Genomic DNA, 72,089 nt, shown 5'->3' with positions numbered 1-72,089 from the left:
TAAACACGTCTCCCCAGTTCATCCCACAAATGCTCAATAGGGTTGAGATCTGGTGATGCTCGCCAGTCCATCACATTAATTCCTGCTTGCTGAATGAATGCTTGTGTCACCCCATAATGTTCCCCACGACGTCTGTAAACATGCTGTCTTTCATCCACAAATGACACACAATACCGTGACTCGTCTGAAAAGACAAACCTACAGAAGAAAAGTGGTTGTTGCGCATACTGCTGTGCGAATTGACGTCGGGCTTGGCGGTGACGGGGCTGAAGCACAGGCCACGGTATGTACGTCGACAGTTCAGTCCAGCCTGTCTCAGGCGTCGAATGACTGTCTATGGGTGGATCATTCTTCCATGGCTACCAGTCATTGCTGCTGCTGTTGCTGTAGTCGCATCTGTCGATCTTGTCGGACCGTCATAACCGGAAGTCATCCTGGTCGACAGCGGTCAGCAACACTCCCTGTCATCTGGTGACGACTGACAAGATGGCTAATGGTGGACTGGTTGACATTAAGACTAGCAACAACATTAAGTGAAATACCGTCTTCAAGGAATCCCAGAGCGTGTGCATGTTGCTGCAGATTCAGTCGCGGCATGTTTAAGACTTGGCTACTGAGCTCTCTATACACGTGCATTATATGGAAAAGACCTCACGAAGTGCACATGCATTTTCATTGTCAGGATTGCCTTGCTGTGTTTCAACGAATGATAAAAAATGCGTTTTCACGACTGTTTCTGTTTTCGGAAGCATGAAGTGGATTTGAACTCGAACTGTTCCTAATCAAGTCTTGAACATTCATTTCAACTATTCAGTGCATCATTAGTACTTCTCACTTATGTTTCAACAAATAATCTGAAAAAAACCCCTATGTGTTTTCATTGTTATTCGTACCAATTTTAAAGTGAAAGCTGTGGTGGTAATTGGGTATTCATCAAATGACAAAATGTGATAAACTGGAAAGTGTCTGTAAGATTTATAAGGCCAAATACGTGTTTAGACAATATCTCTCAATGTAAATTCACCCACAGTAATTTTAGGCTTAATGGTAGCCTTGGTTCTTAGGCACTGCTGCATCACAAAATCTTTTTTTTTTTGTAATTTCCATTTTGAAATTTTTGTTTTCTTCATGGATATTAATTCACATTTATGCATCCTACATTTGTTGTTTACAACCAGTTATGTATGGGTTACAATTAGCAACTGACCAGTGAAGATCCGGGTTAGAATTGATCTTCAGTAACCCATACTTGTCGTAAGAGGCGACTAACGGGATCAGGTGGCCTGGCTCGCTGACTTGATTGACACATACCATCATATCCCAATGGCTAAGATTGATGCTCACGCTGTTGATCACTGGATTGTCTGGTCCAGACTCGATACAGACTGACGCCTTATAGCTGAAATGTTGCTGAGTGTGGCTCAGTCACTCACTCACTCACTCACTCACAATTTGCAACTTGAGAGAAGGCTGCTCCACAAAATGATCAGGGTCCAAATCCACAAAGCGTTAGTATTGTTACAGTATAGAGTTAGCGTCGTAACTCTATACTTTATCATCGGCTTACAAGCGGCATAGTGTTACGAAGTTCGGGGCCCGAGGTTCACCAAGCAACTTCAGTAGGTTGTTGAAACTGATGAGGTTGGAAGTGGAGCACTGTGTAAGTGTGATGTGATTGTTTCAGCCCGTCGGACAGCCAGTTGTCTGTCAGCTACGGCAGCACTCCTCTCACATTCCCTCAGTTTGAGCATCCATCACATCAGCTGCTGAAGGAGAACGGATTCGTCTGGACTGTCTACCACAAGTATCACGCCAAATGTCTCAAAGGTGAGCAATGATTGGGTACTGGCTGAACTCACTATGAATATCAATGTTTTTTGATGTCTTAAGTATGTACCTCAGGGATTAGGCGGCAGAATCGTGTGGCCTGGGTGCCATTGTACTAAACAACCAGACTGCTACAGTTGCCGTAAATATGACCACCTTAGTGCTTAAGGTCACCCTTGTGCAATGGCATCCTGGTCATCTCTGGTAGCATATTGAGTTGTGCACCAACTTAACGTGGAAGTAAAAGCAGTAGTTTTAATGCCTAATGTAACTGAAACACCGTGAATTCACTCATAATGAAGGAATTCCAGTGGGATAAGAGCAGATGTTAAAAGAATCATATTCTAGGTTCTTGTTGGAGATAAATCAACTATATCTTACCGCTAATTGTGAGTGTGCTTCATTTATCACACTTTTTGGATAAATGTATTGTCTTGTTAGCTGTAGACCACACAGAGAATGTATCTTTGTGAAAATAATCTTTAAATAGTTTTGTATATCCCATGGCTGGTGTTTTCCAGACTCGATTTACATTGTGAATTTTGTCAAGAAACAACACACAAACTATTTATTGTAGTAAGTTCTAGTAAAGGAAAACTATTCTGCTTAAAGGAACATTCCTTATTTGAAATTAATCAATATGAATTTGATCTGATAATGTGTTGTATTGTTACCAGAACGGAAGAGGCTTGGAATCGGACAGTCTCAGGAGATGAACACACTGTTCAGGTTTTGGTCCTTCTTCTTACGTCAGCATTACAACAAAAAGATGTACCAGGAGTTCCGCTTCAGTACATTTAAACTTTCGCAACCTGGCTGTGGAGGATTCCAAGGATGGATACAGGTAACTTTACTGGAATTGTGCTGTCACTTCAGTACATTTAAACTGCCTGACAGATTTATTCTTTGTTCATGATTTGTGTCTCCTAGAAGAGGATTGTCATTCACTGCCATGGTATTGCCGAAAACTATCCACTCTGATTGGGACCAACTGAAAGAAAAAGAATTTCAATTCCTGTAGTATGAGAATGCCTATATACTAGACATGTACTTGACTTGACAGTGTATCAGGAGATAGGGTAGCCTAGTGGTTACAGCAGTCGCTTGTCACGTCGAAGATTTGGGTTCATTTCCCCACATGGGTACAATGTGTGAAGCCCATTTCTGGTGTCCCCTGCCGTGATATTGCTTGAATGTTGCTAAAAGCGGTGTAAAGCTAAACTCACTCACTCTTTCAACAGTGCATCAACAGTTCTAGCTCCACTAGTAACTCATTAACTGTGTTCCGCTTTCAGGTACGGCTTAGAGTGTCTGTTCCGCTACTACAGCTACGGACTGGAACGCCGTTTCCGGCTAGATGTGTTCAAGGACTTCATGGAGGACACAACAAGAGACTGCGAAAGTGGTGAGAATGTCAACTTACCTTTTGCCCATTCTTGGGACCATGGGTCCTTGTCCACCCTCTGTCTTAAAAACTGCATTAAACCATCAAGACTTCACTTTCAGTTCAGTTTGATGGTGCCTGATACGATACAGTGACTTTGTGCCATGTAATGTTCATAGTTGCATAGACATTTTTATCCCCCCGGCATGTAATGCGGGGGGATATAGTCGATGCCTCGTCCGACCGTCTGTCCGTCAGTCCGTAATCATTTTGTTTCCCAAAAGGGAGGGGTGGGTTTCGTTTCGGGAGCACAACTGGAAAACTTCTTAATATCTTTCAGCAAAACTTGGCAGATATGTGAGGCAGATGCCAAAGTGGTGCCTTTTCCTATTTGGCAGATTTTTGGCATATTTATTTTTCCCGGTTTCCATGGAAACGATTAGGACTTAGTCCCAAAAGGGAGGGGTGTGCTTCATTTCTGGTGCACAACTCGAAAAGCATTCAGTATCTTTCAACAGAACTTGGCAGATATATTAGGCAAATTTTGAAATGGTACCTTTTGCTATTTACAGATTTTTGGCATTTATATTTCTCATGATTTCCATGGAAACGATTTGGACTTACTTTTTAAACTAACTGTCAGATAATTTGTTCTTTCAAATATGTGGGGGCCGTGTGGATATGTCATCTTCTGATGACTCTTGTTTTAATATATCAGTTTAATGTTTTGCCATCTACCAGGTCAGCTATATGGACTGGAGAAGTTCTGGGCGTTCCTGAAGTATTCTCGGCGGTCAGTAGAAGTTGACCCAATGCTGAAAGAAAAACTTTCCAAATTCAAGCGACTAGAGGATTTCCGAGTTGATGTGAGTGTAATTTTGATGCCAAATTTATTGTGAATCTTGAAATTATGTGAAGCCTATTTCTGGTGATATTGCAAATATTACTTCCATTGGGATTCCAGGTATGAATAGGTCCCCAGTAAGCTACACCTCTGCCGTTGGAATACCTAGAACTGTGACAGAACACCAGTGTTAATCTCAGGTCACAGAATAGTTTATTTTGGGGGAGAACAGAACACCATCACAAAGATGAAAAAAACAAACACATGCGTTTTAGTTGACCAAAATTAGCACCAGCGAAATATTTTATTCCCAGGTATTGTTCCTCAAGCACTTCGTTTCCTGGACTAGATTAGATCATTTATTCAATTTGTCAAGTAACAAAATAGGTTTGCCACCTGATACAATAGCTCCATCATAATGTCTGTCCTTTGTTAGTTCGAGGATCAATCCAGTGGACCAACACCTTCAAAACAGACATCCCAAGACACCCAATTGAAAACAGCCACTCAGAAGTCTGGTCAAGCCAGCCAATCAAAATCCACAACAGAGAAAACTGACAAGCCTGCATCAGGATCAGAAGGTGCCGCCGCTGCTGCCTCCAAGTGAAACAGTGTACATAGACTGATGGGACAAAGGGGGCTTGTATATAGCATGGGATACTGTCTGACATCACACAACCAATGCGCTCTGGGCAAGCCGGAAACCATTCTCTGTACCGTACATCACTCAAGTTTATGTTTAAGAGATAATTTAATGGCTTTCTATTTCAAATTGTTAGTATTGACAAGATATCATGTAAAAAAACGTAATATTTTTAGAGTTTCCATAAATTTGTCTTGGCTGCATAATGTTATTTGTAAAACTGACACCAGGTATAATATTGTGTTAACTTCAGCTATGCAGGAATTTCTCTTTGCTTGTTTGAAGGTTAGAATCAAGGTGAAATATTTGCTGAAGTGTTTTCAGGCTTGTCCAGTTCAGTTCAGACATGACGTTTCCTCCTGTGTACGTTTAAAATTTGCCAAGTTTTTTGGTTGCTTTTACTATTTGATGAAGGTCAATGTTAATGGACACCCCGAGTTATTCTGGAAGGGAGATAACTCTAGAATACTTGTGGATTTGAATGTAGCCATAATTATAGTGGTGCAGTGTAAGTTCTTTATACTGCTGTGATATGGTTTCTTTGCCGAGTTTCTAATATGTAAAATATTGATTGTTGACAGCATGTTGTTGTCATCTTACAATGCTTGTGAATATTTATAACAGTCCACTGTATTGTTATGCGAAAGGGAGATAATCATTATGAAGGATATTCAGATGAAAAAACGTTTCATTTTCAATTCCACTTTAGCTTTATGATTTGGACATTTGTAACAGGTTTGCATTGACAGCCAAGACGTCATTTTAGCATGATGATGTACTCTTGTTTTAGAGTAGTTTAATGATTATTTTCATTTTCATTTCTTCATTTAGTTGAACAAGACATTTATTCATTTTTCACCTTAGTGAAGTGCTTTGATTTTCATGAATATGGTACAAAGGAATACTTAATCTTATCAAAAAAATATTTTCTTTGAATGCAGCTATGCTTAACAAATCATATTTCATAGCTAACAAGGACGCTTGGTTTTTATTTTGATGTTAAGATGTCAGGTTTTATTTTCTCAGTGAAGTATTTACATATTCATAAATGGTAAACATGCTGTAGTACTATTTTCAAGGTCTCCTGTCAAAGTTTATTTTCAGTGCTTGGGAGAAAAGACAAAGGACTCCATGAAAAAATGGACGAGTTGCAATATCTTTTTTTCTGTTTCAAAGGTGTTTCCAAACGCTGTAGTGAGTTATGTTTTTCAGGTTGTATTATTTATGGAAAATGATCCTTTATGCTAAAACTAAAGGTGATGTGCATATTTGAATGACTGTACGTGTGTCTCAGCTTGAGTTGTGGTGCATTGCTTTGTTCATGTTTTCAGTGTTTTATTTTCAGGGAAAGTCTGCCTCTGTTTACATAATGCATTCGCTATCATTCATGCGTTAACCAATCTTTGTTGCTATGTGTGTTTGTGTCTGTGGAACGAGTTAGGATCTAGTTTAATGATCCTTACTTGTTTGATATTTCTTGCGGAGGGTCTATTTCGAAATTTTCATTTGATAAGGAAAAGGTTTTCAATGGCAGTTGGAATGTATACTGATGGGCAGTCGTAAGAGGACATTGCAGAAAAACTATTGGCACCACAACACAGTCTCTCGTCTTTATCTGGCGTGTCCTATAGTGCTAAAAGGGACGTCACGTCAGGTTGGTGACTCCCTTTAGGTCTACACCTGCATAAAGAATGTCACAGCAAAACCATGCCTCCCTTGAAGTTCAGTTGTAATATTTTGACATAACATGCTAGGCAGAGTTTTGTCCCCTGGATACACCAGAAACCGATGGTGGGCTCAAATTCAAATTTGCTTAATTATGTCTAAAGGTTTACGAGAACCATGCTTGTGGGTTGCAACAAAGTTGTAAGAGACCTTCACACCCTTTTTTAGTTGACACATACTGATTTTAAGTGGAATTCTGTTAGAAGCAGTATTAAACCTTTGTTCTGAATACTATTTCTGCCCATCAGTATCTTAGAGTCCCATGTCTTGCTTATGCGGAAGTTATATTTTAATGTCAACACCTTTTTCCCCACCCCCCACAAACAGTGCTATTCTGTTGATAATCTGGAATTGGTTTGACCCCCCACACACACACACACAATATCACAAGAAATATGCCTTCAACTGTCAACTGATTCATTCCTCATGTCTGTTTATCTTCAAGGGCATTTAGCATTTGTCAATGACATTGGGGTTGTCTTCATGAGATTGACTGAGGTAGAAATATCATGGGACCACCACAGATTCAGGACTTGAAATGGCCTCGCCTACATGTGATATACTGTTGTGAACATGGTAAATTTCAAAGAGAACACGAAGTTCCAATAATCAACACAACTTAATCGTTTGTCTGAAAATTATTATTTGTGCATCCCCTGATACAAAGTGTTACCAGTCTGAAGACAAGAACTTATGCAACAACTTTTGTCACCATATTTTGCTGTTATCCCCTCGGACACAACAGAAGCTCAGAATGTGCACAATGTTACTGATGCCAACCATATGCACTTTTCTGTAGAGCAAAACTTGAAAGACTGAAGTAATTTACTGCTGACCAAACTCTTTACAAACCATCAAAACCAATTTTATGTTGCATTTTTATAGTGTTTGAGCATAGGTGACCCTGTCTGATATATTAGTGCTTTCTGTCCTGCTGTACATAAAATGTTCGATATTTGAAACCTGTATTGCACCATATTGACCTGTGTGACCTTATACATATAGCTGAATTACTGTACAAAACCTAGCTGTGTGAATGTCCGATAACCCTATTTACAATTGTACTAGTGAGTCTGGCAGTACCTGTATTACATATTTATCTTATCTTGATCTTGCATAACCTGGTGATGGTGTACAGTTCATAGTTTCTCATAGTCAAGTGCTGAATTTTACTTCTTATACCAGTCGTGCAGTGTTTGAAATCACACCAGTGATCCAACACGATCACGCTGATTACTTGTTTCTATCACTCATCGGGGCTGTGAGGACCCGGATGTTCTCTTATCCTTTTGACATGCTTGTTCTGTTAAACTTTGTGTTATGTACGTGTTCTGTTAACATCATGATTTAACGTGTGCATGTACTGTTAACATCATGATTTAACGTGTGCATGTACTGTTCACATCATGATTTAACGTGTGCATGTACTGTTAACATCATGATTTAACGTGTGCATGTACTGTTCACATCATGATTTAACGTGTGCATCTTCTGTTCACATCTCGATTTAACGTGTGCATGTGCTGTTAACATCTCGATTTAACGTGTGCATGTACTGTTAACATCTCGATTTAACATGTGCATGTGCTGTTAACATCTCAATTTAACATGTGCATGTACTGTTAACATCTCGATTTAACATGTGCATCTTCTGTTAACATCTCGATTTAACATGTGTGCATGAGTTAATTTAACGTGTGCATCTGTTCACATCTCGATTTAACGTGTGCATGAGCTGTTAACATCTCAAGTTAACATGTGCATCTTCTGTTAACATCTTGGATCCCCATGAGCTTGTTGACTTTTTTAGATTATGTGAATAATGTTCAGTTAATTACTTTAGGTTGTCACTTGCATGCTGTTCTGTATAAATGGCCTCTTATGTTTGCTCATGGTACAGACTCACCTGCTGAAAATAGTCTTATGTAAACAGAACCATTATTGAACATTGTGCCAAATTGGATTTATGTTCGGATTAGAAGACTTGCTTGACCAGCTCACTAGTTGGTGTCGGCACAGTATCTCAGTCACAGCATTGTGCTACTTCACCAAGGTTTTCCTGTCTACAAATCTGTGATAGACGTTGTCTTCAATGTCTTCTGTTGTTTCTCTCACTATGCACTTGTGTATGCAATTACTACAGTAGGTTCTCTCATTCTCCTGTGGTCCTATCCGTTCATGTCGCCACAATACATTGAGAGAGAACCCTGTCTGCTGTGCATGAACTCTTCAATCACATCTCAATCTCTCTCCAGGATAACATTGTGGATCTCACTTATCAGCTCACAAGCCCTTCCAAATTGTTTTCTAAACACAGAAGCTCACACTGTAAGTTTTAGTTTAATAGTGATACGTGTTGAGATACCGAGTCCCAGTCTTTGTTTCTACGATTGTTTATGCTCTGAAAATGCTACGTTGATAAGTGGTATTTGGAATTTCAATTTACAGTGAACTATCCGGGCTAAAATATTATGTCTTCGAGGTTGGTGGTGGGCTGAAGTGTGATGGATGAACCACCACTGACTTAACTTCCCAAAATTAGCATGGCCCAAGTACCAGTGATCAAAATATCCTGCACGAAAGCAATTATTATTTTGTTAAATTGTTATGTCTTGCATTTAAGATGTTAGAATCAGTTGTGGCTTGTTAAGTATTTGAAAGATGAATATTCTCTAATTTTAGCATATTGTTTGTGGAATATGAATTTCAGTGCATACATATTCCAGTCATCTCGTTAACAATTTATGCAAGCTCCCAGACTGCCAGGAAATGATCTTATGTTTATGGGAGATCAAACTTTCCGAACAAACAGTCAGTTATGTAACAGATGAGGACATGTGACAGCACTTTTAGGGATAGCAAGGTTCAGTTGCGAGAACAAAGGGAAAGGTGCAGCTCAGCCCTTTTGTTCTTGCAAGTTTCTTTTTTATTCGTATAAAGCACTGTCACAAGTCCCCATCTTCTTAGAGCACACCCAAATTCTCAAGGTCCATGGATAGCATATCAATGCAGATGTCTCTTCACTTTCAACTCCCAGAGCCAAACCCAATGGCCAAGTATCAGTTTAATTCTGAATGTACATGCTGCTCAAGAAGTGTTGACCTCTAAGGTTGGAGTACATTATTGGCATACAATTGTGACGTGACCCAACTGAGAAACCCCACAGGATCAGAGCTTTTAGCTGTGTTCTGAGGATTGTTAACGAGATGAAAGCCGACTTGTGCATGCTGTTTTTCTGTCGTGGTCTGGCTGATTTACCAAAGACTGATGATACAATTACAACCTGAGTCAGAGACTGATGATACAATTACAACCTGAGTCAGCCCTTGTTAAGTTTGTTGAGTTTAATTTTGTATCTTGTAAACTGTTCCTTGATCTCTTGTAACAAAAATCAGGTCAGATAATATGGCATTATTGAGCTCGTCGTCATGGACACAACTGTTGAAGTTCCACAACATACATAGGCCTACATTAATGCCACAGGCAATGAATATGTTTCATGTTTCTGTCAAGTCAAAAAAGATATTCCATGCTTTGGAATAAGATTATTTCGTTCACAGCTTGTTTTTGTATAAAATGTATTCTGTAGTAAATTTGGTAGGACCTTTTCCTAAATAATGGAATAGAAATGACACCAATTGTGTTCTGGTACTGTTAAATGCCCATAAGCATGAAATTGTGTAGTTTGTGTAATGCATTCAGTATAATTTAAAACTAGCACTTTGTGTGTGGTGACAGTGCCTTTATTCAAAGTTTGGTTTATGTTAGACTACCAAATAATGTCTCATTCAGGCACTTTCTGGCAATATTAGTTTGTATAGAAAAAGACAACCCTTTTATGTATATACATTACATTCTACTTCAGGTGTGGCTCTTGTACATACAGCTATCTGGGAAATCGGATTTTTTTAGTTCATTTGTCATAACCATGTATATTTCTACAACAATGTAATACAATCACAATTATTTATGGTACATTATTTTGACCCGTTTTAGTTAGAAAATTGTCAGTGACCATTTTGCCAGTGTTTTTTTTTTCAGCAATAAGGTAATAAAAATTATTACATATTAAATAGAGGATTCTGAAGTGAAATAAATGAGAAATTGAAAAGCCTGTATATAGAAGTGTCATATTTCCCAGTTCATGATGTAAAGTGATTCTGCTTCATGATTTTTCACGTTATATAAAAGTATATGAACAATGAAATTGAGAAAAAAAAATATGTACACCATTTAATCTGCTCAATGATTCGATATATATTTATATCTGTTAATGATTCTAGTAATTTGTTTTTCATTATTTCTGGGCAAAAGGGAGAGCTTGGTGCTATTATTCCTGCAAGATAAAAGTTCAAGTCCTTTTTTTTTTCCATACAGTGTTGCTGCATCTTGGAAATGTTCCTATTCTTTTATTAAGTGTGACAAAACCTTTACCTTTATATTAGACAGAATGATGTAGTTGGTAATAGCTGCACAAAGGACAAAAAAAAAAGAAGAAAAAAAATATCAAAAACATACTCAGTTGTTTGTTTTCTTTGGGATTCAACATACACAAAAGCTGTACCTGTTGTGTTGGTTTATTTTCCGGCAGCCATGGCTCAACATTTTTAAGGGATGTCTGGCATATTCATTAGTGAAACAGCCAGTCCAGGCCAGAAAGATGTGATGATTCGACACATCTTGCACAGTTCATTCATTAATTTCATAATGCTTTTATTTTTTACGATTCGACACATCTAATTAACCTTTGATAGAATGGTTTATTTTCAGTGAGAAAATATCCTAAAACTTGTATTTTGATTGCGTGGCATCAAAGCTGTATGGAGAGCAGCGATGCAGTCACTTTCATGTGTATAAATATGTAATGTCATAAACTTTACTGTCGCAGTTGTAGAAGAATATCTATATTACAATGTAAAAACAACATGAAGCTTGCATTAGTCAAGTCTTTTCTGATTTACGAATATGCATGTTTGTTTACAAACTAGAGAAAAGTCGGTCATGTGATATGCAAATTAAAGTGCGGCTAAGTCATTGCAATCAGGAACCAGACAAGGGAGACAACATCACAACTTGAATTACTGGACAGCCTCTGTTTGATACCACAACATGTAGCAATAAAAACAGACAGATTTATCATGTTTATAATAAAAGTATTTTATATGCCAAATGTAGGCTTTTTGGAAAGCAAACAATACAACTGAAAAGTGAAATGAATAGACCGATGGATATGACGGCTGGAACCGACGGTGTGAGACGAACACAATTCTGGTGTTGACCTGATGACATGAAATGGCTGGTCGGGACTTGCTTGGGACGACTTCTTTTACTTGAGATTTTATTTATTGTACAATTCTACCACAAAGATTTAGTAAAATTGTCCAATAATTTATTTCAAATCAGTGTTAAACATTGTATACAGATTAAGATGTAACTTTGGGTAATGAAGACTGAAAAAATGATCACAAAATGCAGTTTTCAGAATTCTTTCACTGTATGACAAACTGAGCAAGATACTGAAAACAAATGGCTTGAATATTTTCCAGAATTAATATGTCTGAATACACACGTGTATTCGAGTGGATGTTTGATTTGCACAAGTGGACAGTACTTCTGTACTTTGTTCTCCAACATCTCGATGTGTTTGGCAGAAACCTACATCAGAATGCAAATATAAACAAGTGGGCAACTTGAACGCACAGACTACCTGCTATGAACTAAGTACTAATGAATAAATTATAGGAGGTAGATACAGTTAAATGTGAACAAAACAAAATATTTAACTAACGGACAGTGAATTGACGCCATGCCTAATACTGCATTGTGAGTATGTTTCGCATAATGGAGGAGGTGACGGGACGGACTTGAGTGATGGCAATGGACGGAAGAAATGTGCAGTGATTGTCACATTGTTGTACAGCTGTCGTACAAGCCAACACTTTGAAACACAGAGGGCTTTGTCAGAATAGTATTTACAACATTCCTGAACTAGGGATTTATCGTGAAAGATTGTATCAACAAAGGGACACAGCATTCTATGATGTATTACAATTAGTTTACACATATTACTAAGATTTACAAAATGCTGGACTGATAATTGAGTCTTAAGATTCAACAGCAGCATTGTATTTGGGGAGGTATTTTTCTAAAATATCTGGCAAGTCTGGCTGATGAATCAACTTAATCAATTTGAAGTTTTAAGTCCCGTGAACACTTACATTCTTACGAACAAATTTAAAAACATTTTTTTTAAAGTAAATTCCAAACAGATACAAGACAAGTACACTTGCTCCTGTTTTCAATGGGAATGAATTAATGTCCAAATGTTGAACTATAATATCTACAAAAATTATCCCGCCTAATTTATCCCAAGAATGAAATTCAGTGATGAATTTTGAATTTAGTGTTGTTAAACCTTGTGAATAGTATGGAGTATTAATCCTGGAACTGGTGAATATACATTTGATACCAGCAAGGAAACGTGTTATAATGCTTTAACAATGTGTATAAACATGCAATCTTAAGGGACAAACATGGATAGATGTGATACTGATTTGAAGTACAAAAGGTCTGTTAATTTTAAAAATCTGACAAATTCTGTGAAAATATAGACAACAATCAGTTTATACAACATATCTTAAGAGTTCTGTTGATTAGTAACAAAAACAGTTCTCAAATATCTATTTCTTTCACATCATGTAAAATATATAGTCAATTAAATATTGTGGTTTTTTGTTCTATATTTCATATCACATATGGCAACTTATGTTACAGATTGAGGTAACATTGCTTTGTTAAAATTATAATTTGAACTGCATGAGCTTCAGATCGTAAAGATAATATAAATTATCTATATTGAACTCTTCTTATCTAAACATTGAAATAAGCTTCATGATATAATTATGTAAAGTCCATAACAAATTTATTAATAGATTTTCGCCCAAATACTTCCATAAAGACAATCTGGAAGGTGGGTTTCCATCTTTCTGTTCGAGAACTTCAAGAGAATGACATACTGAAGTAGTTAAAACATGTCTTGAACAATTCTTAAACAAATATGAATTGCCTCCCTTGAAACATTCTGATAAAACCTAATAGTGAATATATTATGGCCTTCTGTGTGCCTTGACAAAACAACACACTGCTGAGAATTGCCAGTGCAGAGCATCATTTAACATTTCATAATGCTTGAACTCTTAAATGAATCTGTAACTGTAAAATAATATCAAAGATAACAATGTCATAACACTTCCAGATAGGAGAAATCGATAACCACAATTAATTAATATAAATTGATAAGACCTTTCTGAGATTTGTCTCCCAGAGTGAAACCAAATGATTATCTGAGGCATTGAGTGACGTGTACAAATGCCAGTTTGACCTGAACTAACACTCCCTATATAAAGTGATGGCAGCCCCTCTTGAGAGTCCCTGTAGAACAACATTGACATAAACAGGAGGCCCTGCACTTCTCACATGTAAGGGTCCTGGTACCCCCGGTAGTCGGACATTTTGATTGATTTGCCTTTGACAGGTCTGAGGTCACTGTTGCGGGGGGATGCGACCCCGCCCTCTGGTGGTTCATCCGCCATGACCGAGGAGGGCCGAGACTTGGGTCCCGTCCTTAGTTCTGTCCCGGACATTGATGTGAGGGTCTTTGAGTCTTGCTCAGTCTTTGGGTAAGTTTTACTTGGGGGTGAGTTTTCTGGGGAGTTGCCACGATGTAAGGATTTTTGTATTGGCTGAAGACGCACACCCTGGTCAAATAAAATAGTAGAGAGTCAGAGTTATGTCAGTATGAGTGAGTGAATTCTGGAAATACTGCAGCAATTACGAGAAAAGATAAATATTGTTGTGCGTGTGTATGTTGTGAATAAAGAGGCACTGGTCAGCAATGTTCCAGCTGTTTTGACAGTAAATTATTGAACCTGGGCCAGGCAAACCTGTACAATCTACACACCCAGTCTACTGGTGTCACCTCTACAATCTACATACCCTGTCTACTGGTGTCACCTCTACAATTGACTCACCCTGTCTACTGTTGTCACCTCTACAATCTACACACCATGTCCACTGGTGTCTGAGTGAATTTCCTCATCTGGACACCCTGTCCACTGGTGTCACCTCTACAATCTACACACCCTGTCTACTGGTGTCACTCTACAATCTACCTACCCAGTCTACTGGTGTCACCTCTACAATCTACACACCCAGTCTACTGGTGTCACTCTACAATCTACACACCCTGTCTACTGGTGTCACTCTACAATCTACATACCTTGTGTACTGGTGTCACCTCTACAATCTACACACCCTGTCTACTGGTGTCACTCTACAATCTACATACCCTGTCTACTGGTGTCACCTCTACAATCTACACACCCAGTCTACTGGTGTCACCTCTACAATCTACACACCCTGTCTACTGGTGTCACCTCTACAATCTACATACCCTGTCTACTGGTGTCACCTCTACAATCTACACACCCTGTCTACTGTTGTCACCTCTACAATCTACACACCATGTCCACTGGTGTCACTCTACAATCTACACACCCCTGTCCACTGGTGTCACCTCTACAATCTACACACCCTGTCTACTGGTGTCACTCTACAATCTACCCACCCAGTCTACTGGTGTGACCTCTACAATCTACACACCCAGTCTACTGGTGTCACTCTACAATCTACACACCCTGTCTACTGGTGTCACTCTACAATCTACATACCTTGTGTACTGGTGTCACCTCTACAATCTACACACCCTGTCTACTGGTGTCACTCTACAATCTACACACCCTGTCTACTGGTGTCACCTCTACAATCTACACACCCTGTCTACTGGTGTCACCTCTACAATCTACATACCCTGTCTACTGGTGTCACCTCTACAATCTACACACCCTGTCTACTGGTGTCACCTCTACAATCTACACACCCTGTCTACTGGTGTCACTCTACAATCTACATACCCTGTCTACTGGTGTCACCTCTACAATCTACACACCCTGTCTACTGGTGTCACCTCTACAATCTACATACCTTGTCTACTGGTGTCACCTCTACAATCTACACACCCAGTCTACTGGTGTCACTCTACAATCTACACACCCAGTCTACTGGTGTCACCTCTACAATCTACATACCCTGTCTACTGGTGTCACTCTACAATCTACACACCCAGTCTACTGGTGTCACCTCTACAATCTACATACCCTGTCTACTGGTGTCACCTCTACAATCAACACACCCTGTCTACTGTTGTCACTCTACAATCTACATACCCTGTCTACTGGTGTCACCTCTACAATCTACATACCCTGTCTACTGGTGTCACTCTACAATCTACACACCCTGTCTACTGGTGTCACTCTACAATCTACATACCCTGTCTACTGGTGTCACCTCTACAATCTACATACCCTGTCTACTGGTGTCACCTCTACACAATCCCACACCCACCCCTGTCTACTGGTGTCACGTCTACAATCTACACACCCTGTCTACTGGTTGTCACTCTCTACAATCTACATACCCTGTCTACTGGTGTCACCTCTACAATCTACATACCCTGTCTACTGGTGTCTGAGTGAGTTTCCTCATCTGGACACCCTGCTTGTAGTGCTGCTTTTTGTCCCAGCCCCCGACATCACGGTATCCAACATCCTTCTGAGAGGGTGGGTCTCTGGGTGTGTAGGCCTCACATGTCAGTTCCCCATCTTCCTTCCAGTCAACCTCAGCTCGAGACATACGAGAAGGGTTCCTCGTTGGCACAGATGGAGAGAGACGCCCATCTTCAAGGTCAGGATTGATATTCTATGGACAGAATGACCGAGTGTATGAATGCTGTTTTATACTGGAGTCAAAAATATGTCTTCATCACACCTGTATATAGTTGATTTATAACACGAGCATGATCAGCAATGACCAACACTGGACCAGCCAAGTGATTGATATTATGAGCAATGAGCCATCTTGTTCAAGCAATCACCTTGTACAACAACCACCAATGGCTGGGACCTATAATTGAAAATTTAGAAAGAGCAATTTTCTCTCAAAACTATTGTCCCCACCTATGTAAATAAAAGTACATACAAAACTTACAAATATGAGTATATAACCTACAAAACTGAATAAAATATTTTTATCTGCTACGATACCTCTCTGCCAATCTGCTTTTAGCTCTGTGAAGATTCAGTTTCACTACTTTTAACCCCCTCTATGCAGATTAGTGTTGGGAATTGGTTAAAATCTCATAATTGATGATTATTGGTCCATTGGTCCAATCATCGAACATAATTGGTTAGCATCATTTATCAAATGTTCCTGTTATCTTTGTTAATGCACACAAGAAAATAAAGAAAAAACTGTAGTTCTTTGAGGTTGTTTTTTCAAATTGCACAAAATGTCACATCTATAAAGGAAGACTAGTATGTCAGGTCATAATTTTCCTGAAGTGTTTAAGATAAATTCAATCATGACTTGGAACAAGTTGAAGTGCTTATGAAATGTAAATTAAATGACACACACAAAACCAACCTTGTGAAATTTATTGTTTGTTGCAAACAAGTATTCCAAAATTCTTTGTGTTCGATTATGAGAAAACATGTTCGATTGCATGGTCGTCTTGTCACTGCGACCAATCTTCAATTATTTCAGTTAAACCGGACCAACACTAATTCAGATACTTTGTACAAATGAAACCCAGAGAGAACACAAATATTCCTTCAATGAAAGGCTCCCATTTTGGTAAAGATTTGACAGAAAGGACAGGATAAATGAAATATCCAAACCATTACAATGGTGCCAATACTTTCTACCTTCAAAATTGTGTATTAGTTAATTTTTACATAGAGAATTTAGGTATCCCTGTTTAAATGGATTTGCAAACTCATACGGAAGAATTTAAAATCCTTGATGCCAACTGGCTGATAAAAAGTTCACTTGGCATGACAATCTTTGGAGGTGTCGTCAGATCGTCATACTGGGGGGTTTCATCGAGTACAAGTTGTGATTTGAAAAAGATTCAGTAACCCAAGAAACAGTTTATGAACATGCGTTAGTTCGGTGTCAGCTACCTGCAAGAACTTCTGCTTCTTCTTTTTCCTGGCGAGACTCATCATGGAAGCTCCATTATATCTCTCACTGGCGCCAGGGGTCTCTACACCACGCCTGAAATGACAACCAGTACTTCCAGATCAGCTAACAGCAGTTCTACCCTTGTAATTCTACAAGGGCAGTGATCAAAGGTCATCTGAATATTGTCATTTCTGAAAGCAGAACTTCTGCAAGATTAACAAGGAAAATACTGATACGTAAAATGTCCAAAATATTTCAGATGCAGCACACACATGAATCAATTTTACAATATTATCAAATTGTGGTTCAGCAATGCTGAGCTATTCACAGCAAGTCCACTTAGCCAATCCACAATCCAACACTGGCAGAAACTTGGAGATAAATCTCCTGTCACATTATTTGTCTAGAAATTTTCTTATAGTTTCCTATGACTTTCCATCAAATAAATAATGACTGGAAAATTGCAGTTGGTCAAATACTGTTACACTGTATTTAATCATCAAGACATTTTTGAAAGTACCAGTACTAATATTTGTTTGAAGTTTAGGTTATAATTCCCTTTATTCACATGTCTAAAGCAAAAACGTAAAATTCTACTCTAGGTCTTCCATACCAGGTCATGATTGGCATGGTGTTCCTACACACAGATCAAAGTACAGAAATTTTCAACGCATATATCTATCGAAACCAATAAAAAACCAACTATAATCTTGAACCAATAAATCAATATCCAGACCAGATTATACAACACATGCTGAATACAGATGACAAATGACACAAATATCTGTATATTTCTAACCCAGTTGCCCTACACGTGACCTGACACTCACCAGGGGGCATAGTGGTTGTGTGATGGGGACTCCGACCTCAGGTGATAGGGCTGGTGACCCACATACTTTGCATATGACCTTGTCTGGAGACTTAGATGACGATTGTCACGATTCATGTCTCGAGAGTAGCTGAAATCTAGAAGGAATGTGTCTGTAAGATTAAGTTCAAAAGCTTGTGATAGGAAATACGTTTATCATCTGAAACAGCAGATTCCTCAGAAATTCAAACCTTAAATCATATAAAACGCAGCCTTGGATAGGAATTAGTTGTAATATTCTATTTATTGACCTTACAGAACTGAAATTCAAGTGAAAGCTTCAACTGCTTACACTGCCTGAAGAAATAGTGAAAACTGAAAATGAATCATTGATGAAAATACAATGAAAAAAATCTTGTAAAATGTAACGTTGTTTCTGACTCAAAATGTTGGTCTGCTCTAATCACATCAATCAATGGTTAATGGGCTGTGCGTTTTCAACATTTGTGCTCTAAAACTCGGAACTAGTTGTTATTCTGTTCATACAAGCTGGTTAGAACCTGAACAGGTCTCCCAAACATAGCACACCTTACAACAATGTCATAAACTATCACTGTACAAGCAGAATGTGAAGCTTAAGACTGACGATTTCCCTTTGAGCAGAGAATATTAAGCAAGTCATACTTCAGGAGAAAGATTTTGCACTTAATCCAAGCTATGATCTGTTTCCCGACTACCAGCAGAAAGCAAGAGTTATCTATCATGATGACATTGAGATAGAAGGTCACAATGGTTTTTCAGTCATCATTCTGACACTTTTGTAAAAAGAAATATATCACATTATTCTGCAGATTAAAAAAATGGTTTTGGAATGATCAAATGCAATTGACAAATTACTGTCAAAACTGAAGTTTAAATTTAAGGGGCACTGTTGCCTTTTCTCTGTATTTCAAATTTCATTCTGTTTATAATAAACATATTATGGCTGATTAGCCTAATTCACTTGAAACTTTCAGTAACAACTCAAATGGAACTTTAACATAATAAACGGATAACATGTAAATCTCATCAATACAAATGTAACCTTTTGGTGCCCTGTTCAAACTGAAACTGTGCAATGCAAACAAACATGGCAATAGCAGCAACATGAGACGAAAACATACCCAAGTGCATCATGGGAACTATAGTAACATAAACAGTCAAAAATCACACACAAGAATGCAAGGAAAGATGCGTATATAAACAAAACAATTTGGCTTGAAAGTCATTATTGAGATTTGAGACTTTTTGTATGCAGTAAGGACTCTATCCACGATCACAAAAAATGAAGAACACTTTCATGTGAGATAATTTCTAAAATGTATCTTTTGTATTTTGTACATATATGATTCAAAATCATTATTATTATCAAATTCACTTTTGTGATTTCAAGAAATTTCAAATAACCTCAAACAAAACTGAGATCATTAATATGCTATCGACAAAAAGACTTTGCATTGTATTGTGTCTGCTTCTACCCATGATGCACCTGCCATGTTTCCTGTTGACAGAGACGGTCCCCTGGCGGACCCAACAGGAAGCTGCTCTAACGTCTACATTACCTGGTGATGTGCTTGCTTCATGTATGTCATAGCCTGAATCTGACAAAACACACATTTGGCACTCAATACCAACTTCAGCAAACCCAAATCGATACCAAGCTACACGAACGTCATGAATTGGAATATTTGGAACCAAGTATTCCCCATAATTTACAGACTGGTTTGCATCATATTTTGTCAGTACACAAAATTTCTGTAATTATTTCTTTCAGCCTTTTGTTGACAGGTCAACTTAACTACAATAATGCGGGTTTGTAGTTACAACCTTGGTAACTAGTTTTACCCCCACATTCTTTAACTTCAAGTTCCCTTATATTTGTCATACTTGGTGCCTTTCAAATTCTTCAACCCTTATCAGTCTCTGAATTCTCAATCTATAATATTAATATTCCGATAAATATTTCATAAACATATTGCTAACCAACCTATATTTTGACAGCTGTTACATTTCTTTTCAACCTTTTATGGACAGCTGAACTTAACTTTTGTTTTATACCCAAAGTCTAATTCCTGTTTCTTGTATTTGGTGCCAAACAATTTTTTCAACCCTTATCAGCTTTAATATTTTTGGAAATCCTCAATACTAACTAATCTAACGAAACTAATCAAATTTACACAGCCTCCTGGAATATTTTGTAATGGAAAGGTGAAAAATAATATCAAATCCACTGAAATCAAGTTGACATAGTATCAACTGAAATATTACGGAACTGAGATAAATTTGTGTGTACACTGTGTAAATGGGCGACGTTGCTCAATAACACATCACAAGCCCTTACCATGCTGTTACCAACCAATCAAGAAAAAAAGTCCCTGTGATCTAATATTCTTTTGGTGGAAACATACTCACACAAAAGATTGCATGGTTAGCCAATCAAATCTCAAGAAATATTTTTCAGAATATAATTCTGAAATCATGAACTGTCATTACTAAGTAACGTGTGAATCTATTCAAGTGTGAATCCCAACTAAACTAAAGTGAGAATGTGAATAATGGTTTCCACAGGAGCTGAGACACACTGCGGTTGGAGTATGTGGACGTCTGTGATGGCGTGATGGGGCAACTCACCATAATACTGGTTCCGTGTCCGGCGTGGGGCACCGCCATAGTTGTGAGAGTCCTTGAACTTGGTATTGGTGGCGGCAGCGGATGCAGGGTCCATGCCCGGCTGCAGCTGTGGGTACAGATGATACATGGTACAAAGATGATACATGGTACAAAGATGATACATGGTACAAAGACAGTCAGTGAATGGGGGAATTACAAACAATATTTCAGATTCCTAAGATAATGAAAGGTGCACACCCACAAAGAAACATTCAGTAGCATCATTGTTGTAAGATACAAGTTACGTGTGAGTAGGTGTATGTTGAGGATGTAGTCTGCATTATTCCAGGATTAAATATCACCCGCCTGGAAATATTGAAGATGAGGTCAGGACAACCAATGTTTGATAGCATGACAAACTATCATGCCAGCTGCCATCCAATGATACATCATCGACCTTGGACACGGAATCCTGGCATATACTTCTCATCATTTGCCACAGATGCAACCTTCGACTTGCAACATCACTGCATTGGTTGCCTGAGACTGTTTGAAATTTTATGTACAGATGAAAATTCAGGAGGAAATACAAATTTCAAACTGACTCAGTCAAGTAATGCAATGATGTGAGTAATTAATTACTGTAATATTAATACAAGACAAATGTTATGGATAACCACTTTTTGGTTTATTTTTCACAACGTTTCTGGGCTATGGCTTGCCTTCTTCAGGTGCCCCTTTATTCACCTGAATAAAAGAATAATAAATAAACCAAGAAGTTGTTATCCATAAGATTTGTCTTGTATTACTACACAACCTTCTAAATGCCTTTGAAGAATTACTGTAATATTGGCTTCCAGGTCCCCAATCCACAAAACATTCATAGCACTATCATAAGCCTATGATAAAGTATGAAGATAGGATATGTCACAATGTCACCAACCCTTTGTGGATTGGGACCTAGTTCAACAAAATCCATCCTGGAGCTCGGCAATCACAACATGCATGCCTTAACACAGACAATGTCCTTAACAAGAACATATGACTGTTTTATCAATATGATCATGTCCTGGTTAAATGCTATAGCAAGAGATGTTCTCACTTAATATTTTCCTGGTTTCAAAGGTAGAATTAATTCCACTGTCTGTGACTTACCTTGGCATATGACAGCTTCTCTGTGAGGTTGTGAATGGGGACACCCCCATCCCTCATCTTCTTCTTGCCAAGAGTATCATTCTTTATTCTCTGAAGCTCATCCTGCATGGCCTGGTCCAAGAACTGAACATTACAAGTAAATGAGAGAATGAGGTTTCATGCCTATTAACATACCACTGGAAAACAAATTTGGAGCAAAATGGTAGTTATCAGAAATTTATTATTATTCCAAACTCTCCAATCAGTAGATTTTTTTCTTTGAATAGAAAATCTTTAGCAAAAAGTATTTTGCCAACATTTCCATTTATGAAATCTGTACGTTTTCCATAAATCACTGATTTGTGTACTTTGAAAAATAAGAGCATCTGTAGAAAAGCATGATATAAACAGAGTAACACAATCATTTCAAGTGACAAATTAGTGTTAGTGTTTGCAAAGCTACATGCAGTACATATTAGCATGATTAGTAGAGATGAGTACTACAAGCCTGACTTTCATACTGCAGTATAATGCAATAATGATTCACATATTGCAATGCATGCCACAATTTATTGCATTCTTTCATCATAAATCACTGTGAACTAACTAAATATTACCCAAATAATTTGAAAATGAACCCATACATCAGACTGACCCCCAAAATAGATATGTGATCAATTCATAAAACCATACCAGTATTTTCAAAACATATTGTTAAACACATTCATTAGTATTTGAAATTGTATATTAGGTAACCCCCACACCTCTACACAATATCAGTATATACACACATTTAAACATTAAAGCTGTGCTTGGATATACAACTGAGCTGTGAGGACACTTAACCTTGATAGTCTTACCTAATGTATGACCATATAAGGGCATTCCTATAAACCCCTTTAATTCTCCCAGCTATTTGAATACCCATAACAGACTGACTCCTGCTTGCAGGCTAGTGCTAAGCTGAATCCTTGTTGGAGGCTGCCTCGATGTCTACAGATAATGAGAGGGCTACAGTGAGTGGGGGAGTTTCGTTTTAAGCCGCACTCAGCAATATTCCAGCTATATGACGGCGGTCTGTAAATAATTGAGTCAGGACCAGACAATCCAGTGATCAACAGCATGCGCATCAAAATATGACATGTGTCAACCAAGTCAGCGAGCCTGACTACACGATCCCATTAGTCGCCTCTTACGACAAGCATGGAGAGGGCTTGACAAAATAGCACTCCCAACATTGGCAGTCTAAGATGTCTCAGTGGATAGATCTGGGTGATATTAATACCAAACTCTACCCCAACTCACGTCGCATTTGACCGATTATGTCATGAATGAGGTGTCACTGTGAGGAGTATGGGATGTGTGTGTGTGTGTGCACCCAAGATGATAGAGATGTTGGAAGATGGGTGGCTATTCATATAGCGTTGAACTAAAAGCAAATGCACAATGTAAATACAGCTTGTAGATACATTTTTTGCAATTGTTTGTAGAAATGTTTTTTCATAATTGAAATATCCAAACATCCCACAAACCATTAAAAGAGGTTACTGTAAATCATGAAATGAATGCTTCACATTAATGTAGGTGCCACCCTCTACTGGTACCTTTGGAATTCAATAACACCACCTCATTTATAATCAGCAAATGACAACACCTAGCCACCCAGTTCAATTCCATAACAGGATTAACTCTTCTCACAAAGTTAGGTGTACCTCTAAGTTTGTTAGGAGCATGATATACGTGATTATTGGAAGCTTCTGCTGTGAACCTAACATGTCAATCAACTCGAGCATGTTCAGGTAACACTAGCATAGGACATTTACAGTTCTCTTGTCATGCTTATAGTGAGTGAGTTTAGTTTTACGCCGCTTTTAGCAACATTACAGATATATCACAGCAGGGGACACCAGAATTGGGCTTCACACACTGTACCCATGTGGAGAATCAAACCCAGGTCTTTGGCGAGACGAAAGCAAATGCTTTAACCACTAGGCTACTCCACTGCCCCTGTCATGCTTATAGGATAAAAGCACCATTAGCATGAATTAAAACTTGACACAGAAAGACACCATGGAAACAAACATACATCTAATGCTCCAAATGCAACAGCAACTACAACTACAACAACTACTGCACCTACAACTACAACTGGATCTACCCCACAAGCAGTGAAACAAGCAGCTCCAACTACCCCATCACCAGTGTAACAAGCAACCTGCTGTGATGTACCTGGGTGCTGCTTCGTGATGTGCGTCGTCTCACCTTCTTCCTGTCCATGCGCGGACTGGCAGCGTTACTGCTGCCCTTCCCCCCAACTCCACCTGTGGGGTAACCCCCCACACCACCTCCACCGGTGGGCTGGCCCTGCCCAGGGGCCTGAAGACTAATGGTAAAGGTATTGCTCTTTCCCCGGGGTGAGGACTCAAACTCCTCCTCCTCCCCATCCCTGGGGGTCATGCTGGTGCACGTCCATCACACTATCTCTCTTTTTCATATACCTCGAGTCACTCACTGTCCAATCCATCTTGTCATCATTTGATGACTGCATAGCACTTGATTCTTGTTGCCCTTGAGTTCGATTCTTAGAAGAGTTTGCATTGAACTCCAAAAGGTTTCCATTACGAAAATCCTGAAATGTACTTTGATGGCGATTGTCAAACGTGGACTTCTTCGATTCGGGGTATTTGTTACCCAGCTTGGGATCAGCATCCATTATGGTAATCTCTGTTCTGCTTACTGCCCGGTTCTGTTGCCGGGCACTGCCTCCCTCACCACAGTCCTCATCCTCATCCTCCCCTTGCTGCTGACCTTTCACCTGACGTAGCACCACACTCGTTTTGTTGGTGGAGTTGGCAGTGGACTGGTTGCGCACCTGCTTCAAGAACTTCATGTCTCCAGTGGAAGAAGAGGTCCCCTGGATCACATAGCTCTTCTCTTCATCTGTGTCCATCTTCTCTGCTTCAAATACCCGGTTCTCCTGCCCGGCCCCTGTGCCAGGACGGTTCGTATTCTTCATGTTCTCACTGTACAGACAGAGACTGTGTCATCAAACAGCAACAGTAATTTGCTATAGCTACACCAAAAAAGTTTCATAAAGAATACAGTGATCAAAGCCAAATAAACATATATATGAGAGTGTGTCTTGTTCTAACACCGCACTCAGCAATATTACAGCTATATGACATCAGTCTGTAAATAATCAAGTCTGGACTGGACTGTCCAGTGATTGACATCATGAGCATTCATCTACATAATTGGGATATGATAAAATGCACCAACCAAGTCTGACCACCTGATCCATTTCATTGCCTCTTTCTACCTGCAAACGTTCCTCGGGACCTATTCATCAGTGAAATCCCCAATAGGTTCTGAATCTTAGTTAGCGTTGGGTCACATTAGTGTTGGTTTACGCTACAGGCAGCAATGTTAATACACTTTCGCGTCCACCTATAAACCACGACTCTGCACCAGGCAGTGGATGACACTGCCCAGATCTGATGAGGAACACCTGTGCGCAATCAGCTTCACAACCAGAAAACAATGTCAAAACATTACCCGTTTCATCTGCTCAATCAATCAACCAAAAATAGTGCTGTCCTCTCAAAGCATTTATACGTCTATTAAAACCTTACTCACATCATCTTTAACTACACAGGACATATGGTTGACTAGCTGAACTTATTTTTACCTATTAATGTCATCAGTGTTATCCGTTTTCCGCTTCTTGTTTGAGGTATAGTTTTTGATGGAGACGTGATTGTTGCGATGCAGCAGCTGTTCTGTGATGAACGCTTCATGACGGAGACAATCCTCAATGGGAGATCTGTCCAGCGGGTCAAGCTGCAGTGTTCGCTGGAGGAACGCACAAGGAATATTCAAGGAAACCTCATACAAAGACACAGAAACTTCTTGAATACTGATAAGAAAGTAAGCAAATTTTAACTGACAGTTAACTGCATAAATAAGCACTGCACAAACCCACTGATCTTTGAGATTTGGAAAACTGGGTCTTTATTTAAATTCATGTTACACAATTAAAATTTATGGTGGAATGAAAGGCTTATGTATCACTCTCATAATGCAGTCTGATATTCTCGTCTTGTTCAGATTTGGCAATCATTCTGCACAGTTGCTTACTTGCATGAAGTCTATGAGGACACTGTTCAAGATTCCCATATACCGTTTGGTGAGTGTTTGAGGACTTGCTACAGCTGGAAACTACAAACACAAATGATAACATTATCATAAATACAGACCTTGGTATTTCATAATAACTACTTCTGAAATCAATGCACGCACACATTAGATTCAGTAACACATACAGTTTGTTCATTTCAAATCACATTAATTGACCCAATTAGGTCGCTTAGGGCTGCAAACAACAGAGTGCTGAGGTCGTATTCTATTCTGGCTCCGCAAAGGGGCATTGATACATGCAGAAGTTAACTTAGTCATTCATATAATTGCTTTAACTTAAGACGTCAAAAGCATTTATGAACCAAAAATCATTGTTAGGCATCATCTTCTAGTATAAGTTTCCAACAGCCAGGAGATTCTGCCGTGAATGTAAAGATCACATCTTGGTCAGAGAGACATTCCTGTTCCTACCTTGAGCCCTGAGAATCTGGGGTTCTTGTAGAACATGTTCATCTGGTCGGGCGGCAGTGGCCCTATGACTTTCTGTATGACAAACAGCTGGTCAATCTCACTTTCGCCAGGGAACAGAGGCTGACCGTCACTCAGCTCACCCAGGATACAGCCAATAGCCCAGATGTCCACCGCCTTGCCATAGGCAGCTCTGAAACGTAGACACTAACGTTCTGTACAGAGCATAGATGGTCTCCACTGAGAACAGATGTCCCACATAGAACATAGATCTGCATGGACCATAGACATACTGCACTGAACACAGATCTCCCACATAAAGCATAGATGTTCTACATAAAGCATACATCTGTTTAAAGCATAGCTGACCTGCATTGAGCAGATATCCCAAATAGAGCATGGTATCCTACATAGAGCATACATCTGTATCGAATATAGATGTCCTTCACTGAGTACAGATGTCCTACTTGGAGCAGAGATTTCCTACATAGAGCACAGGGGCGGATACAGCTTTTTAGAAGGGGTGGGGTTTTGGGGGGTTTTTGTGGAGTGTGTGCACACTATTGAGAAAAGGGAGGGTGCACATTTCATTTTTACCCGAGTTTCAATGGTCATTTAATAAACTTTCAGGACAAGGGGATCCCCTCCTGCATCAGCCTATGGAGCATACATCTGTATTGAACGTAGATGTCCTGCATTAAACATAGATATCCCACATAGTGAGTGAGTGAGTTTAGTTTTACGCCGCACTCAGCAATATTCCAGCTTTATGGCAGCAGTCTGTAAATAATCGAGTCTGGACCAGACAATTTAGTGATCAACAGCATGAGCATATATCAACGCAAGTGGGAACCGATGACATGTGCCAACCAAGTCAGAGAGCCTGACCACCCGATCCCGTTAGTCGCCTCTTACGACAAGCATGGGTTACTGAAGATCAATATTCAAACCCAGACCTTCACAGGTTTATCCCACATACAGCATAGGTATCCTACATAGAACTGCATGGAGCATGACTGACCTATATTTATACTTATAAGATAACCAGATAGAAATGACAGATAGAAAATGTAAATAAATAACATATCATTTGCAAGAGGCTGGTAGATTTGGACTCATTTGATATGAGACATCCTATTTAGCTCACTGACTTACCCTAGCAGCAGTTCCGGTGACCGGTACCACCGTGTGGCCACGTAGTCTGTATACAAGCCACTGGTGCCACCAGTAATAGTCCGGGCAAACCCTGAAACACAAACGTTCACACTGCCACAAGTCATATGTGAGCCATAGTAGGGTATGGCCCTTTCCTAACTAAAAGCTGACTTCATATTTGGACAACTGAATTTAGAACACATAATAACATGGACAACTGAATTTAGAACACATAATAACAAGTTCAGTTGTTTAATCTAATGCATGAAAAAAGCTTATTTAATGCCAATTTCCAGGGCATTTTTTCCTTTTATCGCCAGCAGTTCCTTGATCCTTACTGACCAAGGAAAAGTAGGTGTAGTGTAGACATTTGGTGAAATGATAATTTTAGATTGCAGGTCTGCTGAGTAAAACATTTTCTCAAGGAAATTTTTAGCCCAAATGATCTACTGGGGAAATTTCATTAAGGTATTAATTTACATATACCTCATTCTCCTTCAATCTGACGTTTCTACCAGCTTTGATAATGTTTGCTGTTGTCAGTCAGTAACGATATGTTAATATACATTACGTCATGTTCTCTTTAAACTACATCTAGAATGAGTCATACTTACCAAAGTCACACAACTTGAGGACATCATTTTTGCCTATCAAGAGGTTTTCAGGTTTGATATCTGCAATTAAATGAGTGAGTAATGTTCTTGAGCTGCTCTTAAAGATATCAAACCAATTATGAGCTATATCACTCCAAGTATGACATTTCAAACAGAACCCTACCGAAACTTTGAACTCTGACATTTGTCATGCAAAATCTAACCACTCAACTACACTACACTATTTACATAAAAAAAGAAAAAGACTTATAGCTACTTTATTCCTGATACCAATAACTCATGTATTGTTACATAAAATATAAAATTCCCATAAAAACATGTTTATGGAATTAATAAATTGTATGATGTTTCTAGGACTTGAGTCCTGCCCCACAACGAAACGCATGTGACACATGTGGTCTCACCTTAGGCAAGTGAGTTTGTTCAAAATTGTCTCTGTTCACCAAGCAGGAAAATGGGTACCCGGTGGAAAAAGTCATATGACTATAACCTTCTAGCGCCTAACAGGCAGCTTGGGTTATCCGGGGTAATAATGTGCTGTGCCTTGATTGTTAGCTCTATGGGCATACCTAGTGTGGAGTTTGGCCCTATATAAATGGACACATTATTATTATTATTATGCCTGTACTCAAGTGGACGGAGGCAAATATTATCAAATGTTTATACAATGACTAACGTTATTCTCATCAATTTGTGCCAATACTACTACCTACTGACACCACATGAATGTCAAATAGTCAGAATATACAAATCACACAACATATCTAACCACTGAGCTACTTCTTACTTTATTTCTAAACCATTTATTGCATATCATCCTCGAACAGGTCTATTTGCCCCTGTAACCAATGACAGTACATCTTTGTGCCCAAAGATGTCAGTATATGTAGAGTCTGTTTCCTTCAGTTCAATTCAAGGTCCAAATGATACATTTTTTAAGGGATTTGTTCTAACAAACCATTATCCATAATGACATAACTGCTTCTAAGAGTGCAACTTTTCACTTTCTAATCCAGGTATATTTTCTTCATTAATAGTGAGTGAGTTTGGGTTTTATGCCACTTTCTGCAATATTCCAGCAATATCATGGCAGGGGACACCAGAAATGGGCTTCATACATTGTACCCATGTAGGGAATTGAACCCGGTCTTTAGCGTAACGAGCAAACTCTTTAACCACTAGGCTACCCCCACCACCCCTTCATTTAGGGAACATACTTCTCCAACTAAATATAATATATAATAATTTGTACCTTTGGAACAGCAACACATGAATGACATGTGCTGCTAAAACTGAAAGAACACTGCAATTCCTCCACCGATTTATACCCCAATACTAAAATTCTAAATCGGTAAGATCTTAACTTGTACGACAACATATAGCCAGTATTAGTTCCTAATCAATTTCCTCACACTCCAATATCAACCAACATCAAAAACACCTCCACTGCTGTATAACAACCACATATCAGCTTATTTCTTCATGACTCAACCACCACAAGATTAATCTGTTCCACGTCCCAAATACCCAATAAAACACTCCAGTCCACTGGCTCGGCGCTTTCATTACGACAAATATCCCCTTGATTGTATGCCTGGGAAGGCTGCAATTAATCTAGCATGCAGCACTCTGACTTCAACAACTAACTCCTTGGTCAAGACAGAATCTGCTAACACACTTCTACAAGCTAAGCTTGTATTGGGTATTAAGTAATAGACATTGCTTGCGGTTACTTGACTTCACGATACACTAACAATGCCATTGTATAGCCAAACAACTTGGCCTCGTTTGGTTTCTCTTCAGCTCTGTACAAAAACAAGCGACAGTGATTGACGAGATATGGACCATATTGAATGGCCCAAGTACATTGAAGGTGACGGTGTTTCACAACTGGTCGTATGTATATAAGATCTGGGTGGAAACGTTGAATGCTACGTGCTGGTAGATTTACCAACAGAACCCATAATGCATATGTATTGATTTCCTCAACCAAGGATTACTTCCAAGTCAGTTCACTCAAAAAGGAAACCTACTTATTCTACCTGATCATGACTATGTCATGTTTACTTTAACATTACCGATGACATAGTTGACATTTTCAGAATGAAGGAAAATTTAAATCAATCATAACACAGAAAATATTAAAATGTAAAATAAAGAATAATAAATTGCAAAATACAAAATAACATATATATTTTAAATTATACTTTTTTAAATAAGTGAGCATTATTTTTTTATATTAAAATTATATTTTATAATTGAATTTTAAATTTTAATTGAAATAATACAATAAATTCAAGGCCCGTAAAGCTCTATGACAGTCGTCTATGTTAAGCATGGCCTTTACTGTGACATCGCTTTGAGGAACGGGGCCCTGGCCTTAATATGACGTCAATGTATGCTTCAGGTACCTCTATGTATGATTTCATTGGAGTGGCACCACTGTATGGCATTACACAGTTGGTAGATGTAGCTCCGCACTTTCTCCAGCGGAACTCCGTTGGGCATCTCCTCCAGCAGCTCCAACATGTTCTGTAACACAGAGCACAGTGTACATGACTGACTGCTTGAGACTATACAAATATGTCAGACCATGTAGGAAACATCCCATCACCTTATATGAGTATAGGTATGAGAGTTGTCTGAGCCTACTCTCACAGAGATGTTGGAGACTGATGTGTTGTTCAACTTACAGATATAACAACAAAATAGGGTACTGTAGCTCAACTGAACTGCCCTGGAAAATTGACATGGGATCATACATGACATAATGAAAGTATAAACATGGCCATGTAAAAACAGGTTATAGAAAATTGAACCTACAACATGACATAAAAATTTCTGTATCCTTCAAAGACATAGGAAATGTACAATTATAGTTGGATGAATGTAAAGGCCCACAGGTGGACAAACAGTGCACAGGCTGATTGACACTGGGCAACCAAATATGACAAGTTAACAAAACTAGGCTGTTAACTTGAAAAACTCTGTATGTGCGTATGTGCATGCATGCACGTGTGCATGCGGGTGTATGGTGTTCTGGGGTGCTGTGGCAAAAGGTGGAAGGCGGTGCAATTTTCTAGCATGGAAATAACAGCGAATATAGTTTTACACCGCTTTCTGCAATTTCACACAGGTGACAGAAGTTGCATCATTGTAAACTTGGTCACTGGGTTCAGTCAGAAAGAGTTACGTTCCTCTATTAAGCTTTAAAGGAGGCCTTTTAAACATGCTAAAGAATCATCTAATGGGACCAATTACACATATAATTTTATCTGTCTCAAACATATAATCCCTCATTCAATGGTACAAACTTATTTGCTTCCTGTATTTAGAGTATTTGATCGCTGCTCATTGCCCAACAAAATGTTCCATGTCCATCGCCGCGTTCTTCATTTATCCACAGAGGGGGCCTAGTGGTTGAAGCATTCGCTTGTCTCGCTGAAAAACCTGGGTTCGATTCCCCACGTGGCACAATGTGTGAAGCCTATTTCTCAGGTGTCCCCCACCATGATATTATTGGAATATTACTAAAAGCGTCGTAAAACTAAACTCACTCACTCATCCACAGAGACAGTCTCTGTGTCCTTCCAACTAAATGATACTCAGGATGAATCACATTCATCATGCACATACACTGTCATCACCATCATCCATGCAACGATGGAAATCACTGATAACAGTCACTCTAGCATGAGGGAGTCAAGTTGGGTTATGCAACAGTGACGAAGCATCACAGCAACATGAGCAACAGTACATCACAACAACACAAACAACGTAACTAATTCCATCTGGACTTGACAAACACTTTGTCAACAGAACCTACAACAATTGATCCACCAGAGTATGACGGCACCCAGTCAGCTATGTAATCGTAACCACCAAACTTCCTTTTCAAGTCAGTGTTGAACGCTTTGATTCTGCTAGCCTGAACTTGTATCTGCTTCGTTTTCACTAAATTTAGTGAGGTGAAGTGAGGTGAAATTGGGTTTAATGTTGTGCTTGAGAATATTTCGCTCATATGACGACGTGCATGCGTTTATATGTTTATGTGCTGCTGCTTGTACTAGCCCAGATTGAAGCTGGTTTTATAGTGCTAGTCCACTGAGATACCATGCCGCAGTGAAGCATGAATACCCCACTCAGAAACATTATACGGACGCTCTAAACACTACACCATGGAGGCGGTTCACTAAATTTAGTATGGTCAACATATGGGCAAGTGTCAGACACCTGATCATAAACCAAGCATCATACCAACCATCAGACTAGCTGCTTAACTGCAGTCAAATTGTTCGGGTCTATTACTCTCAGAAAATATTTGCAAGCTTTGAAATTAACATAAATTTGCTTGTCTGAGAATAGTAAAATTCAGAACAGACCAATTTCATTGTGGACTGCCATTATAGCCAATATGTAGATGGCAAGGGTTATATATAACTAGTGAACAGGTGGCATAAAAGTAATATTTAACCCTGAAATTAGTTCACATATTACAGAAGTAATGCCAAGAGAAGGTTTTGTCAGAGTAGACTTGTTTCGGGACAGATTTTTCTGACCGACAAATTTCACTCAGTTCTTCCATGTACAACAACAGACATGATTTCTACCACCATACAGTATACAACACACAATGCCTACTGAACCCTAGCACAACCCTTATCAGCATATCATATTCTTCACTTCCTAGTACAGACAAAGGCCTCACATTCCAAATGACTACCAACAGATCAGGAGCCCTTTGTACAAGGATCTAGAAGCACTAAACCAATGATCGGAGCCCACCCCACCCATAACGCATGTCCAGACAAGCCCACTACTTGCATACCACACACCTCAGAGACTACTGATTATTATTCAAGTAATGCAAGCCAACTCGCAGCGTGTTCACCAAAACCCTGATCCCTTCACCCCTATTGCAGTTTGATTAATGGGAGGTAAATCAAATAGCTAATATTAGCCTGGTATTGTGGTACAGTATGGAATGTAAAGGGAGGACACAATGTGGATATTCCTGACAATGATTAATACCCACTTCTACTGCATGGTTCACTAAGCACACACAAGAGAAGGCCCTGTTACCCACATCTGTGTTAAGGCAAGAATCCGTTAGACTTGCACTGGTAGATGGGTTCACTGACATGATATGGGACTCAATACCTGCCAATAATCTATCACGGACTCAAGTCGTGTGTGCTACTGTTATTTATTTATATTTTTCTCAGATTGTTGACTTTCTATGATTCAGCTGTCATGGGCATATATCACATATATATCTCACTGACATTGGTCAAATATTGACTCAGTTGCTAGTAAAGGGCAGTAGCATGTTCTACAGATCAACACTAATCTTTGACTGGGGAAACGCTATATGCCAACACAGATAAAGAGTGAGTGAGTATGGTTTTACGCAGCTTTAACCACTAGGCAACCCCACTGCCCCCACAGATAAAGAGTGAGTGAGTGAGTTTAGTTTTACGCCGCACTCAGCAATATTCCAGTTACCGTATTTCCTCTATTAAGCACCGGGCCTCTAATAACCGCCAGGCATAAAGCAGTGCTTAAGAAATGAGCGCCGGGCCTCTAATAAGCGCCGCGTCTCTAATAAGCGTCGGGTCTCTAATAAGCGCCAGGTATAGACCTTTGCATTTTTTCGCAAATGTATTCTCCCTTGGTCTAAAAATAAATATATTAAGAAATGGTCCCTTAAATCATAACTTCATGTACTCATCCCCGCTTTTAAAAATACAGGGTATTTTAATAAGCGCTGGGCCTCTAATAAGCGCTGGGTCTGGAGGTCCGTTGAAAAATAAGCGCCAAGGGCGCTTATTAGAGGAAATACAGTATATGGTGTGTAACTTCTTTAAATGGCATATAGGGCATTTTAACCCTATATGGTGTGGTCTGTAAATAATCAAGTCTGGACCAGACAATCCACTGATCAACAGCATGAGCATCGATCTACCCAACTGGGACACAATGAGATGTGTCAACCAAGTCAGTGAGCCTGACTAGCCTGATCCCGTTAATCACCTCTTACAACAAGCATGGGTTACTGAAGATCAATATTCTAACCTGGACCTTCACAAGTACCCACAGATAAAGAAAATGAACTGCACATTACAGTTTATCAAGCACAGACACATGTTAGACAACAAAATTTTCCTTTCTGGGATAGTTATGTCAGAGTTACGTCAAGGGATGACTGTACCATATTTACTTTGAACAGTATTTCAGTTATAACATGGTGTGTCAGCTGGACATGGGAAGACAACCAATGTGATAAATGTCTCTGACATTTACCACTTTGATGAAGCCCATAATCACGCGATAATGTGCGTACTTATACCGCTAATTTCTATACACAAGGTGTATGCTCAAAGCGCTAACATTATTACCCAGTCAATGGATCAATGTGCATTACAACCCAAGCTGCCTGTGAGGTGCTAGAAGGTTTACAGTCATATGACCATCTCATCCCACTGGGTACCCATTTTCAGCTGGGAGAACAGAGGTACCGGTAATTTTGAACAAAGACACTTGCTTAAGGTGAGACCACATGCAGAGATGCCAACCCTATTTTGGGCCTAAGTGTAATACTGGAGGTTAAAAAGTGTAATTTGGACCTAAAAAGTGTAATACTTAAACACTTTCTTAGTGAAAGGTGATAACTTTATAAAAATTACTTTAAAAAGGTTTATTCACTGAATAGGAAAGATTCTAGACAGAAATACATGTGACCAATCATTATGAAGTTCCATACATCGAAAATTGTTGGTCAGGTGAGACAAAATACTTTAATTCCTTACAAGTTAATTGGAATGAGCACAATGCTAAGAGTAAGCAATTCCTATCGGTGTAAGGCCATTTCTGAAGCCCTGCACTAGTGCATTATGAAAAAAATTCCTGTGAAATTTTATCCACTTTATTGATTTTCGCAAAACGAGTAGAAAAGCGTAATTTTCGTACATTAAGTGTAATGGCGCAATTTAATGGTCAAAATCGTAATAATTACGCCATAAGCCATGAGGGTTGGCATCTCTGCACATGTGTTTTGCTGTGGGGCAGGACTAAAGTCCAAGAAACTCTCAGGAGACAAGCTGCCAAATGTGGTCATCCATCTAAGGACTCTCTGCGACCAGCATTACTTAACTTCAACTGATTTGTGACTTGTAACTCTGTACTCATTACACAGCACTGCACAGCACTGCACAGGACTGCACAGGACCGCACAGGACCACACAGGACCACAAACCACTACACTCACACATCATTCCAATTGGATGCAGCTCTACAGAGAACTGATCATTAGGCCACCATCCTTGTTCCAAGGTCATCTTAAATATAGTAGTTTCTAGCATCAGTTTAGTGAGAGATCACAGCACTATGATCGTCAACACCATGGTAACTGCTATACATGTACTTCCACATAACCCATGACATATGTAATTCTGTGACTCAAAACTTGCTGTCAGACTGCTGCAATCAGGTAATAAATCTCATTAGATTTACTACTTCCCCACATGTTAATGTGTTGTTTGGGTAAGATCACAGTATAAATCAAGTAGTTCTACCAAGTAGGCCTAGTATAGTATATTTATTCTGTTTCATGTAGTTTAGTCAATACACGATCATGGTACTCACCCTTTCCACATATTCAAGACTAAGTACAGCTTTCCCTTGCGTCGGAATGCTTCCCTGAGCTCTACAATATTCTCCTGTTTTAGCGTGCGGAGCATTTTCAGCTCACGCAAAGTTGTACGTTTCACATCCTCGTTTTCTGGAACAGAAGAGAAAAAACGACAATCAGGTGTAGGAAGAATGCCAGATGTCACAAGTAGCCCCAAGCTTCATTTAACAGTTACTCAATTATAATGTTTCTGAAACACCAAAGTTTTAGCCTCTTCTGCATGTTTTAAGATTTGAGACATCAAAGGAATTAGTCAGTAAAAATACAAGAGATGCCATTACTAATAAAAGTTATTGAAAAAAAACGTGAGCAAAGTTCACTAATACCCACAACTACAAACTTTAACTGAACAATAATTAATGATGATTACTTTTTACATAAATACAAAATCTGTATCAAACTTTGCATTACACCTTTCTTATAAACAAAGAAGCCACTACCCAAGCCTAAAAACAATCCATTAAATTTATTGGTTCAACCGATTTGATGTGGGATTTTTCCCCTGAGTTCAAGAAATTGAAAATATCAAAATATAACTTTGCACTATACTTCTCTTTTAGATATGGAGGGTGATTCCTAAATTTGAAAACAATACATTAAAATGTGTTTAGTTCCAAGTTATTTATTAACAAAAATAACGCTTTTGTTAAGTTAAAAATATGCCTCTCTTTCACAAATTAGAAAATCAGAAACACACTATACACTATATTATGTACAAAATCAATTATCTCCCTTCCCATAATTTTTAAATATTTTTATGTACAAAATTATTGACCCCCCTAAGTCCCAGAACAACTTGGGCGAATCCCCCACTTTATAATCATCAATCATCACACACACCACTCCCCTGCCATAAATTATGAATGGCCCCTCAGTTTAAATTCTTAAATGGTTGTAATTTGTGAGAAGACAAATATGCATCAAAATTTGCATTGCACCTCTCCAAAGATGGTCTCCAAATTTGAAAAAAATCCAACCCATAATTTTCAGGTTATTGGTTGAACATATCTGTGTTCGAGTGGTAGGTTGGAATCCTTTGGTATATGAGGGTGAGGTGAAATTGGGTTTAACGTCATGCTTGAGAATATTTCACTCATATGACGACGTGCATGCGTGTGTATGTTTATGTGCGGCTGCTTGTACTAGCCCAGACTTAAGCTGGTTTTATAGTGCTAGTCCACTGAGATACATGCCGCAGTGAAGCATGAATACCCCACTCAGACACATTAAACTGACTCCGAGCCAACCAGTCCTTGTTGTACCCATAAATGCCGAGCGCCAGGCAGGGACCAACAAGTACCATATTTTAACGCCTTTTGGTATGACGCGGTCGGGGATCGAACCCACAACCTTCCGCTCTCCGGGGGACGCTCTAGCCACTACACCACAGAGGCGGTCTTTGGCATATGAATACACAATGCTATAAATTAGAAAGTGGCCAAATGTAACACATGTTATATTTGGGATTACATTTTTTTGTAAAGTACAGATTCTTAGAGTACTTTCGTTGGGTTGAGTCTCATCCGGGATTCGAACGCACACCCTCAGAGTCAGGCACCTAATCGCAAGCTATCCTTTGGTATAGCTTAAAGGTTGGACGTATAAAAAAAACCAAACCTTTCAGAGTGCCTCAGGCAAAACTTGATGTGACAATGAATATCCACTGACTAGTTATTTGATTTTCCCCCAAAACAATTATAACATGTAACATAACAGCTATCCTGTCTGTTCTCCAGTATCTTCTTCCCGATCAGTGACCTTGACCTTAGAGATTGAAGTGATTAAGAAATCATGTATACTAAGTTTCATGAAGTTCATTAATATTAAAGTTATGGTGTACACAAGCTCTCTGAACATGGGATCCCCATTCATGGTGCCCATTCTGTCCTAATTTACAAATGGTTTAATTATTACCCCTAAAGCTAACTCAGGAAAGTTTTACATTTTTATTATTTTCCTTCTTGCATCTCAGCAAATGTCCAAACAGATTTTTCTTCGGCACTAACAAAATAAACAAACTTTTACATGAATCTTTTTCATATCCTTTGCATGGAATCCTGACAATAAATCTGATTGATTACATGTTCAGGAATCAACAATTGTACCTGTACATTAAATAATGAATTACTAACACCCAATTTAGGTAATAATTCAAAATCCACTTCTTTATTAGGACCTCCTACCTAGTGACAGCATTGATTAACGCATCCCCTCCACAACGCCAGTCAACCTAACAGAATCACCTCTCTTAACTGTACCTAACCTTAAATATCAATAATAAATAATTATTGATACCAACATCAAACTGACAGGCAAACAGTATCAAAGTAATCGATTTTCACTCAGCTTTCTCAAGCAAACACCAAACTCTGATCTGACAAAAGCCAATCGGAAACAGTCATATCTGACTGGCAACAGAACTCGGCAACTGGATTGCAATGGTCACTGCCTGTGACTGTGTTATCGCCAATCGATGGTCTGTCACCCTATTCAGATAGATGTTTTATTGATCGCTAGATGGCCAAATAACTTACACCAGACCTAGACTGGCAAATCGGGGTGACAAGGGGTTGCAATTATCCCCAACAACATATATCAAATGGGGACAGACCATTATAGGAGTCGACCGGCCATCTATCTCAATTATTCCACTTCAAACATTTTGTTTCTGAAGTGGCTGTGGCTGTTTAGATTAGTTTCAAGTTGAGACCACGCCGTACAATGCAGTGTTTATTTACCTGGCAACATATCATTACCAATTACGCCCCTACTCAAACATGAATCAATACTTTTTATATCCATCATGAAAACAATGCGAAAAAAAAATCAGTCATGAAAAATTGAACAGTTTATTGACACTCTGAACGTGCATAATTAGCCATTACGACAAACAGGGTAGTAGGTTTCGGGTGTCTAGTTGTTGTAGAACACGCAATCCTAAAGTTATATATGGAACACAGAACACACTTTGTATCACGTTCAAATGTGTGAAGACGCACACGCTAGGGCAATACCACTGTGAATATCAGTACACTGAGGTTGAACTTTCTAAGTTTCTATGAATATTGCCACGCAATCGTTGGCCAGAATATTGACACTTACCATACCATACTTACAGAGACTTTCAGTGGCGGGGTTCGACTTAACATTTTTACTACTAGACCAGTGGACTAGTGGCTCTTAACATGTACCAGACCTGACTTAATATCAACTAGACCATACTGCTGGAAGACAAAACAAGGTTATTTTTGTTATCAGCAGGTTTATAGTGCATACTAGAAGAACAAACTATATTAAACACAAAACTATGTCATAATTGTTGTTTTCTTTTGTCCATTATGAAAACTGTATACATTAACTTTTGATTTTTCTGAGGAACGTTTATAATTAAAGACTAGCTTTTATAGTCTTTTACACTTAAATAAGCTTAACAACAGTCTCTATTGCACTCATTATAACAGATGACGCTGATACTGATAGATAGCAAGATGTTTAAGAACAAAACAAACAAATACAGTGATTTAAAACAGCGTTTATTAACTATCTACACGACCAGTCGGGCGAGCCAGACACGATATTAACTAGACCGGACCAGCTATTTACTAGACAATGTCGTTTGGACGTGCCTTAGTTTCGAACCCTGAATAGGGGACTATTTCTTGAGTTTCTATAAGTTTTAGTATATTCAGATAGATGGTCAAAATTGTCAGGTGACAGGTAATTGTATCCGTGAACAAATAAAATGATCTTCCTGTCTTGAACAAAGTAGATTCACTTACCGTATAGCCCTTGACATAGTTAATCGAAGTATTCTTTGGTACTGTGTTACGAGTGTGATTTTTGTAATTTGTGATAACATTGGTTGGGTGATAGTTGTTGTGAGTCACAGTGTTTGAAGTTTTGAGTGTGGGTTGTTCGTCTCATTTAGCGTCATATATGTTCAATGGCAATAGTATTTTAGCGGCACGCCATTTGGGATAGCGCTCCAGAGTTACCTCCCTTGACCGGTTGTTTATGTGTTGACTTCGTCATGTCGTGGAGTTTTCCACAGATTTGGGGAAAGTTCTCAGTGGATAAAGAATGTTCAAGACTCTGTGTCAGTATATATAAAGGCTGGTTGTTGTGTTGTGCCTCACGGAATCACACACGGACTGACACACGGACTGACACACGGACTGACACAGGACTTTTCATGTCACTGGAGTTGCCTACCATCGTTGTTTGCCTTCGTCAACATAGTCTGACCCTGACTGCTCTCATTTGTAAACAAGCATTTAGAATATCTGATCTCACTGTAATTACCAAGGCTCGTGGTGAGTTGATATTTTATATTTGTGACTCAAAACTTTAGATTTGTGACTCAATTGCATTGTACTAGAAATCTGTATTGTGATTCATTGTATCTTGCTCATTGTTTGCTCAATATATGATCGAATATTTTAGTCTTGTCTGTTTTATGTTTTGCTGGTTCAATGGGGATTCTTATACCTGTTGTCACAGCAATTTATTAACGTAACTGTCTATTTTAGGTAAGTGAACAAGGTCTTCCAGTCAATGTCCTGCAATACGAACTCGGACTGATGCCATTTTAAACAATGTTTCAGTTATATATCACATCATCTCTGTATGAAATATGACAGGGTGATGCATGTTAATCCCCAGATTGTCTGGCCCAGATTTGATTATTTTACAATCCACTGTCATATAACTCAATTATTACTGATTGTGGCATTAAGCAACACACAAACAAAAACAAAACAAAGGGGTGGTTTAAGACAAGGTTGAGTATTCAGTCAAATCCTGTTCACCATTATTGTTTGTTTACTTGCTTGCTTGTTATTAAATGCTACACTCTGCAATATTCCAGCTAGATAAGTATTTCCCATTAATAATCAAATCTGGACCAGACAATCCAATGCCTGGCATTATGCCATGGAGACTAGCTGATGTGCCATTAATCAAGGCACTACATTTAATATGGTCAAGTCGAAACAATACCCCCAAAATGCTAAAAATTCAGAGTATGTAATTTCATATATAGCTGATACCAATACATGTGAACATGTTAACATTTAGTCAAAATATCTCTTTACATATCCTATGTATTAAACTGTAAATTAAACAGTAAAAGAAAATGGGAATATCCATGGTTTGTTTTCTTTTTGAGATACCTAAAAAAAGGTTCAGTATATTGTACACAAATCATAAAATATTGATCACAATCATGGCAGTATAATGAACTCCAACTGTTAATTCATACAACTGAGCACTTCATCATATCCTATTCTACTCCTATCAATAACATATCAAAAGCACTCTTTTATTTATATCCAACACGACCAAAAATCCATACATGTATGTCGATATCTGTCACCGCGACATAATACGTCAGGACAGCTGTCAGTCACAAGCACACAAAGCCATCTGATTTCATCCACAGACACTCTCAGTAGAGGATCTGTTTGTTCACTACTCAACCACCAACCTATCAAGTAGAACAATTTTGTCTCCGCTCATAAGCAACACAGATATGAGAATCCTCTAATCGCTGTCAACTCGGCTTACATTATTGGGCTCACCTGCACACTTAACAAGATATTCAAAAGGGAGAGCAAAAACTCAACATTACATTGCCCATTGCTGCTACAAGTAGGAAGAAAGGGTCAACGTCACTTTCTGGTTCTATTTTTCTTATCCACCTCTATAAAGACGGATTATGACAATCGCATACTTTGTTTGTGGTTTGTGTCACGCCTGTGTAAATACACCTGCATGACTTTCACAATCTCTTTCACAAATACGTCAATCAAAACTCTCACTAACCTGCAGTTGAATTCAACATTTACATTTGCAAAGTGTGTCTATTTACTTGTATAGGGGATAAAGATCAGGGAAATGTCAATGTGGGTTTATGTATGTTTATATACCAATCATACTAGGTCCGTAAAGTGAGTTTGGGGGCTGCTGTTGGAGGCAGAGCATGACTAGATTTAAACATTGCATCACTAGAGCCATGTTACACATGGTATGTGACTGTTGTGACTTGGACTAACTCCCATACCAGGAGGTCCATGTTGACAAATTGTCGATTGGCCCAAGCTCATCTGTTTACCTGTTTAAAACAGATTTAACACCTTAAACATATAGGTGATTTGGAGCTTAGCTTCATGGACAGAAAGTTTACAATTCTTCAGACAAGTGTCTGACTTATCATAGACTTAAGACGGCAAAGATCCATTTTGTAGGACAAGGCTCTATTAATCTGAAGCTTTGAATACGAATTTATCTAGATAACAATAATGTTTAATGATAATTACAGGCAGCCATGATATCATGACATAGTGTTGATGGCAGAGTTGCATGCTTGTCTGTTGTCTGCACTCAGCAATATTCCAGCTATATGCCAGCAGTCCATGAAAATCAAATAATCCACAAATTGATATGATGAACATTGATCTATGCAATTAGGATACAATGATATACTTCAGTCCAGTCAGTGAGCCTCTCAAGATATTGTACAAACGCTGCTGAAGATTAATTCTAACCTGAATCTTCACCTGAAACTAATACAAATCAGAAATAGCTAAATAATTTTGTAAATTCTAATTCCTTCACATTTGAAAAAGGGACACTTTCAAATATTTCTATAAATACCCTGATGAAAACCATTGTTTTAGATTATAAGTGTTCAAAACTATGGGGAATCTGAACCTTGGTCCCCTAACTGTTTCACACAAGGGCAGAGACCAGGCCCCTTTGACTGTTATGCTTTATTTGGAAAATGTCAATCTTCAAAATGCCAAACATGACAAATATGTTTGATCACCATAGACTGTTGTCCTTTTTCTTTTGTCCTAATTACACCATATTATAAGACAAAATTAGGCCAATCAGTCTTACTTCAACTGAAATCATGAGAATACTTCTGTAGAATTTTTAAAATCTCGCCTTGAGCCATCGGCCTTGTTGGACTATCATTCATATTGCCCAAACATGTTCCTGGTAACTGGCAGCTGTATGACATAATACATAATTCATTGACTGCAGCTTGTTGCAATAACAGAAGGCATGCTACTCACTAAGTAATCCATCAAGTGCTGCTGCCAAATCTGCCGCCTTTAGTAATGTGTGGTAAGGATTGGACTGAGAGTGAGAAGGAATGTTGCAGAGTTTCATTGTCACATGGAATGTGTTACAGTGCTGTTACAGATCACCTGTCAATCACAGGTGTTATATATATCAGAGTGAACACCTTTCAAGCTCAACAAACATTTGACATGTTTGGCAACTTCTTATTGAGTTCTTGCTTTTCTAATTCATATATCTCTACATGTTGAAGTTGAAAGGGTTCTCTTCACTTTACTATACCATGCTACTGTCAACTTTTCTTATTTACGACCCATGAAGATCCGGGTTAGAACTGATCTTCAGTAACCCATGCTTGTCGTAAAAGGTGACTAATGGTATCGGGTGGTCAGGCTCGCTTACTTGGTCGACACATGTCATTGTATCCCAACTGCGTAGATTGATGCTCATGCTGTTGATCAGTGGATTGTCTGGTCCAGACTCAATTATTTACAGACCACACCATATAGCTGGAATATTCCTGAATGTGGCTTAAAACTAAGCTCACTCATTCACTCCTATTTTCTTGGTTCACAGATTTATGAACTGTACTTGTAATATGATCCAAACATGCTCAATATGGATAAGTGTCCATTTCTTGGATGTGCAATTATATTATTCACATACATAGATTTTGTCTTCCAGGATTCGGGTAGGGGTGTTTAGCATTGGGAGAGGTTAGGGTCTTGGTATTACAACTAGAATATATTGGTTTTGAATTTACCATTGCCACAGTCAATTTGCTTCACAAACAATCACACCTCTAAATGCAGTGAACTCTTGCCACACATACCTTCACTGTCTTTGAATTTCTTAATGGCAACCATTTCCCCATTTTCCTGTAAACAAAAAAATAAGCATGATCATGGTGGTTAACAATAACAGATTGAAGAAGAAGAAGATATATTATATTTATGTTTCATGCATTGTATGGATTTACTATTTATGCATTGTACAGGATTACAAATACTATTTATGGAGAGTGTATTTTGTACAATGGCTGCTTGACGATTCACTGCTATGACATCGCTGCATATTTAATGGTAGTACAGTGTTGAGATATGTACATTTTTCATTGAAAACTAATGAAGAATGATTTTTGATGATAAATATGTAATTTTTGGAGTAAAATTGATATTTTATACTTATCCTGACTCATGCTCTTTTTGCTTGTCTTCTTCTTCTTGCGAACATAGTGGAACACTTGTATCTCCCTAATTGAAGCTCCCTTCAATTTAAAATCACTAATTAGTATTCACCACGAGTTACCTCCTTTCCACAAGCTCGGGAACGAGGGCGCCACCTCTACCCATGTGCCTCACTCTCTCCTCATATACTGAGCCCAACATTTGAATTTACAGGGAAATCCAAAGTGTTATTTGGGAGGATGGGAGGCTGACCTCATGAGTCAGGATAAGTATAAAATATCAATTTTACTCCAAAATTACATATTTTTTCCTTATCCTGACTCATGCTCTTTTGCTTGTAGCATCCTAATGAACGGAGGTGGGAATATCTAATACTTTGGATTTTTATATAATTAGTGATTTGAACTGTGATGATTGTAATAACCCTATGGAACTTCATAAAGGCACTGAACTGATGAATTCCTGCTGCTAACTTATCAGCTGCCATATAAAAGGTTATTACCATGTACTTATTATGATAAAGTATATATAACATTAATACAATGCTTAAGACTAATAGACTTAAGCTTGTTAATATGCTAGTATAAACTCCTTAAGCGTTTGTTAGCTAAAATACTTTAAGATATAACATAGTACTAAGCTTAAAGATATGATTAAACTTAAGCTAATTATATAATAGCAAACTCTTTAGAGTTTGTTAGTTAATATACTTATATGATATAGATATAATGCTGAGCTTAAGATATGAATAAGCTTTAGCTACATATATATAGCAAAAACTCTGTAGAGTTTGTTAGCTAATATATTTTTTATAATATGAGTATAGTACTGTGCTTAAGCTATAATTAACTTAAGCTACATATATAATAGCCAAACTCTGTAGAGTTTGTTAGCTAATATATTTTTATAATATGAGTATAGTACTGTGCTTAAGCTATAATTAACTTAAGCTACATATATAATAGCCAAACTCTGTAGAGTTTGTTAGCTAATATATATTTATAATATGAGTATAGTACTGAGCTTAAGATATAATTAACTTAAGCTACATATATATAACAAAACTCTGTAGGGTTTTGTTAGCTAATATATTTTTACAATATGAGTATAGTAGTGTGCTTAAGATATAATTAACTTAAGCTACATATATAATAGCAAAACTCCGTAGAGTTTGTTAGCTAATATATTTTACAATATGAGTATAGTAGTGTGCTTAAGATATAATGAACTTAAGCTACATATATAATAGCAAAACTCCATGAGAGTTTGTTAGCTAATATATTTTACAATATGAGTATAGTATTGTGCTTAAGATATTATTAACTTAAGCTACATATATAATAGCCAAAAACTCTGTAGAGTTTATTAGCTAATATGTTTATAGTGTAACCATAGTACTAAGCTTAAGATAAGATTAGACTTAAGCTAAATGTATATAGCAAAATAAACTCCTTAGAGTTTATTAACTAATATACTTTTATGTTAAAAACGAGGTACTGAGCTTAAGTTATGATGAAACTTAAGCTATATATATATAATAACAAAACTCCGTAGAGTTTTGTTAGCTAATACCTTTATAATGTAAACATACTGCTTAAGATATGATGAAACTTAAGCTAATTGTATAATAGCGAAAACAACCCCTTTAGAGTTTGTTAGCTATGATATAAACCTAGTATTGAGCTTATGAAGGAAAACTTAAGCTACATATATAATAGCAAGAACTCCGTAGAGTTTGTTAGCTAATACATGTTATAATGTAACCATAAAGCTTAAAATATGATGAAACTTAAGTTTAAATATATAATAGCAAAACCCTCTTTTAGAGTTTTGATAGCTAATATACCTATATGATATAAACATATACTATAGCTTAAGATATGAATAAGCTTAAGTTACATATAATAGCTAAAACTCTGTAGAGTTTGTTAGCTAATACATGTTATAATATAACCATATTGCTTAGAAATATGATGACACTTAAGCCAAATAGCAAAAAACTCTTTAGAGTTTGTTAGCTAATCTACTTATATGATATAAACATAGTACTAAGCTTAAGATATGAGTAAGCTTAAGCTACCTATATAATAGCAAAGCTCCTTAGAGTTTGTTAGCTAATATATTTTAATAATATGAGTATAGTACTATGCTTAAGGTATAATTAGCTTAAGTTACCTATATAATAGTAAAAAACTCCGTAGAGTTTGTTAGCTTAATTAACTTAAGCTACGTATAAAATAGCCAAAAACTCTGTAGAGTTTGTTAGCTAATGCATTTATCATGTAACCATAGTATTACTCTTAAGATATGAATAACTTAAGGTAAATATATATAATAACAAACTCTGTAGAGTTGTTAACTTATATATTGTATGATGTAATAATCATAGTACTGTGATGATAAAAGGAACTTAAGTAAATTATATATAGCATGAAGCTATTTCTTATTGTTATAAGATAAGTAAAATCTGTTAGATTGACTTATCTTCTCCGAGAACTGTCAGCTGTTGTAGGCGGACCATGGGATGAATTGGTGTATACCTGAGACGCCCTCGGTGGTGATATCTCTCAGATAATGGTTTGCAACCACCATATCGGATTCCCAGAAATAAACCCTCCATTATTTCAATCACATTTGTGTAGAACAATTGTAGAAGTTAAGCTCTAATATCATGAGTATTAAGCTCATGGAGGGTCGAATAGGTCCATCCGCGATATGCACGTGAGTATGACAGTTCTGATCCAAACGGAGATATAGTACATGAGACTTCACTCTGGCGTAAGTTGATGATAGAGGAAATAATCTGTTGCATTTTTCCTCCTGATTGGTTCGGTGGAGATAAATTTACAGTGCCCTTGCTGGCCATCTTGATAGAATCATCGTATCATGGGGTCCAAGTATGTCATCCAGGCGTGTTCATAAACCTCACTTGTGAGGTGTTGGAGCACTATATTCATATCCCCAGGTTTGAGGCGTGAAATTTCCGTTTATTCTCCAAACAGAAGTTTAATAGGTTTACTAACCATCTAGTTGTGTTAGTCGCTTGATGAAATTCAGCTGTAGTCTGAAAACGCTGTGGATTTAGATCCACTTGTATCTTTCGTCTAGGTAATTCGCTCTAAGTCCTTGACGATGTAGGTGCACAACCAGGTGTGTCTGTCCTCGTTGAACTTTATGTAAAATCGCCTGACTGCCGATCCCTCGTCTTAACTTGACAGGGGAGGTCTCTAACTGAAGAAGGCAGTCTAATCATGAATGTTCAGGTTAACTGGACTGTAATGAGGCTTGCTCGTTCACTGATATATAGTTGTCACTTGTGGCGAAAGTCTTGAACTGTGAATGAGATCGACCTCTGCGTAGGTCGTTGTCCCTCAGCGGTCCAATCAGAACAAGGCATTTTGATTCTGTATAATACCCGCTGTGATGTCACCGGTGTAGCGGAAAAAAAACCCACCTTGAATAAATTCTTGTCGCCGTTGATATTAGCATAAACGTCGGTCTTCACCGTAGCTTCCCGGTTAACCGAGTGACCACGTGTTTGAGGGGTTAATGGTATCGCCGCTGAAACCTCCGTATGAGAAATATCTCGCTCTGTAATTTTATGCTGGGTAGGTTATTTTCCTGGTTGTCGAAAGTAATTTCAGTTTTGAATATAATTCCGACTTCCTTATATATAAGGGTATAAACAACTTGCAAGTTGTGAGCTTGTAGACTGTATACATGAATGTATCGTCATAATTGTAGAATTAACGTTGAACTTGTTGTACATATTTCTTCTCAGAAACTTGGCGATTAAGAGTTAACGCTGTAACAAGGCTGCTGTTCAATTTCGATATTGAATTGTCTGCAGATATGCGTAATGGTCACGCATGTAGATAATCGTATCGTCGTCCGGGATTGCATATTAGCAATTTATACGGAATAGTTGATTTCTGTGAAGATCTATGAAATGTCATTGACTAAATAATACAGCGGCGTTCTGTGTTGTAAATAGCCTGAGCAATTATCTTCGCGTGAGGCTTATAGGCGGCATCTGGCATACAGTTGATAATCAACTTATGCGACGTCTTGAACGGACTGACGGTAGCTATATATGACGAGTGGCTGGTATATGGAAACCTTGGAGGAGACTTCCTCGGTGAAAGCCGGAGACTTCGCGAAGTTCTCGGTATCCCTTCTAGATCTTCTGGGTGAAGTAGACTTGGAGCCACTTAGCCTTCGCGACCATCGCGAAGGTGTCGAGTCAAAAGCCCGATTAGTATATATATATATATATATAAATATATATATGAGCTTGCTTCGTGAACAGCCTCTGTGTTTAACAGGATGTGGGATCGGGCGGCTTGCCTAAAGTAGGGCCGCATGGATCATCTTATCATTTTCAGAAGTGGTGGTTCACAGTCTGGTGATAAGTGTCTAATTGATCGTTCTAGATCTATTTAGGCCAGCGAACATACGTCTCGTCATGGATTCAACAGAACCAATATACGATTGTAGTTCTTATACTTGATATCGATGATCAACTTGTCTATGGGTTGATCTTCTCGGGAACTTGTGAGGGGACGTTGATAGTTTCGCGAAGCTCTTGTATAGTCCCTCGATGTCCTTCTAGATGATGATGATCTGGATTCAGGTGTCGCCAGCGCATGCCTTCGCTAAGCTTCCTCTGCGTCCGGTCGGGGGAACGATATATGACCTTCGGCGAAGGCTTCCGTGATGTCTGATGGTCCGAGTCCACATCTAGGGATGAAACCGCATAAGGTGATGATCTATCCTGCCTTCGCGAAAGTCCTTCGAAGGCTGTACATCTAGGCTCTTTTCGCCGCCGAAGGCTGTACATCTAGGTCCTTCGTCAAGGTGGTCCGTGACTTCGTGACTTCGCTGCGAAGGTGACATCGTCCTGGCTGCTACGTTGGCGGGGGTGCCTCTGGGGTGCTGTCGTTGGACGCTGGAGCCTTCGGACCCTGCTACCGCGATTATAGTGGTCCTCCATGATGTTCATAATTTGTCGCATCATGTCTTCTGGGATGGTCTGCGCGCGAGGTCGCCGGTGCTTTATCTGCGGTGTTAATGGAGGGTCCACCGGAAAATCGTCCGACATCAGTGTAGAGGCATCAGGCTGCATGGTGATCTCTGCTGATGTCGTTGTAGCTGTCACCGGTCGTTTCTTGTGGGCGTCGTCGGGGATGATGATCAGCTGATCATCGTAGAGGTCCAGGTCATCGGCTGGAACAATCTCGGTTGAGAAAGTCCTAGTAGACTTCGTTGATTTTCCCTCAGAGGTCGACGCTGCCCTAGGTGTGCGACGTCTGCGTTGAATGTTGGTAATGATGGGACCCTCAGGACGATCATCGCATATCTGCGTTGGTACATCAGGCTGCATGCTGATCTGTGCCGACATCGGTCAATCTTTGATGTACATCCGGTATGATGACCGGCTGATCATCATACAGGCCCAAAACTGCGATGGGAACGATCTCGGCTGTTGAGATGTAGTAGAAAAACCCTCTAGTCTTCTGCTGCGACGATGGGATGTCTGGGGAAGCAGGATGCTTCTTGGAGATGGCGGACTACGTCCCACACCTCTCCACCACTCTAGCGGAACACCACACGGGAGGGGAGTCGGCCAACAGCAGTAGACTGGCGAGGGGTTCCGGTGTATCAGTCATACTAGACTCTGCATACGCGACCTATCTGCTGTGCGTGCCAAACGCAAAGTAAATATTAATCAAAAGGTAGAATTGGATAAATTAGTACCGCAACTGCAATGTGAATATAATAAACATGGCGTACATCATATTAAAGGCGGATCAGCAGCAGCATAAAAACGTAATCTGCAATAGTACAGAATTTTCATCAGCGTAATCAACTGAAACAAACCACGGCGTCCGTGAATAAACTGTAAAAAACGACTAAATATCAATATATAATCGTTGAAGGATACTAGCTAAACCTCTATAGATGTCTATCACGAGGTAACTAACTAAATATAATTCAAAGGATATAGTGTGTCGGGAGACACAGGCGCTCTCACGTCCAGCTCACTGGGCGAAGAAGGAGAGAGTGAGGCACATGGGTAGAGGTGGCGCCCTCGTTCCCGCGCTTGTGGAAAGGAGGTAACTCGTGGTGAATACTAATTAGTGATTTTAAATTGAAGGGAGCTTCAATTAGGGAGATACAAGTGTTCCACTATGTTCGCAAGAAGAAGAAGACAAGCAAAAAGAGCATGAGTCAGGATAAGGAAAAATAGAATCTCACCCTCGTGTCTACTGATATCAATTATATCAACACTCGTTGATAAAGGTAAAAATATCCTCGGCAAGCCTCGGATATTTGTAACTTTATCAACTCGTGTTGATATAATTGATATCAGTAGACACTTGGGTGAGATTCTATGTAGCTCTTCATGAATTCAATTCGTTATTCGAGGTCACCAGAACCAAATATTAACGAATATTTATAATTTTTAAGGGAGAATGTTTTAGTTGAACCCTTATGTCCTTTTTCAAAGAGAGATAATGAGTTATGGAATATGTACTAGCCTTGCAGTAGCACAAGTCATGTTAGTTTGCCAAGGCCACACATGGTATTGTTGACTATAACTATTACATTCCAAATTTGAGTGTCATGGGATCATTGCCACTGGTTATTGCTGTCAACATGCATCAATCACTTAACTACAATATTGTATTCGTGAATAATTATTCGCATTCGTTACCCAATATTCGTGATACACATCATATTAAGCCACATGGTGTAAATAGAGTGTATATTCCTGCCCAATATGCTTGAGAACCTACTCTTAAAATATGTATAAATATAAAGGAAACACTCTTTAAAAAAAGAACAAAGAATATAACCGATTGAGGTGTGTCGGTAGGATAATAGCATCCAGTGTTTGTGTTGCTGCTCTGATTACTGTTGGGAAACAACAGCAGCGAGGCTGAACAGAAGGGCCTATTGTGATGACAACAATCTGTACAGATGGAAGATGGTTAACCATCAAATATTGATATCTGTGTTGAAGTAAGAGAACCATGAGATAGGGTTCAGTGGGTAGGCAGTACAATATCAGTAGGCGTGCAGTAGGCGTGACATTTATGCAGCAAAGGGGATAAATATGACAAGAAGAATGTGACGCTAATCAACATGGCAAACAATCCCCTTTAATTCAATACTGCTTCCCTAACACACACCCATTGTCATTTTATACGGGTCTGTGTTACATGTTTATGTGGATATGAGTGATTTGTGATAACAGTAAACATTTGAACGTACGTGGGTTGTGGCCTAACAAAGACTGTGTGAGCCTGGAAAATCTCAAGATTGGGTATGCTCAGGCATAACTTGGATATTCTAATGTCAGAGTGAGAATATATCCATGTCAGCATGGGATATACTCATGCTATGTTTTGATATTCTTATGAAAGAATGTGACATACTCATGTCAGAGTGGTATATATATATGTCAACATGGGATATATGTATGTCAGAGAGGGATATACTCATGTCAGAGTGGGATATATATATGTCAACATGGGATATATGTATGTCAGAGAGGGATATACTCATGTCAGAGTGGGATATATTTATGTCAACATGGGATATATTTATGTCAGAGAGGGATATACTCAAGTCACAGCGGGATATATTCATGCCAACATGGGATATATTCATGTCAGAGAGGGATATATATTCATGTCAGAGCGGGATATATTCATGTCAACATGGGATATATTTATGTCAGAGAGGGATATACTCAAGTGACAGGGGGATATATTCATGTCAGAGAGGGATATATATTCATGTCAGAGAGGGATATATTCATGTCAGAGAGGGATATATTCATGTCAGAGAGGGATATATATTCATGTCAGAGAGGGATATATTCATGTCAGAGAGGGATATATTCATGTCAGAGAGGGATATATTCATGTCAACATGGGATATATTCATGTCAGAGAGGGATATACTCAAGTGACAGGGGGATATATTCATGTCAGAGAGGGATATATATTCATGTCAGAGAGGGATATATTCATGTCAGAGAGGGATATATTCATGTCAGAGAGGGATATATATTGTGTCAGAGAGATATTGTCAGAGGATATAGAGTATGGATATATTCATGTCAACATGGGATATATTCATGTCAGAGAGGGATATTGTTGTGTCAGAGACTTGCATTAGAGTGGGATATATTTATGTCAGAGAGGGATATTGTTGTGTCAGAGACTTGCATTAGAGTGGGATTAATTTAGGGCTGGGACGATACACTATGTCACGATACGATACATATTGCGATATTTTACCCGCGACACAGGTAAAAGGAATGACAGAGTATTAAGATTTAAAATGATTCATTTCATATTGTAATAAACAAACAAGTAACTCTATCATACTTGCGTATTTTTCTAAATATGAACTTGATAAAGCTTAAGATAATACCATTTTTAAAAAAAGTTGTGTATCGTTTTGTATCTATACACCAGTTGACGATACGATAGCTGTATCAAACTTTAATGTATCGCGATGTATCGGTGCATCGGTGAATCGTCCCAGCCCTAGATGTATTCATGTTAAAGTGGGATATACTCATGCCAGAGTGGGATATATTCATGTCAGAGAGTGATATATTCATGTCAGAGTGGGATATATTCATGTCAGAATAGGATACAGTCATGTCAGAGAGGGATATACTCATGTCAAAGTGGGATATACTTATCTCAAAGATATACTTTGATTGTTTTAGTCTGTTTTTGGTATGTTGGTTCAAATGCACCAACACACCGTGTACCATGTCTAATTGATGTGCAATGCCTCTCAAAGGTTTTTTCACAGCTACATTAAGCATATTTTCCAGCTGACACCATTCTTAAGAAAAGCAAATAACCACCCGCATAAATATTTTCAAATAAATACATCTCAAGACAGCAACATCATGCATGACAAGATGGTGTTGTGACTGTTGCTACGTCTACGACACAAGCCAGGCAGGTACAACATTGATGCTTTTGAAGAGAACACTCCACTGCCTTACATAGTTAGGCACTTAGACAAAGAGCGATCCTCGTAACGTCAAGCAGATCCATAACATATGCAATGTCCAGGTGCCTAGGCATGCTGGTATGTAGTGTTTACACTCAATCCCATATACCACTCGACTTGATGCAGATTGTCTTCAACATGTTCAAGAGGGGCACTGCAGGTTATAGATACCTTGTATTACTGCAGATTGTCTTCAACATGTTCAAGAGGGGCACAGCAGGTTATAGATACCTTGTATTACTGTCAGCTTAATTCAAATACAACAGAACAAGGATTGTGTTTTGCTTAATTTCTTAAAGCTTGTCACTGAAATTGTTATCCAATACATTTAAATTCAAATTTGAGTTATTGAAACAATCGTGATAAAATCATGACTGATGATACAGGCATATTACCAAGGATACAGCTAATAGTTCTCTTATGTCCTAACTCAGAGGCCATCATGACCATCACATTCTCATTTTAATTGAATATCATCCAAGAACATGGTGATTGGGTTTCATACTGGCCTAGACACAGATGTTTAGAAATGATGACTTCGGGACATACATAAACCTAACTAGTTGACTATCAGCATTAGGTTACATCATTACTAGCGCAATTACCCCAACTCTCATTGAACATGCTGAATACACAAGGTAATACTAGGTAGACATGCTTCCTGTTCAGAGGATAATTGTAACATATCACATTTTAAAGTAACTCAATACATGAAACTAATAAGACACTTACAAATGGCTGACAATGGGGCTTATTGCTCAGTTTTGGTCTAATAAGCATGACTAAACTGATCCAGTACCTAAATACGAATAAACTGACATGATCCAGTACTTAAGTCAGACTAAACCAACATGATCCAGTACCTAAATACGACTAAACCAACATGATCCAGTACCTAAATACGAATAAACTGACATGATCCAGTACCTAAATACGAATAAACTGACATGATCCAGTACCTAAATATGACTAAACTGACATGATCCAGTACCTAAATACGACTAAACCGACATGATCCAGTACCTAAATATGACTAAACTGACATGATCCAGTACCTAAATACAACTAAACTGACATGATCCAGTACCTAAATACAACTAAACTGACATGATCCAGTACTTAAGTAGGACTAAACCGACATAATCCTGTACCTAAATACGTTTAAACTGACATGATCCAGTACTTAAGTAGGACTAAACCGACATAATCCTGTACCTAAATATGTACTAAACTGACATGATCCAGTACTTAAGTAGGACTAAACCAACATAATCCTGTACCTAAATACGACTAAACTGACATGATCCAGTACTTAAGTAGGACTAAACCGACATAATCCAGTACCTAAATACGACTAAACTGACATGATCCAGTACTTAAGTAGGACTAAACCGACATAATCCAGTACCTAAATACGACTAAACTGACATGATCCAGCCTAAATACAACTAAATTGAAATGATCCAGTACTTAAGTACAACTAAACCAACATGATTTCCAGCTATAGACCAATATCATCAAGATATTTTCATGTCCAAATATTGGAAGTATATTTCTTGATAACTTCTTGACACACCTTACACTTATTAATACATAAATAGGCAGTGGTTGATGTAATCCCATCCAACTTACCAGTAAGTCTAGACCGTCACATCTCATAATACCAAGGTACATATTTTTAAAGGTTACTATGCCTCAACAATATATTACCAACAGTATTACTCCCACAGACCCATTATGACTCCATGAACTCTCCAAACTTTCTCATACAGAAACAACCAAACAATAACCCGCCCAGCAATGCCACAGCTGTGAACAGTGAAGAAAACTCCAGGGTAACTAACATTCTTGACAGATATGAATCAACAACTCTAACAAAATATTTTACATGCTATCTGCACCACATCTCAACCTTTCCCGTGTTTAATAATGCAGGTCAATGTTGATCCTCCGATCGTCATTTTCTGACAGTTTTTAATCCCTTGGATTACACAAAGGAAGCCGTGAAGCCAGCCTTACGTCAGCTACACCCTGACTTGCACCTCTGCACTATGTATTTATTTGCTGCATTATTGAGCAGCTCAAGTATACGCAGGCTGCAGAATCTACTGATGTTTCCACAACAATGGGGCACCAACACAGGCCATTAGGTGATGCCCTCCCAACAGATTAATTGCCTCTAGATTGGAGATTGATTTCTACACTAACTAGAGGTGGAACAAACTCCCCCCACACTGTCAATGACGTCATACCAACATGCTACTGTTTGACATGGAGAGAAACTGAATGAGTTAAGGTGTATATCTCAACATTATCACAATCAGTGCTTGGCTGCATGGTGTGGAAGTATGATCTAATACTATATAGGAAAAGTGGTGTGGTAATCACAAGAAAAAGATCAATTCTCTGCCTCCTTTTGGCCATCTTATTTGCAGCCTTAGCAAGACACATATGAGATATATCTGTCCTATATCTCCCATCTCCTATTATTTCCAACCATCAAGAAGAATATCTGTCAAGGAGGGGACCAGGAAGGGTGTCAGGAATGGGGACCAGGAAGGGTGTCAGGAATGGGGACCAGTGAGGGTGTCAAGAATGGGGGACCAGTGAGGGTGTCAGGAATGGGGACCAGGAAGGGTGTCAGGAATGGGGACCAGGAAGGGTGTCAGGAATGGGGACCAGGAGGGTGTCAGGAATGGGGACCAGGAAGGGTGTCAGGAATGGGGACCAGTGAGGGTGTCAGGAATGGGGACCAGTGAGGGTGTCAAGGAATGGGGACCAGGAAGGGTGTCAGGAATGGGGACCACTGAGGGTGTCAGGAATGGGTAAAAAGGAAGGGTATCAGGAATGGGGACCAGTGAGATTGGCAGGAATGGGACCAACAGAAGGTGCCTGGAAGTGGAGGGTATCANTGGTGCAATGGCAAACAGGAAGTATCTGAAAATTGGGTCCATGGAGGGTATCAGTAATGGAGACCAGTGAGGGTTGGAAACAGAGTAGGAGTAATGGCAAACAGAAATAGTCAGAGCAATGGGGACAGAGGGTGTCAGGAATGAGGACCAAGGAAGGAAGAGAGACAAAACAGACAAAATATACACACCTTATGTCGGCATTTCAAGACCACACCGTAGGCACCTGAAAGTATACAAGAAAAGGAATATTTTCTAATGTCATTCTGAAGTGAAAAACATAGTTCAGTACCACAGTTTATATATCTTCTTTCACTGACTTCCGTATTTAAGTCTTGATCATTACACCACTGTCCCATATATCAGGATCAAAGGATAGAGTAAAATATTCTATAACTAGAACAAAATTGGACTGTTTCGATCACATTCAAATCACGAAATTTGAATTTTTTCGTAATCAATGGTAACCATAGAAACAGATAACTCACCTTCACCTACAACCCCCAATATTTCGTATTTGTTCATCACATAGCAGTGTTTTTCAGGATGCATCCATTCACAAGACAGACCTCCTTAGATGTTCTGTAATAAAAACACACACATTTGAACCAATCTGTCAAGACTGCAAAAATCTGAAAATGATCAATGACATACTTATGCTACTGCATTACAAATATAACAAAGAAACACTGTGTACTTGTGATGATAAAATACCACATGTTCTGAACACAATACCACAGTGAAGAGATTTAGTACCTAACATTAACCATGTTGACATGATAGGTTATCTTCTTTACCACAATATTTATAAGAAAGGGAAATCATGAATTCCACTATGGGAATAAGTTTTGTATATTGCTGCAGACTATGGGCTGAATATTGGCCTCTGGGCAGATCTAGGTAATCTGTGTATAAATGCATCACCATATAAACATACCCAACAGATGCTCATTTTCAGCATCTCACATTGTACATGTTAATTGTTAGGGAAATAGGAATATTTGACGATTCTTCCTACCACAAGGACAAAATGTACCCCCAAAAAACCCTATACTTCATGTATACAGTATATCTGTATCAATCCGGGTACACTACAGGTGATCTCAGATTGTCTGAAGTCTGTGCTAAATCATTGTAAATCAAGGAAATTGTAAATGTGGCCTTGTTTTTCAAGAAAGAATGAAACTATCCACAGTTATGCTTGTATATCTCAATGTTTGTATTTTCATGTGTGGTCATCTGTTATTTGACATAAACAGGTATTTCTATTCAGCATGAAGCATGTGAAGTGTGATGCCTTCTCCTACACTTAACACAGACTATAGAATGAATGAGTAGGAGTTTTGTTTACAGATTTGATCATTGTTCCAGTTGTAACATGGTGTGTCAGTTTGATACAGGTTGAGGTTTTAGTGATACCCCCAAGTTGGGGTGTAGCTGATAAACCAAGGACCATAATCTGGACCATAACCTGGTCGAGGACTGAATCTGGACCATAATCTGGGCAAGGACCATAATCTGGGCAAGGACAAAATCTGGACCATAATCTGGGCAAGGACCAAAGTCGGGGCAAGGACCATAATCTGGGCAATGACAAAATCTGGACCATAATCTGGTCAAGGACAAAATCTGGACCACAATCTGGGCAAGGACCAAAGTCTGGGCAAAGACCATAATCTGGGCAAGGCCAAAATCTCAAACATAATCTGGGTGAGGACAAAATCTGGACCATAACCTGGTCAAGGACAAAATCTGGACCATAATGTGGGCAAGGACAAAATCAGGACCATAATCTGGGTGAGGACAAAATCTGGACCATAATGTGGGTAAGGACAAAATCTGGACCAAAGTCTGGGCAAGGACCATAATCTGGGCAAGGACCAAAGTCTGGGCAAGGACAAAATCTGGACCATAATCTGGGCAAGGGACCATAATCTGGGTGAGGACATAATCTGGGTGAGGGACAATATCTGGACCAAAACTTGACCATAATGTGGGTAAGGACAAAATCTGGGCATAATCTGGGCAAAGACAAAATCTGGACCATAACCTGGGTGAGGACAAAATTTGGACCATAACCGGGGCAAGGACCATAATCTGGACCATAACCTAGGCCAAGACCAGAATCTGGACCATAATCTGGGCAAGGACCATACCCTGGGTTAACAATAATAGGTTTTCTGGCACACACAGGGAAATTGCAGTTCACTAATCGATTATACCATTCATTCATGTCTATAAAAAAAGTATTGACAACACTAAGATTATCTGAGAAGGATACCAAGGATCCATTTCAAGATGATGTTTAAAACTAAATCTACTTCATGTTCTTATTTAATCCAGATCAACATGAACATTATTTCTACAATTTAGAGTATCATATTAATCAGATTGGCTGGTGTTTATTTCACTACATTCAATTTATTTGTCTCAGAAACTCCATTAACTCTAAAACCACCAATATTATGTTTGAGAAAAATGTCTTCCAATCTTCACTTAATCCTTAGCGATTCTCAACAATTATATTCAGACCGATCTCAGCCTGCCAGTGCCACCTTGCCTTCAACTACGTACAATCATGACCTCTGATCCCTATATCAACATCAGAGTATATTACCCATGAAGGTGAAATCTGCCAAAGGCAAGACCACAGAACTAATACTCAGGTGACAAGCTTATCTCGCACAAATAGGTGGCACACAAGCAGGTTAGGATAAGTACGATATGAAGAGAACACCCCCTGCCGCCCTGACCTGACTGTGAGCACTGACAACTGCAGGTCATCTATAATGTATACAAGGTCTGCCCTTGTTACAATACAGGTCAACACAATCAACAACACAAAAGCTGAACCCATATTGGGAACCCGTCTGGATATGCACCCAATTCTTAGATCAGCAATATCATACATTATTGATGGACAAATGGAAATCTGAAAACCAGTTGCCAGACATTCTTACATAATGTTATTGTAACCATGGTTACAAGAGCTGGATTAGCAGATACTCAAAATCAAACCCACCATTAATACTTATCCTCTTAAGAGTCAGATTACAGCAGTGCCATGTTTTAAAGTGCCTTGGATCAAGTGTTCCATTGGTTCATATCCAGTAATTTGTCAAGAATCATGTCTGTGTTTGGACACATGTCCAGTTCATTATGGGGCTGGCTAAAATGATCGATAATCAGAAATATCATTGATAGAAAAATTATTAATGATTATCAATATGAAAATTCTGCTATCGATAATGTTGTACATTAACTTTTGTGATAGATAATATTTTAATTTTCTCACACAATATACAGATTTAGGACTTTATTCATCGTCAGCTTCTAAATTGTGTTCACAACACTGTCTTGTTAATAATCCATGCAAAAACATGTCGCCACTCACCAGTGATGTGAAATATATTCGTTTTAGACATTTTTTGCCTTTTCCCTCAAAGTTACATCTCTGATATCTATTGATAATCGATTGATATTTAGTTAACGATAATCGATCTCTATGGTCTATATCCATAGCCAGCACTAGTTCATTATGGGAAAAATGTTTCCTTCATAGTTATCAAAGAAACAAGGAAAATTTAAAAAAAATAAATTATATTTCTTTTCTGATCATTCTAATTGTCACTTTCACTAGTTTCAGCTTCTACACGATGGCACAGCACATTATAATGATTATTGCTAGTTATGTTATTTGATTATAGGAAATCAAGTCTATCTGCTAACCCATGGCTGCTGTAAACATCTTTGAATATCTCTAACCAAGGTGACCATATTGAGTGTCCAGTCATTACTATCGAAGCAAATGTACACACTCTGTATGATCAAGGCCAAGTACTATCAAAACTTAAAATATAACACTACAATTCAAAATAACTTCAGAAACCATATACCTTCAAATATATCATATATTTCTGGAACTAACACATGTCTGAAAGGATTATTTAGATTATAATTATCATGATTATATTTTCACTGCTAATACTATTATTACTTAACCATGGGACTTATCAAGACCTGCTAAGTAGTTTGTAGCAAATATTAACTGACTGACTGACTGAGTTTAGTTTAACGCTGCTTTTAGCAATATTCCAGCAATATCACGGTGGGGGACACCAGAAATGGGCAAAGTATTAACTGACATTACCTAGTTTATGCTGTTAAAGTTATAATTGTGTGCGTAGTAGAGATGCCTATTATTTCGCTGATAACAAAACAAGAAAAAGGGAAAAGGTTTTAATGCTTAGTTTAACATTGAATCTAACATTCAAATTCAATATCAGTTATCTCTGATTTAAAGAAAATGAGAACATAAAAGAAATTCTCACTTCTAATAAAACAAAAAAAATTAAATTTCCTTTAAAAAAGGGCAATTAGTTCTGAAATTTGGATAATCCTTCCTAAACATTCTGTATTTATGAAACCATCCTTGTTATATATTTTATGATAGAGAAATATCACCATGATTACTGCTGAGTCATTCCCTGAAGAACCCAAGTACAAACAACTGGAGATGTGTATTGCCTGGACGTTTGTATAGCAACACATAGCAATACTTAGATGTTTATTGTGATTGATATATATTCTAATTTGGATCATCAAGTTCTTTGACAGATTATCCCCAAACCTTCTTACATATGGTCTTGACAAATTTTACAAGTTCGCCATCGTTTAGTTTCACATTTACCTTATTTGCTGTGTAATGAAAAGCAAGGGCCAAAATAAAAAATCAAGATAGTTGTTCTTATACATAGTTTGCAATAAGTAAATGATATAAAACTAAATACCATCTCTGAAACTATTCCTGCAGATGCCATTAAACAGCTGGGGAACTGCTGAGTGTGGTATTTAATAAACAAACAATTACTACTCTCTTCCCACAAGAACAAATCAACAGTACTCTTGTGCACCTAGCCACATCATTTCGATTCCAACATCAGTCAATATTCCTATGATTAATCAACAGACTTCCCTCTCAGGAACTCTTCTTTATACCAAAGATGAATCAACCCATAACCTCATACGTGACCACGGGTCATTCAATCCTCCCACCTCCGTCCACTCTCCCCACCGGTCAGCTACACACACGGTGTACCCATCCAAGCACAAGCAGCCATCAAAAGTCAATACACCTTCAATTATTCAGCAGTACTGTGGATCCCCGTACCCAGGCTAGATATGAAGAGGCAAGCTGTGGAGTAGACTGGTGAATTATCTATGGGGTGTGAGCTAAGACAGGGCCATATAGTTGTGTTATGTCATTGTTTACAGGGCTCAACAACAGACAGGGGTATCTGGTGAAAGTTTACTGTGACTCTGCTTCTTATAGTGTAATTACCATTGTATTGTACTTGATGATACCAGAGAAACGGTTTGACTTATCCAACTGTCTGGAAATTGATTCTCTACAGCAATCTCATCAAATGAGACATTGTTCAAGTGAATGACATTATACACTGTTACCATGGTTACAGTAGACAGTAGTTTTCAAAATTATCAGTTTTCAGTTAGTCTGAGATGAATACAATTCAAGGAGTGGTGACATGTTTTATGCACTAATTCAACTACTCTGTAAACGGCAACACTAGAAGCAGATAGTTTTTGTACACTACTGAAAATATAAGTAATTTCTAATCCATTTACAAGGTTACAGTCTAAACCAGATGTTACCAAAATGTACATTCTGCAAAATCATCAAATTAGTTAATTTCTACCAGAATTAAGCTTATTTTCAGTCCCTTTCAGATCACTTGGAAACAAGAATTGTGCATATCAACACTCCAATGTCTAAACAAAGGCAGTGTTGGAAATTAAGCATGAAAGTCAGTTGTCATAAACCTACCGGTACATGTTACAACTTTAAACTTTAGGGGTTCCCTTAAACCATAGATAATAAAGAATCATAGGTCAATGACCCCTAGACACGCCTTAATTTCGAACACCTTAATGTATCCCCATATTCCTAGAAATACAAGAAGCGAGTTTCAAAGACAGAAACAACCAGCAGCTTGTGGACAATACAATATTGAACCAGCCAGTTACTACAGTTAAAAACTAAACACTTCAGATTCCTTGGTCTCTACTAAAACTAGAGGTTATATTGCCTCTATCTCTGACACAATTACACATCAAAGACATGCAATATTCTAATCTTATCCAAAACCACACAGTCATTCCTGTTTTCATTACTTTCTTTGACACATAACACTGACATAAATTCTATTGAAACGTTACAATCAAGCCGACATTATTTCCCAAGTGATGTGTGTTTCTTAACCCCATGGGGTCCTTCAACCCAGCAAGCCAGTGCACTGCAGCACTTTATAGTTATCTATTTGTCCAGTGTAAACACATCTAGCTTATCAAACAGTTGAGTTATGGGACCTGATCCAGCCCCTCATAAGAAAATCTGTACCAAAGTATTTCACACAGTTTGCAGAAAGAATGTGACTGTTAAATTGACCTTTTGGTCTGTATTCTTTCAAGTATTTTGTGTCTGATTTGAAAATACTGACATTAACATGTAGTCGATGAAATATGTTTACCTGTGTGCATAAGGTGAAATAAAGTAGTACTAAATCAGAACCATTTACAGAATTCAGGAACACTTGTGTCTATCTGAAAGTGGATAGGTACATGTATTGACTTTCACGGTGACTTATCTGGGACAGAAAGGTGTCTTTGGTAGGCAGGTTGGGAATTACTTTTTGACCAAATGAATATATTTAAGATTTTATTTTCTTAAAATTCCAAAGCAACTTGATATTAATTTCAATGCAAAGAAGTTCAACATGGCAAACTTAATAGTAAACACAGAAAACTTGTCATCATTTTTTTGTCCTGTTATCAGTAGTGGTGGTCCGATTAATTGAAATAATCGAAGATTGGTCGCAGTGACTAAACGACCAAGCAATCGATCATCTTTTCTCATAATCGAACACAAACAATTCTGGAACACTTGTTTTTATCAACAATATTTTTCACAAGGTTGGTTTTGTCTGTTACATTTCATAAGCACTACAAGCTCATTCCAAGTCATGATTGAATTTATCTTAAAGACACCAAGAAATTTATGTTCCTAGCATACTAGTCATCCTTTAAAGATGTGAAATTTTGCCCAAAAACAAAATAACTACATGTTTTTTCCCTTATTTTTTGTGCTTTAACAGATTTCATTAATGAGGCTAACCAATTATTTTCGATGATTGATCGGTGGTAATGAACCAATCATCAATTATGAGATTTTAACCAATTCCCAACACTAGTTATCAGTGAAATAGAAGTCACCTCTACGGACCAAATTATTAGTTATAACTTCATAAACATTAACAGGTATTTTATTACATAAATTTTGGAATTTTAACAATGTTAGCTGATATTTCTTATCAAATATCCAAATTAAATGAATATATATTTCAATGTTTGTCAATTACTTCCAACAAAGAAATGTTTATGTATGTATTACAGCAGGTATAATGCTCTGTTGCACGTAAATGCATGTTTTCATTGTTTGTAACTTGTACACATGAAAATGAAATTGCACAACAGCTACTGGTTTTGACATCAATAAAAGACACATCAAATAACTGACAATTGTTGAAATACATACCAGTAATGTAATTGAAATATTTCATAAAAAATATATTTTGCAAACTGGCTTTGACGTAAACAATGTTTTGAATGTAATATGTTGATAGCATCACCCTGTTAAGATTGTCAAAAAAAGTAGAGACAACCTTATCTATATGTACTTATCTTATTACATCTCATCTCAAAAACATTGCCAAAATATTCTATCGTTACAGCATAAGGTTTAGCGAATTAAATCAGAACTAGTTTATAAGTTTAGTAAAACTTATGAAAATCAGATCTTAAATGAAGGACGTCTGAGGACATCACATATTACAACACATCAGAACCTTTTGTAAACTTTGACTGACCAACAAAATGACTAACAAGAAGTTGACATCAGCCAAACAAAAGTGTCATTCTTGAGTTATTCAGCACTAGTTTTAAACTGGTAACTTCCATTCTTGACTCCACTGTTAAAAATATTCTGCCATAGTTCTTGAGTCAAAATATGAACATTGGACAACAACAACCTTCTGGAATATCTAACAGATGACTGTATGACAAAACATCCCACAGGGTGTGCAAAGTCTTCTATTCAAAAGTATATCCCACTAAATTGAGAGATAGAAAAGGATTTTGTTGGAATCAGTCGTACAGCCCCTAACTGTCGTTTGGAATACCTTGAGTTTAGCTTCTCAGTGATAAGAAAGCACATTCCAACTGTCTTGACATGGTTAGCGACGCACTGATTGCTGAATGAAAGGTTGTTCTGACATGACACATAGTGGGATGTCCTCATATCTTTGTTTATGGTAGCCTGAACTATGATCTGATTTTAATTTGATTGTCATGTTTATTGCAGAAAGGTAATCACGGTTCGGCTTTAATATCGTCATGACAATTAAAGCATCTTTTGTGAAAATCATGTAAAAATGTCTTACAGGCAAATATATAGCATTTTTCTTACATGCTTTTCAACAGTTCATGCATTAACAACCTATGGTTATTTTTCATCAACTAAAATGTTTAAATCATGTTTGAATGTGTGAGGAAAAGATAAATCAGTAATATGTTTTTCAATGTCCAAATATCCTTACAAGATCATGAAGATCGGTAAAGTTGAAGCATTGAATGCAACAACAATAGCTGGATAAATGTAAAAATGATAATGTTTCAACAGAATGTAGGCAGTGGGAGACACCAGTCACACAGAAATATAATAGTCACTTTTGTAAGATGAATCATTTGTGAACAAGATCCGACTGAAATTACAAAGAAACAATTTAAATCACATATTTGTGTTGGAAAGTACAAGCTGGTAAATTCTTGAACTTGAAGTAGCAGAATTAACCCAGTGTTCTGAAAAGACCTGTGGCTCATTAAGAAATCTTGCATAATGCCTATACATATATATATGTCTCCTTATCATATGTACTATGTTTGGCAGCTGCCATGAAAGTATAGTGAATATGCACACAAATATAGTAGTATTATATTTCCATCAAATATATTTCTATGTGTAAGACAGGAGGTATTTTAGTTTTTATATTTTACCTGATTAAATTACCATTTCAAGGCAAATGTGTTCATAACTGACTGATTTACTTGACAAGTCTAGCTCAACATGGGTGCAACATACAAAATGGTCCATTTCACAGGTTGAAAACATGTTATTACTGCCTGCTGTCAATCAACATGACTCAGAATAGTTTACTTCATTCATCAAGAAAGGAAACTCAAATAATACATGTTGTGATTTGCTTGTAGGTACTTGCAACTGCTTAATCATATGTCGTGTGTCAGGGCAGGGATGAAAATCTAATTAATATATACTTGCCTGAAGTTTTGGTATAGATGACAAGCAAAGAAATATTAGAAATAAGCTAATTCACAAACTCAACCTGGTCTACAAAAGTCTGAGTCTTCTGAAGACCATCTAGAACATGTTTATAGGCATTATTTTCGAATCTGATGACAGATGACTTTAACAAGAACATACTGACTGTTAATATGTTAGTAGGTAACATTCTAGACATGGTAAATTCATATTGGATACTAGCAGGAGCATGATGAGTAGTCAAACTCTGCAAAGTGAAAATTATCATGGTTGTTGTGCACTTTGAAATGCACCCACTAGTCGTGGTACAATATTACCAGATTACTTCTATATCTTATTTTTAAAGATGTGCTGATAGTGAAATTTCCACTGAATGATAACTTTACAGTACTTGCCATTACACTTATGAGAATATTCTTCAAAAGTCAAAAGAATAGGAAGTGTCCAAGGAGAGACCATTAAAAATGATCAAGTAAGAAATAAAACAACTTTCAAACATTTAAAATATGTCTGATCATAGATCAGGAGAGATAATGTAAGGGGTCCAAAAACCTTTTACTTTTACCCTTTGATTAATATGAAATACACAACGCCATTGATTAATACTTGTTTTTGATAAAATTGTTTTTAAAGATACATGTGCAGATATACATGTTTCTTTAAACTGGAAACATTGTCGGTTGATTATCTGAATCTTTACTGAGCAGCGTGCAAGTTTATACCTAACGAACAACATCGTCTCCTAAAATTCTCAACAACAATATGACTTCTAGGCTCAGTAATGTTATCAGAGTATCAATCTATGTGCTGTACTTACCCGATTCATTTGCCAGAACTTGTTCATTTGAAATACCAGTAATGCCGAGTTCAAGATAACTGTCAAAAAGTGTTATCCAAAACCATTCATGCAACACCCCACATGGTTATAAAAACAATGAGGTGCCCTATCGCCACAGCGGTATCAATGGAATGTTAGCATTTGTCGTGGTTCATGACTGCATTTCACGACATAATCCATCAAAATATCGAAAACATCACTCTGTAACACTAAGAATAGATAGTCCGAGACATGTAAATGTTCAGAATGGACATTCAACACTGAATAATTCAATTTGATCTAATATTCTCACAGAAACATGACACTTGAGCGTGCCCAGCCGCCATAATATTTTCCTTGCCAACCTGCCCACAATGCACAGCGTCCACAGCAAACTTCCGGTGGGTGATCATAAAAGCGTGACGGATTGATTGTTGTGAAAACACTCATTTTGGTGATATAGGGTTAAACCATGTACTCGTTTGTTTTGTGTGTAATTTATCTCCGCTGATTGGTTTCTCGCTTGTCTACAACCGAAATATTAATATTTTCAGAAGTTCGTTTGCGAAACTGATATCTATAATTCTGCCAATATTTAATAGTGTATCTAATTATATAACACTCTATGTTTCAGTCGAAGTAACTCTTTATATTGGTTTTACTTTCATTCTGCCCAAGTTGTCTTCAGATTAAGACCTTGATGATCAGTAAAATAAAACAGTCACTTAATAAATACAACATTCACCTTTTCTTTATCTGAAAAAGTTAACATTTACTGTTATCGTGAAATTAAGGCCTTTTCAGTTATTTGACAAGAAAAGGCAAACATGTTCGCTCTATATGATTTTATTACAATTACCCACAGCTTAAGATTTTTATTTGTCGAAATAAAAAATTGCTAATAAAGACCTTTGAATCGAAACGGGGGACTCTGCAACAAGCACCATATTTGTTGAATTTGTTTCACTAGAGTCTATGATGTGAATCACAGTGACCAGGCACAAAGACTTTGGTGTACTTTGGTGGAGGTGACGATCCTTTCTCTTGTCGTGTAGTCACTGGATTGTCTGGTACAAAATCGATTATGTTGAAAGCGTTGATACAGCTACACCATTATTGACTTCGGCGTTAAAAACAATCAGTCAAATTACTCAAAACTTTGAATAATCATAATATGATGACATAACGCTACCAGTGAAATGTTTTTTATTACTTCCTTCTCGAGGTTGATATGTTCCACATTCCTACAGAACTGATATATTTTACTAACATACCTATTACTAGTGGGGGCGGTGGGTAGCCTAGTGGTTTAGACGTTCGCTTGTCACGCCGATGATCTGGGTTCGATTCCACACATGGGAGCTTTGTGTGAAGCCCATTTCTAATGTCCGTTGCCATGATATTGCTGGAATATTGCTAGAGGCGGCCGGCGTAAAACTAAACTCACTCACTATTACTAGTGGTTTCCCAGACATAACGTCACAACACACAGGCCCCCGCCTTCAGTAAGTACAAGCGACGGTTTACAGTAATTTATGACAGCTCTTCTCTACTTCTTATTTGGCCATAGTCTGTCATGGGTGGTCACATCTTGACAAATTCAGAATTTATAACACATAGCCGAACAAATACTGGTGACAATGGAGCTAGGAGCTGACTTGTACCCAGAGAGAAGTACAAACAGGGGTTGTACATTAACTGTACAAAGTAGCTGATATCATTCGTCATGGGCATTATGTTTATAGCTCTTTAAACGGGTTTTGTTTCACTTTAGATTAATATGCAGTAACATTCAAATGATAGTGTGTAGGGCAAATACCTGATTTTCATTCTGCACATTCAAACATTGGCGTAGAAACTTTGTGTTTAGAGAGTAATGACATTCAATTTTTGAGAAGATGGGATATATGTGATATACCTTGACTCAAAAGATTATTAATCAAATGCTTTAATTTTGACTTTTGATGTTATTTAGTTTTGTCTTTCATTTATTTGGGTTTCTCTTTCTTTATCTAGGCCAGTTTAGCCATGGGAATTTATAACTTTGCTTTGTCTTGATCTCCTCATATACCTAGCCCCTTCTCTCTCTCGCTCTCTCTCTCTCTCTCTCTGACTCTCTCTCTCTCTCTCTCTCTCTCTCTCTCTCTCTCTCTCTCTCTCTCTCTCTCTCTCTCTCTCTCTCTCTCTCTCTCTCTCTCTCATAAATTTACATTCAATATTAACGAGGACGCACTCCGTGTGGGTAAAACCATTGTGCGAAATAGCCACTGGCCCGCTAGCCCGTGTCTAGTGAAAAGTCAGTCGGGCCAGTAAATCTCCACTGACACTGGCCCGACTGGCTAGTGAATTTTCATGGGGTCATTTTGTAAATATTTCACTCTCTACTACTTGTTAAGTTATAATACACTTTTAAATCATGCAAGATTATGGCCTGATAAAAATGTTCATTACATTAGCAGTTTAATAATGAAACCCATGTCTACATTCAAATTTCGGGCTAGTTAATTATTTTGTGGGCTAAAAACTTTCAGACATAGCTAGCACGACTGGCTAGCAAAATTTGGAAACTATTTCGGACACTGGACCGTAAAACGCTTTACATATACATAGGACAACAAGAAGAAATTTAACTGCAGAATTTACGTAGTCATTCTTTGGAAATAGGGGCAGCGGGGTAGCCTAGTGGTAAAGCGTTCGCTCGTCACGCCTACGATCAGGGTTCGATTCCCCACATGGGTACAGTATGTGAAGCCCATTTCTGGTGTCCTCACCGTGATATTGCGGGAATATTGCTAAAAGCGGGATAAAACCACACTCACTCACTCAGTCACTTTGGTAATATCTGTATACAGCAACAAAAATCATGTTGAAATGGAATTCATTATTTCATGTTTCACCATCACCCTCTGATTCCATATTTTGATAACAACCCATATATCTATTGAGATACATGACCAAGAGTGTTGTTTATATTCGTAACATGGAAACGTGGACAGGAATCTACAAGCGCCACTTTTAAAACGACACACGATAGGGCTGCGACAGGCGTGTTTCTGGGTGTTATTTCTTTATACGATGAAATTGATATTCATTGTAATGGCATGAAGTTCTTTACAGGGCCACGTGGTCTCCTTAACTAGCCCGTATCTGGTATTATATATCATTTCACAAATAGCGGTAATACCAATTCCATGTTTTTGTGATAAATCCCTGATGTGAATACAAACAAATATTGATTCCAGACATTACTCAATATATAACATACATGTACGTATGTTTGTATATAGGTGTGCATACGTACGTACGTAAGGCGGGCTTTTTTTGATGGACGATTACACTTTGTTGAAAACAGTTGTACGTCTTCCTTAGCAATCTTCCAGTCAATGATATTGCCATATTGCTAAAAGCGGCGTAAAACTTCTTTCCTCGCGTAGCGAGTACCGATTTAGGTGTTTATGTTAGATGCAATGACGTTCACTAGCCTTTTACTACACCTTATACAACGGAAACTGTGAACTGTTTAATTCATCATTTCTTAATATAGACCATGGTTTGAAGCCCATTTCTGGTATATATATATATATATATATATCGGTATGTATGTATGTATGTATGTATGTTCATGTATGTATGTATGTATGTATGTATGTATGTATGTATGTATGTATATGTATATGTATATATATATATATGGGACGCCGCTATTGATTTGCAGATCAGAGTTGCGTCCCTTTTCTTGTCAAGATCCGCCAATCGTTGGTTCGGATCCTACATATTTTGTCTTAACGCCTGTTCGTGGGTTTCACCCAAGTGGTTTACAAACTGCGTAACACGATGTGCAATGACCTGATTGAAATACTGTTCAAAACCGACATTACCATCAACCAAACAATTCAAACTATTGATCCCTTGGTCATGTTACTTACCTTTTGTATTGAGAAATACTTACATCCACAGAAGAATGTACACAACGTGAATCCGGACAATGCATCCGATCACATTCCGGAGCATGCAGCAGCATATATGTGATTAACAGGCGTTGGAAACGTTTCGCCACGGGTGTTTTTTCTTCATAAACCAGTTGTCATTCTACACCCAAAATCGCCAGTATATTTATTACACAACGTTGACGGTAAATAATGACTTGTCATTGATGGTGATTATAAATAAATGATTCTTCACCCCGACCCCCTACTCAACCCCCAGCTGGGAGTGTTTTCTTCAGATAAATCACTTGTGATGTGTCATGTCGTAATCGCGACACGTCAGGTGTGAAATTGCGTCACAGTGTCGCGTGAACGAAGATCACTGTCAGTAAAATGAAACATTTGCTATATTTCTGTCAGATGGAAACAAAACAATATTTCTTTCGTTTCGGATGATTATGCTTTAATTTCCTGTTAAAGTTGCTTTTGCAAACAACTATGTTTACTAATGCTACATTGTACGCTCGGTGTGAATGAATGAAATAACGGCGTTTAGCGTCACATGCCATGGATTGTCAATAAAACGATAAATGACCGCGTTTAACTGATTGGAAAGACTAGGTGAATTGTTATATTATGTCCTAATGAAGCGATTATTGATTCGAAAGGTGGATCAATGAGTGCGTATTTGATTAGGTTTGTTGGTTTGTTGTTTGGTTAACGCCACACTAACAATATTCCAGCTAAATGGAGGCGGTCTGTAAAGAATGGAGTCTGGACCATACAATCCAGTGATCCACATCATGAGCAACGATCTACGTAATTGGTATACGATGACATGTGCCAACCAATTCCACGAGCCTGACCACCCGATTCCGTTAGTCGCCTCTTACGACAAGCATGGGTTACTGAAGACATAACCCCGATCATTACGTGTCTATTTGATTAGGTCCTGATGAAATGTGTTATTACACTTGATGAACGCTTGTAACGTCTTGATCCACTCCGGATTATTCCAGCTACATCACGCCTGTAATAACCGAGTCGTGACCAGGCGAAATAAACGAGTGATTGATAACACGAGCAATTATCTATGTCACCAGGATGGTATCGCATGGCATCACACACAATCAGTCAGCACACATACTGAACTCGTACACAAATATTACAACTGCTTGTTCATCGTGTACGGATTACGTACATTTTGGTTTGGGATTTAACACGAAACAAAGGAGAGGCTTTCACAAAGTAACAATTGTGTAATAATTGGTTGATTTACAAGGAAGTACATAGAACAGGTTATACCTTGAGGCACAAAAATCTAAATACCAAACGCAGGGCATACTTTCAATACAAAGTGTAAGCGTCACAGCCACAACTGACACAGCCAATAACGTTAATATCTAGACTGACATTTGTATCACCGATCACAGATCTTTATCGTAATAATTACCACCCTATCTGATACATATCACAGTAGTTTCCACTTAATGGTAGATTTTAATTAGCGATTTCGCTTATCCGTTAGTGTGTAATCAATCTACTAC

The 72,089-nt window shown here is 38.1% G+C and overlaps 2 protein-coding genes and 1 long non-coding RNA gene across 3 annotated transcripts in view; 1 reads left to right on the top strand and 2 right to left on the bottom strand.

Moving 5' to 3' along the window:
- The window catches only part of LOC124284406 (la-related protein 1B-like), a 49,597-nt gene extending 43,194 nt beyond the window's left edge, over positions 1-6,403 (top strand). Inside the window, 6 exon segments of the mRNA XM_046720494.1 lie at positions 1,685-1,827; positions 2,505-2,629; positions 2,631-2,671; positions 3,123-3,232; positions 3,953-4,077; positions 4,492-6,403. Coding sequence (XP_046576450.1) covers positions 1,685-1,827; positions 2,505-2,629; positions 2,631-2,671; positions 3,123-3,232; positions 3,953-4,077; positions 4,492-4,662 — 715 coding nt within the window. The 3' untranslated portion in view covers positions 4,663-6,403.
- A 3,256-nt stretch (positions 6,404-9,659) lies between these two features.
- Positions 9,660-10,269, bottom strand: LOC124284408. The gene is made up of 2 exons (XR_006900541.1): positions 9,738-10,269; positions 9,660-9,706 (listed from the first exon to the last, which is right to left on the bottom strand). It is a non-coding gene; the product is annotated as an uncharacterized LOC124284408 (long non-coding RNA).
- A 3,093-nt stretch (positions 10,270-13,362) lies between these two features.
- LOC124284407 (cyclin-dependent kinase-like 3) lies at positions 13,363-66,974 on the bottom strand. The gene is given in 21 exon segments (XM_046720495.1): positions 13,363-14,180; positions 15,994-16,239; positions 17,502-17,595; positions 18,333-18,468; positions 19,912-19,950; positions 20,981-21,086; positions 22,115-22,237; positions 24,356-24,526; positions 24,528-25,116; positions 25,782-25,945; positions 26,231-26,311; positions 26,702-26,891; positions 27,854-27,944; positions 28,468-28,527; positions 30,879-30,999; positions 36,112-36,128; positions 36,131-36,247; positions 44,076-44,121; positions 56,579-56,613; positions 56,876-56,969; positions 66,617-66,974. Coding segments are annotated over 20 exon segments (2,748 nt in total). The 5' UTR covers positions 56,913-56,969; positions 66,617-66,974; the 3' UTR covers positions 13,363-13,895.
- Positions 66,975-72,089: the final 5,115 nt, after the last annotated feature.

The sequence above is a fragment of the Haliotis rubra genome, unplaced genomic scaffold, assembly GCF_003918875.1.
Source record: "Haliotis rubra isolate DU_JTF1 unplaced genomic scaffold, ASM391887v1 Scf336, whole genome shotgun sequence".
NCBI classification, from domain to species: domain Eukaryota; kingdom Metazoa; phylum Mollusca; class Gastropoda; order Lepetellida; family Haliotidae; genus Haliotis; species Haliotis rubra.
Note: the sequence above shows the minus strand (reverse complement) of the source record. Positions and strands in the feature narration are given on the sequence as shown.